This window comes from Mustela erminea, chromosome 2 (assembly GCF_009829155.1).
Source record: "Mustela erminea isolate mMusErm1 chromosome 2, mMusErm1.Pri, whole genome shotgun sequence".
NCBI lineage: Eukaryota > Metazoa > Chordata > Mammalia > Carnivora > Mustelidae > Mustela > Mustela erminea.
In genome coordinates, this window is record NC_045615.1 from 103,849,068 (window position 1) to 103,919,926 (window position 70,859).

At 51.5% G+C, this 70,859-nt stretch overlaps 1 protein-coding gene across 2 annotated transcripts; it reads right to left on the reverse strand.

Moving 5' to 3' along the window:
• Positions 1-870: 870 nt before the first annotated feature.
• On the reverse strand, positions 871-44,393 carry WDR1 (WD repeat domain 1). 2 transcript variants are annotated; one of them, XM_032333841.1, is made up of 15 exons: positions 44,164-44,387; positions 43,589-43,710; positions 30,968-31,058; positions 25,775-25,922; positions 24,610-24,790; positions 17,248-17,325; positions 16,795-16,875; positions 16,246-16,479; positions 13,377-13,464; positions 11,837-11,993; positions 10,417-10,504; positions 7,755-7,865; positions 4,774-4,947; positions 3,221-3,365; positions 871-1,872 (listed from the first exon to the last, which is right to left on the reverse strand). In XM_032333841.1, the coding sequence occupies exons 1-15, from the start codon at positions 44,177-44,179 to the stop codon at positions 1,766-1,768; spliced, it is 1,821 nt and encodes a 606-aa protein (XP_032189732.1). In that variant the 5' UTR covers positions 44,180-44,387; the 3' UTR covers positions 871-1,765. The 2 variants fall into 2 exon arrangements, with proteins under 2 accessions (XP_032189732.1, XP_032189733.1); XM_032333842.1 differs by lacking the exons at positions 871-1,872; positions 3,221-3,365; positions 4,774-4,947 and adding an exon at positions 6,548-6,993 and having other exon boundaries at positions 44,164-44,393.
• Between the last annotated feature and the right edge of the window lie 26,466 nt (positions 44,394-70,859).

Consider the following 70,859-nt stretch of genomic DNA (forward strand, 5'->3'; position numbering starts at 1 on the left):
TGAAATTAATTTAAAATCTTGGAGCTACTTTTAATTTAGTTTGGTGTAAGGACAAGTAAGCAATCTTATTTTTCAGATTGGTACCCACATCGATCTAGTAATTTGTCTGGAATCCGAATACAGAAGCATGAAGCCCATTTCCAGACTCTGTTCTGAGGCAGCCCCAGCTTTAGATGTATTACAGAGTAACATCTAATTCTCTTTTCCTTTCTTAGGTCCCTTTTCATATATGAACTGTGGAAGCAATATGATGAAATCAGAAGGGAGAAGTACTTTTTATTGGAGTTGCAAATGTAGACATCTTTACAGTGTTATCTTTCTAGCCAAGATCATCTTTCATGGTTAATAGGAATGCTTGGAAATTTAGTGTTCTTCAGTGCCTAAATACGTGCTACTTCCCTCTTTTGAAGGCAGTGCCAAAAAGGTCATGGGCTACCCCAGAACTCGCAAAGCAGGTGGGATCCCTAGATCATCTGATCCAATGTTTTCCACTTACAAATAAAACAAATTTAGGCCCAAAGAAGGGAGGTGAGGGGGCCCAGCTCACAGAGCTATTTGATCCAGATGTGCTGGGCCCTTGTGGGGCTTCTCTCCCCAAGCTGGGTGGATCCAGCAATCCAGTTCGGGAACATATCCCTCTGAGGCTGCAAGCCAGGGAGAAGCCACGAGGGTCCCGCACAGCTTCCCACACTCCCCACAGCCCACCACCACACAAAGTCAGCCATCCACAGTGAAGAGAAAGACATTTAATCACTTCTTGGTCTTATCTCTTAAAGCGCTCAAAGTGTTTTCACAAGTGCAAAGGGAGCGATTGCTCTCAGCCAACAATTACCAGTAATTCCAACACACGCAAAAAAACTACAAATCACCGTGCTTTATACTTACTTTTAATTTCTGCACTGAAAAAAAAAAAAAAGTGAAAACCATAACAGGTTAGTTTACAGTGACGTCACCTCTGCCTTTAAATTAACTTTTGCTCTTGGGGGCAGAAGGGGTAAAGAAAGACAGAAACACATTGAAGCAGGAGAGCAAAACAGTGGCCGAGACTCCTGGGTCTGGCTAATCCGGCTCTCAACGCCCAGAGGCGGTGGCACCCTTGGCGCGCGAGCCTGTAAACACAGACAGGCAACAGTTAAGATACATTAAAAAAAAAAAAAAAGTCCCACAATTCCATTCTTAGAATCAAGCACAAAAACAGACAGTGACTCCAAGATTCATATGAGTGCACCCTGTCAGCTGCGAGGGCGGCCACACAGCAGGGTGCACAACCCAGGCCTCCCAGCGGCACCTGCTCTGCAGAACTCTGCAGGGCTGAGCTGTCCCAGGGTCCCTTGCTGGGCCAGGCGCAGGGCACTCTGCGGGGAAGGAGTCTGCAGGGGAGGGATTCGCAGAGAGGAGTGTGGCCCACAGCCGCAGCCTCCCCTGCCAGACAGCAGGAGCCGCGGGGGCAGGTCTGTGTGCTTTCGAGGCTCTGCCTCTGGAATGTTCTGCACTCAGTCTGGGTGGGTGGTGGGTTTGAGTTACGCTTCACACGTTGTTTAAGTGCTTGCTTTATTTTTCATGTGCAAACTGTCACTGTCTAAAGCTTTCAGAAGGACGTATACAGGTATGGACACCCTGCAGAGAGCTGAGGGTACGCGCGGTAAGGCCCCCCCTTTTGAGCGGGCGGGGACGTGGGGGCGCATGGCAGAGAGACTGGGAGAAATGACGTGTTCGGCTGCGTAAGCTCTAGTCCCTGATTCGGTCCGTCCAACGGAGGGGGTCCTCAGTAGGTGATTGTCCACTCTTTGACAGAGGCATCGTGAGACGTCGTGACCAGCGTGTGCTCGTCCAGCCAGGCCAGGCTGCTGACGTGGTGAAGTCGGTGCGCATCTGGGGAGAGAGAAGTTATGCTGAGGGTGAGCCCCGTGTCTCTGCGCCTGCAACACCGCAGACGAGGAGCAGGGGACAGGCTGTGGCAACACCGACAGCGGGCCCTGAGGAACTGACCGCAGACTGCTGTTCATCCAATCCTGGCCCTCCTCCCGGAAGGGTGAACATCTATCTGGGTGGACAGTGGGTGCAGCCATTCTCAAGCCGGTCCCTCCCAGACATGGGGACTGTCTCAACAACCAACAAGGTCCCCTGGGGGACATAACTGCTCCTCCCATGGGGGTGTGTGTGTGTGTGTGTGTATGTGTGTGTGTGAAAAGTCTTACTTCTTTTCATGCATAAGCAACACTACACAGGATACACAGCCTCCTGGCGTATCTGCGGTGATGGGGCGGGGGGGAGGATGAAAAGGCCGAGAAACCTCTGTAATTGGTGGACTCGTGACCAGAAGACCCCGAGAGTCACCCCCTGTGTGAGGTGCACCAGGGGTGACCCCATCCCCCCCCAGTCTCCTGCCTCCACCCTGCTGACTTGGTGGGTCTTACTACAAACAGAGCAGGGAGCCCAGGTAAATCCCCTCTGCCTGAGGGGGTGACACCGGGACAGACACAGTCCCCACGAACCACTTGTGACCACAGAGTCCTTGAAGTGAGCTATTGCCACATGGAGAAAAAAATATGCTGGGCTAAATAAAACTTACTATTAAGAACAGTTTTACTTTTTTGTTGTTGTTTTGCTTTTTAAACAGGGCTGCTAAAAAACCGGCTCTGAACTCCTACTGAATGCTGCCCACTGTGGGGAAAACCTGCTCAGCTGTTTTATTTAGGGGGTGGGGTAGGGGAAGGGGCAGTGCTGTGGTCTGAATGCTTGCATCTGTCACCCACGTTGTACACCGGAAACCTATGTCCAAGGCTGGGGGGATCCGTGCCTTATTAAACAGACCCCACGGAGCACTGCCCCTCCCTGCAAGTCTCTGACCTGGAAGAGCTCCCCCACGCCCCAGCCCTGCAGACCCCCCATCTGGGACTTCAGCCTCCTGAACTGTGATAGTTCTGTGGTTTCTGAGCCATCTAGTCTGCGGTACTTTGCCATGGAAGCCCAGCGGGATAAGGAAGAGATGTCAAGAGGAACCCCCATGTGTGAAGGTGAGTGTCCGGTGAATGGACACCACCTCCTCTCCTTCAGGGAACACACGCATCGTCCCTCCCTCTGCGTGTCAAGCAGGGGCCAGGGGAATGAGGGCCATGCTTCTCAGGGCTAACTTCCCCAGAAGCACAAAGAGGACACTTGGGCTTGGGGACAGCCTCTCTGGGGCTGCCTGGGGAGCTGATGTAGGAGCGAGAGTCACCTTGGATCTTGACCCTGGTCTCGGGGTCACTCAGGGTCCAGACGTACACCATCATGTCCATGCCACCAGAGGCAAAGTGCTCGTTGTCTGGTGACCAGGCCAGGCAGACGATCTTCGCGTGGTGTCCGTAAAAAACATTGTTCTCCTAGTTTCGGGTTAAAAACAGAAGGGGTAGGTCAGGGTTCAGGCCAGAGGGGCACGTGTCATCTCACCTGCCCTCTGTGACCACAGTGAGGGCCGATGCTGACATAGTGCTCTCTGCCAGAACCCGTGTACACCTCCTGAGGTGTCCGCTACTCCGTGACAAGGCCCAGGAGGATGCAGCCCAGCACTGGGCAGCAGCCACTGTGTCCCTGGGACCAGACGGCCTCTACCACAGCACCTACCCTGAGGTGCTAGGTGTGTGTGCGCTCCTTCACGGGGCCCTCAGCCCAGCCAGGGTTATCACCACGCTGACACGAAGGCTCAAGGGGCCCCGCCTTGGGCAGGGGGTGCGCAGGGAAAGTTCGGGCAGCAGAGGGAGGCAGCCGGCCCCTCCCCACCACATCTGCCTGCTACTCTCTACTCTGTGGGGTGAGGACTGGACAGGGCCTGCAAGCTGGAGGACTAGCACTTTCCTGACGCTGTAGGGATGGTTTTTCTTCAGGGCATTCCATTTCCTTAATCCCTAGATGAGGTCGACCTCCCGAGGACTTTCTTTTTCAGGTTTGCCTGTTCCATACTGTGTTGATATCACCCTGCCTACTTAGCATAACGTCAACAAGACTTCTGTTGTACATACATGAAATCACTAAAAATGAGATAAACACAAAAGCTGAGAAACGTGGCAAGGGAGCAGAAAAATCCCCCAGGAGGCAGGGTGTATGTCCATGGAGGTGCAAGTTACAAGCTTTCTGTCCAACACAGGCAGACACTTGCCTTCACCCGCCCCTCTTACCAGAAGTGACATTATAGCATCACACTTTAAGTGCACCCCGAATTAAGATCATTGGATGGATAGTGTAACACAGGGAGATGTTAATGGCAAAACCTCTGGTAAATTCTTTCATCTTTGCTGCATTCCAAAACGTTCAAGTGCTGGGGGGCTGGCGTGGTGCAGGGCCCTGAGACCGGAGACCTGCCAGCCTGTGCCCCCTGCTCTGGCCAAATCCAGCAAGTGACCGACCCCCTAACCAAGCTCAGTCTCCTGCCCCGAGCCCCCCGCGAGGCAGTGCTGAGAGGATGCGCGCTCATCCTCGTCAGACCCAAATGGTAATGAGACTCAAGAAGAAAATCTAGTCTCAGCCCTTCGACAGAGAAGAAACCAGGAAATCCCTCAGCCAGGCAGCCCAGGTGAACCAATCGGCTTGTCTTTATGGCAAGTCTCACCGACGCCTGGGGCCCTAACCTTGTAGCAAGTGCTCTACCTCACTCATAAAACCCCAAGACCCTGGACAGCAGCATGTCTCGTCTCACATCATTCAGCCCTGAGAGCAAGGAAGCTGCGTGGCCTCATGCAACTGCCAGGCTGATGACAAGGGAGAGAAGCCACGGCCCCCCACCCGCCCACTCACCGAGTAGCCATCAGCAACGCTGAAGACCGTGACCACTTTGCTGGCATCGCACACAGCGAGGAAGGCGCCATCATGGGAATATGCCACATCGGTCACGGGGCCCTTGGCCTCCAGGAGCTTGCCCTCGTCCTTCAGCGTGGTGCCCAGGATGGAGTACAAGCGGACATTTCCGTCCTGCAGGAGGACAGAGGGGCAGTGAGTCACTTCCCGGCGTGCACGCTACGGGAGAGCATACGTGCGTGCACACACATGCTCCCGATACCTTCCCCCCAAAACCTGTCAGCAGTTCCCATGACATACCAGCAGTGTGGGAAGAACTACTCAGGGAAGTAATTAAGAGGCTGAATGCTAGGTACCCCCAATTCTGATTCCATGTGTGTGGGTGTCCAGGACTCTGATTTTTTCCATCAACGCTCCAGTCAGTCCTGACGCAGGTGTTCACAGGGCAAACCATGAGGTCCACCTATACACGTTAGTGCTGCACTGGTAGCCCTGGTCTGGCTCTGTCCTCCAGCCACACTGCTTGCCCCCTGTGCTCTGGATCCACACCACCCTTCCCAGCGCCCTGGAGGTTCCTGCAGGCACCGACTCGCTCTCTGACCACGCCCTGCTCCGTCCAACCTGTTGGCTTCTGGCGAACTCCCCATCCTTGGTGTGACCCAGGCGCTTCACAGGGGAGGCACACCTGCTCTCTGAGGGAGAGGGACCCTCAGAGGGTCCAACTGCCACAGGGGTCCTGAGGTTGGGATGCCCAAGCACCTGGCTCTACCCAGCTCTCCTCGGCTGGAAGCCTCTGAGGGTGTCTGGACATCTTTGCTAACAGTTCTGCCCATGCCGTGGGAGCCCAGCCAGGCGGACATACCTTGGGCACCTGTCCTCCAGGCCAGGGACTGTCTCTCCCCAATTTCATGACCCCTCACACTTGTCCAGGGCCTGGCCTGAGAAGTGTCACACACGGAATGAATCCGTGAAGGGGGCAGAGATGGACAGACAAAAGGAACCAGGACAGGTGTCCTTGTGACTAGTGTCCTTGTGACTGTCCAAGGCTTCCCTGGGAGGAGTCAGATTAAGGACCAGGCCACCCTCTTGGGGCAGCTGAGCTGTCCAAGGGGCCAAGATAATCCAAGGTCTCCTAGCTCTGGCCACAACACAGCCCTGGCTCTGCCCCTAATGCAGGAGGGAGAGCCACGTCCACATGCTGCAGGTCGATGAGGACAAAAGTCCTTGAGCTCTCGTGATAAGCTCGCCTGATGTCTACCTACAGTGGGAGCCTGGGCTCCAGGGTTCTGTAAATACATGGCCTACAGGAGGCACTGCAAAAAAGGAAAAGGCTATGCTCTTAGACTGTACACAGTGGACGTCATAGGAGGCACACAGCACCAACGTCCACCACCGGGCTAACTATGTGATGGGAATGCCACTTGCTGGAAAGTTATTAAAATAAATGGAGACTACTGGTGTGTGGAGAACAATGGGGAAGCCTAGGATAAACAAGAGATGTGCTCCGTGTGATCACGGAGATTCACAGGCCCAGGGCTGGCAGACAACCAGGAAAGACCAAAGTTGGCAAGACCTTGAAGTAGGAGCTGAAGAAACATGGGAATAGCCATCTCTCTTCTTTTTAAAAAGGTAAAGGTCTAGTAAGCAGGGCATAGTACAAGAGGGAAGACCAGATTTAAACCCCATGTCTGACTCTGACCTCCTGCCCCAGGACCATGGCTGTGAACTTCTCCCTAAAAAAGGGAAGACAACTCCTCAAAACATGCCAGAGAGCAGGGATTTAGGAAAGAAGCGGTGACAAGCCCAGCACTGCAGGGGTGTGGGCCTACAGGGACGGTAGCCCAGGCAGAGCACTGCAGGAGAGCAGGGCTGTCGGGAACCCTGTGGGAGGCAGTGGGGCTGTTTGGCAGGAGGGGATGCAGTGCCCCGTGGAGGGGCAGCCACACACAGGACACATCTGACTCATCTGAAAACCAGGGAAGTCCACCTGTCTTACAGCCACGATGACGAAAACACAGAGGAAGGGCTCGAGTGCAGGGGCTAAGGGCTGACAAGCCCTGCTCCTGTGTCTGGGCAGCAGTGGCTCGACACTGTGCCCAAGGGCTCTTGGGGGAGGGAAGAGCTTGTAGATGTGGCTGGGGGCCTCCTCACCTGCTTGGGCAGGTACCCTGACCCACTGTCAAAGCACCCAGGGGCCCCTCTGGCTGGTCCTCCTCCAGGCTGGAAGGGTGGGCAGCAAGGACATTTTGGAGGTTGAAGGTGAGACCGCCTGGGGAGCAAAGGCCCACCCACAGACCAGCCTTTCCTCAGCCCTCACACCTGCTCCACGAGATCCGCCCCGGGCTCCTCCAGCAGCTGGGGAGCAGGTGGTTTCACAGTGGACACCAGCAGGTGACCCCTGGGTTGGCTTTTGGCACATTGGGCACTGCCCAGCACTGACTTCCTCCCCTGGGGCATGAAGGTCCGCCATACCTGCTGCAGAGCTCCTTCGTCAGGGCACCCAAGCCTCCCAGGGCCAGAAGGGACAAAGGGAGCCAAGTTGTAAAGCACTTTAGTACTCAGCCTGGCAGGCAGGGACCACAGGGTCTCTGCGCTCTAGGTTTAGAGGAGCAAGAACACCACACTGGACCAGACAGATGCCAAAACTAAAGGAAAACCTTGAGCCCGTCGGGTTACTGCTGCTAGACACGGGTTAGGAATCTTCTTGTCATGTCCCTACCTCCAACCTGCCAGCCCAGGTCACCCACACTGGTCCCCTCTCAACACACTAAATCACATGTGCCCTACGGACTTACGTGGTTGATGGCCCAGCAGTCTCCCCTGCTCTGTGCTCCCAAGCCCAGCCCCTGCTCACTGCCCAGGCCCTTGGTCTCCCACTAGCTCCCTCCCCTTCTGCCTTAGGACCCTCTGTACATAGCCTGTGTCACCCCCTAACCGCCCCCATAGCCGGGGTCAGAGGACATGAGGGACAGGAGACTCACCGTGCCCCCGATGGCCACCGTGTCACCACTGGGGTGTACTGCCACCACTTCCGGCTCGTAGCCAGGGCTGTCGATGCTGAAGCACTTTTTCTGGTCCTTGAGCAGGACAATCTGAAAATCACAGGCAGCGGTCAAGGTGCAGAGGGCGGGGACAGATTGCTTGGCCCGAAGCTCACTGGGGGCGGGCGCCCTGTGACCCTGCATTGTGCTTCCTCCCTCATCAGTCGCTGGGGACCAGGAAGCCATCTGACCTCTGAACTTTTCATTCTCCTGTCACATAATGAATGAGCTCTCCCAAATGGCCTTCTTGCGAGATCCAAGGGACACAGCGTTTGGAAGAGCAGGGCTCTAAGGCGACAACAGGAACGAACAGGACAGGCTGGATTCTAAGTTCTGGTATCCCAGGTCCGAAAAATTCCCTTCACAGCTCCAACCCGCAGCACATGAAGCATCCTACGTGTGCCAGCCAGAGCGTCTCCCACAGCTGGGGGACAATGCTGGTACCTGTCTTCTGGACAAAAACTGGGCCCCAGGCATGGGCTCCCACTCCACAGAGTCTCTCTGCTCCCCACTGGCCTCCCACCAAGGCATGACTCATCCCATGGGAGGGCAGGACGGATGGTGCAAGGCAAGTCAGCCGGAGGCACCGGAGGGTACCTGGGAGGGGCTCCACCCCAGCCAGCCCCTGCCTCACCTCCCTCTAACAGAGGTGGAAGCAGGACGGAGTCCCCAGCCTGTCCTCAGCACCCTGTGGACACACAAACAGGGACCTGATCCTGGCTCAGTCGCCTACTGCTTATGGGGACAGCTCTGTCCTGAGCCTCAGCTTCCCAGGGCAGAAGAACCAGCCAGTGCCTACACAGCACAAAGCCGGAATTTTACGTTCAGGATAAATAAAGTCCTCAGTAAAGGCAAACAAAAGTATCAGCTCCGAGTTCACCAAGTGTGAGACACACGCATTGCTAACAGTGGGGCACACCCCTGGAGATAGCAGGATCACCATCCCCCACTGCCACCTGGAGGCACTCACAGAAGAGGCCCTCTGTACACAGGGACCCTCTTCGCCCTCCACCCCCACTCTTGCTGCCCCTCCTGCTTCTTGCTCACTGGACTGCTCCCAGATAGCATGGCCTAGATTTGTGACAACTCTGGCTTCATCCCACAGTACCCCTGCCCAGGCTACCAGCTGTCCCATGAAGGGCAGGCCAGCCCCTGACCCCACTCTCCAGTGGCCTCTGCTTCTGTGTGTATTGTGAGGTTGGTGGGGGGGCGAGAAAAGGGAACAGGTGGACAGGTGGCAGAACCCTAAGATCTACTATGAAAATGCAGCCCGAGGAACGTTTACCTACCACCTGCCTGACTCGGGAAGTGGATTCACCTGACAGGTAAACAGTAGGGGACCAAGCATTTGCCAAAACTTGCCTAAGAGATGAGACTTAAACCGAGCTATTTCCCGAACTAAAATCACAGGCCCCTTCCAGCATATTCTATAGAAACATCCCACCTAGAGCGGGGCAGGAAGCCTGCGTAGCAGGGGCACATCACAGAACAACCTTGCATACCCCCAACACCGCCACGTGGCACCAGGTTGCCCCTCTCTGACCCTCCTTGTGCAAGCCTCGCTCTGAGCCTCAGAGGAGGGCTTGTCAGGACTGCCCTCTACCGACAGGGAAGTGAGGCCTGGAGACACGGAGCATCAGCCCAGGCCCGCCTGTGCTTCTAGAAGGCTGCCTTTCGGCACCTCCAACCCTGACTCTGCTCTGGCTCTCCATGCAGATCATCACTACTGTTCCCCCACTGACTGCCCAGGCTGCTGACGGTAACTGCTTGGCAGAAGCTTCTGCTATCTAGGACACGCAGAAAACATTCTCCCCGAAGCACGTTAAGTGCACGTGACGCAGGACGGGTGTGGGCTCCTGAACAGCAGCTATCTTTACCAGGGTTGTCACTCCTGCTGTGGGGGGCTTAGTCACACCTGCCCACCCTGATCTCCTGGATGCCCTGGTCTACTGACAGACGCCGCCTGCATCAGAGCAAAACCTTGTAGAAAATGGGTCACACCAGGGTCTGGGTCAAGGGCACTTTGTTCCCGAATTTCCAAAAGAAAAGGTCTGTAAGTGACCTGTCTTCAATGAGAAGCCAGGCCACAGAGCTAGGACACCAGATGCCATCCTGGCCCTGGTGCCCCTAGCCACCATGTGGCCTCGGGAGAAGTCAGAAAAAGAACGGGCAACACTGAGAGGAGCCTCCCAAGTCCCCTAGGAGCTGTTAGGGAGCTCACAGATGGTAAGGAACATGTGTGGAGTCACATGGTTCCAGGGTTCATGGCTGAGACAACCGTGTTGCTGCTGCTGGGCACCCAGCAGGCTCCTGGGCTGATGGACACACAGGGAGGCTCATGCCTGACAGCTGTGCCCTCTGGCAGCTGCAGACTGGGGCAAGCAACTAGCCCTCCCTCTGCCTCCGTGTCTGTAGGATAGGGAGGATGCCGTGCTACCGGAGAGAACTGCTGACCAAGTGACTCAATGTGTGTGCATGCGGGTCTTGGACAGACACGCAGCAGAGCTCCCACTGCACCAGAGGCAAAAGGTCAGATGCCTCACCCACCAGCTCCGCTCAGCCGCCCGGCTGGTGCTCCCCGCCACTCTGAAGCAAGCCGTACCTGCCCGATGCAGACGACCACGGCATAGCCTCCGGGGCCCACAGCCACGCACTTGGGTTGGACGTCCATCTTCACGACTCCCTGCCCGCTGGTGGAGACAAGGGAAAACACGTTACGTCAACCTCACAGGGCTCAGCATGTATGTTAAGCCTACACTCAGAGATGCCGATCCACCTGCACTGAGGGAGTCATGAGCCAAAACCCAGGAGCACTGAGAGAAAGAGATCCCCAGCTCTAGGGAAAGAGACTGGAAATTAAGCGGGGACAGGGAGCAGGGTGGGGGGTGGTGGTGCTCTAGTCGCTATGACCTGTGGAATAGCTGTGACGCCCCCAGGAACTCCACCCCACTCTCGTCCTGAGTCCACTGGCCACAGACCCTGACAATCCATGGCTACAGATGGAACTGAGCCCACCTCTCGCTCCCACGGTCACAGCCACTCTGCTCAGCAGGGTGACTCTTCTGAAGAATCAGATACTTTCACGGATGAAAATCATGTCTTTGTTTTTGGTTAATGCTGTGAAAACAAGCCCTGGAAATCTTGCACACACACAAAAACTTGAAAATAGTAAATGAAGGAAAAAAATCCCATGTGACCAGGCCAAGCATGGGGACCTTGCGGCTCAGGTCACCAGCTGTGGCTCTGCCCCGGGGGTCTCTGAGGAGGCCGAGGGTGCAGCAGCCCACGCAGCGGGAAGGCTCTCGTGTGGGCCGTGCTAATTCAGGGTCACCACGGGGCACCAGTACAGAGAGAATGGCTGCGGCCTGGACACCAGACTGTGGGGCATTTTCCGCACGCATCACGAGGCTCAACCAGTTCCCAGTGCCCAGTCCCGCCAGGCAGGTGAGGCCTGTCACACGTCCTCCTGGAGTCCCCTGCCTCAGTGAGGGGGAAGAGGGGCACGGCTGCAGACGTCCAGTCTGTCCTTTCACGAAGCAGACCCTGCTCACCCACCTCTTCACTCTGCACAGGAAACCGCAGTTTGGTAACAGCTAGTCTTCTGGTGCCAAGGACAGCCAATTCAAGGCACCGGAGCCAAACCAAACAACATGGCCGCTTCCTCAAAGCACCTGGGTGCCTACGTGTCCTTTTGAGCACCTGCCGCATGCCAGGAGGCCGTGAGGGCCTTGCTGGGCCTTCCCAACAGCCCGCAAGGCCGGCCCCGCTGATACCCTCCTCTGCTGTAGAGGAACAGAACGAGGAGGGCATCTGGGCTGAGGTTTCCCAGGCAGAGTCTACACAGGTCACTGTCCAGGTGGGCTACCTGGACTCTCATGCAGCCCCTGGCTGAGAGCATGGCCACAAGAGAAGCAGTTGGGGGGAGCAGTGAGGAGAGCAAAGTGCCATTGAGCCAGAAGCCATGTGGGCAGAGAGCCCCTCTTCTGGGGTGCACTGCGGACTGGGCCCCGGGCAGCCCTCACCTGTAGTCCCTCAGCATGAGGCTGGTATAGCGCACTGTGTCATCCATGCTGCAGCTCACCAACTGCCCAGACTCGTCCACCGTCATCCTGGACACCTGGTTCGTGTGGCCCTTTCCGGCGAAGGAGTCGTTCTCCCCTGTCTCTGAATCCCAGTAATGTGGGGCGGGGGTTAAGGAAAAGCCACCTCCAGGACACGGTGCGGGCCCCACCGGGGAGGCCTGGCCGCCTCTCACTCGGGATGAGACTGTGAGCACGGGGCCTGAAGAGAAGTCCAAGGCAAGTCTGAATCCGAATTCCAGAACAGATGTTCTGGTGATGGTCGGTCGGACCATGGAGGACACGCTGAGTGAGCAGTCCGGCTGGAACCCCTGCACGGGGACCCCCTGCAGCAGCTGGGCACGGAAGTGTGTGGGTTCCCACTGGCTAACGGGGCCCATGGACCACAGCCCATCTGCGCTGGAAGCCTGGGACCAAGAGCAGGAGGCTGGCTGCGCCTCCCTGCTCAGAGGACGACCAGCTAGGAACTGCCCGGGGCCGCCCAACCTTGGCAGGGATGGTCTGCACGCTGTGAGTCAGAGGTGCTCGTGGGGGAGGGGTGCTGTAAGTGAGTGGACTGTTCTCATTTCAAGTTGAGGATTATCGTTGCCTCTGGAGCGTCACAGGTATGCTCCACGGCTGACAGGCTCTTGGATTGGAGACCCCAGTGCCTGATACCTGAGGAAACCTAGATACCTGAGCACTGGAATACACGCCAGGCTGCCCCGGCGCTGTGCTCGGGGAAGATCTGGAAGAGGAGGCGTCACACCAGGAGGGGAGCAATGCAGGGCAGCTGAAAACAGCCTGACTGCAGACCAGCACCTCGCTCCAGGAGGCGCACATATCATACACTCCCCTCCTCACATTTAAGTGGATAGAGGGTGACTCCACCCTCCTACCCCAGAGCCGTAGGGACAGCTCCCTAGCTAGAGCTCTTTTGTGAAAACAGGGGTGCGCCAGCCTGCACCCCAGAACCCGAGGGTGCTGTGGGAGGAGGGGGAGCCCCAGGCCTCAAACACGGGGGTGGGGGTGGCCTGTAAGGGCTGCTTCACATGCCTCCAGGGAAAGTCTTGCGGGACCACAAAGAAACTCAGAAGGGAGGTTCCAGTTCCAGTTCTAGCTGCTACCGACCAGTGGGGTGACTTTGGGGAAAGTACTGGAGCATGCTGGGTTTCTGTTCTCTTATTTTTAAAACAACGGGAAAAGTACTGAGATTCTAGGTCCTGCTGAATCCTCAGACTCCTGACTCCCGGCCTGTGTGAGGGATTGGGAGGCACTAGGGGCCCAGGCAGGAGCAGCAGCTCGATGCAGTTATCAGCCACTTAGAGCTGCAAAGAAGCGATCCATCGGGTCAAGGCTGCAGCCCAGAGCCAGGGACCTCAGCGTGGACACGGCCCTCTGGTTGCAGCCCTGCTGCTACCCTGGCCTCCGGCTCCACAGGGACAGAACACTCCCACTTGTCCTGCCAGTGGCCCCAGAGCCAGCTCTGTGAGTCAAAGGATATTAATGTGTCCATCGTGGCTCCCGGAGTAGATATAGGACTTGCCACCGTTGTTGTGCACCGTCAGACACTGGATGGATTTGCTGTGACCCTGCACAGGAGAGGACGGAGCAGGTGAGCGGAGAACACGCCTTCCTGCCTCTGCCACCTACCAGCCGCCCTCCACTGAATGCCCCCCTGCGGGATGACGAGACACAAGGCCCTCCACACCGCGGCACCTGTCTGTGCCAACACCCTGAAGCCCCATGTGCCCGAAAACCCCCTCTGTGAGCCGCGGCCAGCTCTTCCCCAGCTGACGGCCCATCTGGCAAAACCTTGTCATGAAGCCCTTCCCTCCCAGGACACAACCTCAACCCCAGCCAAGAACCGGATCTAATAAAACCCTAGGAGCCGAGTGCCTGGTCCGTGCAATGACCCTGGCAGCGCCCTTGACTGGGGGGACTGCTGCTCACATCTGGCAGATGCATGTGAGCTGAGCCCCAGTCCCGAGCTGAGCCCCCATGGACGGGAAGCAGCAGTGAGCGGGATCAGCCACAAGGGGGGTCCATCGCTCACAGAGGCAGGTGGGCACACATCCGGGCCCTGCAGGAACCCAGACCAGTCCCAGGACCCAGGGGAGACCTCCTAGCCACTCAGAGACCCAGACAGTCCCGGGTTCTACTGTCTGTTCTCTCCCCAAACCGGAACATACAACCCTAGCATTGACTCCTAGCTTGTGAGGCAGCTTCTTCTCTCCCAACACGCCCCTCCCCACCCAAGCTGTTGGCGGGCCCTGACCCCCAATACCTCCCTCACTGGCAACGTGCGGGGCACAGTCAACTCCTCTGTAGCCAGTCCCTTGCTACTAGGGAACACATAACCTCACTATAACTGCTCCTGGGGGCAAGGGTGGGTGGGTCTTTGTCTGGTCTTTCTCAGCAATGCTCTGTGGCCGGGTGGCACAATTCTGCACAGGCCTCATCCCCAGAGCTTCCCGAGCATTCTGCAGGTTCCGCCTGTTGCCACACTGTGGCAAAAAGCTTCCAAGAAAGGTACACACAGTTCTCAGGGGACACAGTGGGTCCTTTCTACCTCTTGTCTCCTTCTAGGACAGAGTCCTGCCAGCCCTGATACTTATCAGCCCTGATACTGATCTGGTCCTCAGACCAGATCAGCCCCACTGGGCATCCCCCCTGCACATCCTGACTCAGGACCTGCACCTGCCCTGCCTGGGGCCGCAGCACTCCCCAGGCACTTGTGAGTTAACACATGCCCCGCAGGTGTCTAGACAGACCCAGCCACCGTGTTTGCCTCTCACGGACCTTCTAGCTTGAGAACTGCTGCTCCAGCTACACAGCAAAATGCCGCGGGTGTCGGGGTACCAACAGATAGAGCCATCCCTACAGGTTCTGAACAAATCCCTCTGGGGCAAGTCCAGTTCCAAGGCCTCCTGGTCCTCCTTCAGGGTCTCCAGGGATCCAGCCCTCTTTCAATCTCCGTGAGCGGGAGGGCTGAGAACTGCTATTCCAACACCGGCTTTCTCTGGGGCGCCCACATGTGGCTCAGATGCCTCTGCAGCGCAAGATCAGCACCAAGGACCCCCTGGGATTCACGTACACTGCTGTGGCGGGAATGGGAACAGGAAGGACTTTCTGACTGCTGACTGTAAAAGCCTGCAAGATTCCGCAACCTGGCCTGGGAGCAACAGAAGCCCAGCTTGTAGTTTCCATGCTTTCAGTGGCCAGTGGGAAACTGCTCTTCTGGGCCCAAGTGGGCTGACTACGCCTGAACCTCTCAAGGAATCTCTCCCCATCCCATCTAGAGAGAGATCCAGTCAAGTGACTGTGTCATGCGTGCCCCCCGGCTCTGTGCCAGGCTGTACACACCTGCACAATACAGGCACTGCGCCAGCTAGGGGCCCATCAAGGAGGAGGCCGCAAAGCCCCGTGCTTAGGTCCAAGCTGGGGGAAGCATGACAGCAGGCATGGAACCCAAAGTGAGGACAGATAGTGCCGTGTTACCACATCAATCCTCTTCAATCTCATCAAGCCACATCCCCTTCTGAATGAGACACAGCAGTTCCCACCTCAGACAACTGTCTCCATCAACTCCAGGCAGAGGCAGTGTCTACAGGGACTGGCACGAGAGCCAACCTCCTAGGTCCTCGCTGGGCTGCTGGCTTCCTGAGATATCAAGACCACTAGGGCTGATGCAGGGAGAAGGCATGCTCCCCCACCCCCGAAGCAGGAGTCCCCAGGGCAGACCCTGGGCACCAGCTGCCCCGAGGAAGCCCTCCAGGTGACAGGATGGCAGCTGGGCTAGGGTCTGACCACCTCTCATCGCTCGTGGCTGCACAAACTCCTGGCCCACCACTCAAGGCCTCTGAACCTCAGGATCTGCCTGTTTCTCCAAACTTGTTCCTTCCCATGTGCCTTCCCTCCTCGAACCACGGAACACTCCAGGCCTCCTCACACTCTATCCCACGTTCAAATGAGACACAGTGCCCAGGTCCAGTCCCCAGGCCTCCCGGCCGTCCCTTAGGCGCTCTCCTGGTCCTCCAAGTCTGTAGTGATGCTCTTGGAGCTCCATGCGTTCCAGCTGTCAGCTCCTACCTGAAGGAGGCTATTCACCCCAGGACACAGGGACTCCTGACAGTAGGGGGAGGGGCACTGTCCGCAGACCAAGGCCCTGAGCCCCCAGTGCTTCTAGAAGCTTAAGGGGAGCTCGGCCCCAGCCTTCCAGTTCTGCTAAACACACACCCCAAAGCAACTAGCCTCCTGCCATTGACCAAACCCCCAAGGTGGGTCCCCAACTCGGCCTCCTGCCAGCTCTCCCTTTTCCTCGCTGGGCCACAGCCCTTTCCACCACCCCACCGGCTGCCACGCAGCCTTACCTTGATGACCCGCAGGGGTTTGCTGGGGTTGTTTTTGTCCAGGTAGTTGATGTACCCAGACAGGGAGATGCTGAGGAGGTGGTCCTTCTGCCACAAGCAGCCCAGCTGCTGGTCCAGAACGGTGGAGCCCATTGTAAACGTATTGACGACAGAGTTCACACTGACGTCCCAAATCTTCGAGGTTTTGTCTCCAGAAGCAGAAAGCAAATGGGTGCTATCAGGGCTCCAGCTGATCTACTCAAATGAAACAGCGGACCAGGTATCAGAGAACACAGAGTGGGAAGGGGCCTCGGAAAGCAGCCTGCCCAAAGCCCCCATTTCTGAGCAGGGAGAAGCGACGGCCGGGGAGACCAGGTGTCCAGGCCCCTCCCTGCTCTAGCCACTGGATTCTCCAAGCTACGACACCCCTTCTGTGTGATCCTGAAGCTCTCCACTTCACCCCCTCACACTTCATGGTTCTAACTTCTAGTTGTGTACTGACCACTGCACTCATGGACACGGCCCCACAACGGTGGCTGACACGGTCACACACCACGGATCCATACTCACAGCGTAAATGCCTCCGTCATGAGCCTTGCCGCCTCCCAGGGCACACACCTTCTCTCCCGTCTTTCCATCGTAGATGTAAATCTTTCAAAGAATAACACACACGTGGGTCACAGGTGGGAGGACGCGCTCACCAGCTGGCACGCAAGATGAGCTCTTCCCCGTCCTTGCTCTACCGTCAAGAGCTTGCTACTGTGACTCTTAAAAAAGGAATCTGAAAAACGTGCTAAACGGGGGAGTTTCCAGCTCCATTTAAAAGGAGAGAGATGGGAACGGGGGTGGGGGGGTGCGCACCAAGCTGTGATGACACAGCCTGGGAACTGTGCACCTTCCAGGAACGGAATGGAGGGAAAGAGCTAGTTCCCCCAGCAAGACTGGCTTTGGGAAGCTAGTCTGCCCTGAAGAGCTGGGAGGTGATCAAATGAACCCCCACCACCCCCAGGCCCCGGCTCTCACCTGCCCATCGGCGCTGGCCGTAGCAAATCTGTTCCCATCGGGAGAGAATCGCACACAGTTGACAAAGCGGCTGTGGTCCTGCAAGAAAGAGCACAATTATCCACCTGATGACAGGAGGTTCTGGAAAGTTCTCTATGAAATACGCAGTCTGCTTCAAACCTCTGCTCCAGCTGCCTGTGTGAATGGTCAGTCCACAGGAAGACCTCGGCCCTTAAATAGAATACTCCCGAAGTAGCTCCTGACTCACCAGGAGGTCTGCTTCAGCCCGCCTGCCTTGGCCCAGGCCCATCTGTGCCCAGGCTGTCCCCTGCTAGGCCTCCCAACCCCATGCTTGGTGGGATGCATGAGTTCCCCTCACCCTTAATCTGCAGAGCAGACAGAGCCCTGACAGGGCCGGCTCTCTTCCCTCAGGGCCCCAGAGGTAGCTCAAGTCCAGAACCCTACAGGGTTAGGCACACAGCAGGTAATGGGAAGGGTTGTGATGGAGCGGAGTTAACAACTGAGCTTTTAAAGAAATTAAACAACGGTTTTGCACTTCTGGGGACTAAGACTCCAGACGACCTCCAGGGATGCTTTCCTATCCTAAAGATTCATTCTCTCCCCCATCAAAGGTTTGCATAAGAAAACATCCTCTAAATGCCCCATGCCCCTTCCCCTACCTTCAAGAAACACCCCTTCAGTAAACTTAATAATATAAGTTCTTCTCAAAGCAGGGAGGGTTAAGGGCTCCTGGGGCATAAACACCTAACCGCCCATCACCTGCCCCACAGCATTCCTTGAGGCCAAGCACAAGTCCACTTAAGTCAGGAGCCGCTCGTGTGAAGGCTCCATGTGTGTCTGTGTCATGCGAGGGGCTGAATCGGGCTGAAACTGTGCCACCTGTGAATGGAAACCTCAGGAAAGAGGGTCTATGCAGATGCAGTCGAGGTATGATGAAGTCCTTAGGACGGCACCACTACAGTGACTGGTGCACTCCGATGAGGGAGACTGGGACAGACAGATAGCGGGTGCGGGAAGAGCCCGTGAAGACAGGCAGATTGGGAGGGTGCCCCTCGGGCCAACGGAATTGGGGGAACACCAGCCTGCTGACATGGGGAGCTCAGGCTCTGGCTTCAGGAACCGAGAATAAACCCATGCTGAACTCCTGGCTTGTCGTCCCTTGTTACGGCAGCCCAGAACAGGCATGGGGCACACCGTCTGTGACACTCCCAGAGGAAGAGCCCTTCAAGGACAACATGCTTAATGCACTGGCGAAGCAGCTCAAGCCAGGAAGGAGAAATCAGGGCCAGGATCCTGAGGAGGGAAGCCACAGGCCAGAACCAGAGGAATCCACGTGTCTGCAAAGTCCACCTGGGAGGCTGAGCAGAGGAGTTGCCCCGCAGTGGAGTTTCCCTGCTGCAGGCAGCTCCGTCCCTCGGAGCCAGGAGACTGTGATCTCTGCCCGAGGACACTTCCAGGCCAGGCCCCTCGGGCCCCACGAGCCTTGGGTCCAGTGCTGGAGCACGGAGCCAGCCCGGCATGCTGCTCTTCAGCGATCCCACCGCTCCCCTCAACTAACAAGGCCAGAAGCAGCCAGCACTTCTTCTCCCTCAGGGGGATTCCCCCGCAGGGCTGGGGACAGGAAAGCCTGAGCCTTCTGAGCGCAGTGACACTGGTGAGCCACCCAAGCTGGCTTGCCTTCCTATCTCTTTTCGGCAAGCACAATCATGGGGCTGCCAACTTGGTTCTGACTCAAGAGCCTGTCCTCTAGGGCATCATCACCAGTGCCTGTGACGGAGGTTTATGATGGGCTCACAGCTTCAGCATGAACTTAGCCCTGGTTCTGGGACCACCGGGAGGCAGTTCCCACTACTAACATGCCACACACCTCACTCCCGGGGCCCAGCCTCAGCCAGCTCAGGCCTGCAGGGTGACAAGGCTATGGCCGGGTTTACAGTGTGTGCTCATCTGGGTGAGGGCTGACCTTCCCTGCTCCCAGGTCTGGCCTCTGTGTTTTAGAGCAGGTGCAATCCGCCATGCCGAACCACAGTGGAAGGAGTCTGCTTCCCAAGCCGGGATCTCTCAAGCCCTCCTGGGTGCTTCTGTCTCCCTCATAGCCACCTGTCACTCACCACCTTACCACTGCAAGGGCTTTGGGGAACCTCCAGACCCCTCCGAGACAGCCAGGCCCAGAGAGAACCTGGGGCTCTGGTTTCTCTTCCAGATCTCTAGGCTTGGCTGCACTGGCTCTGGGGAGTACCTGGGTCAGATCTTCCCTCCCCAGGATCCCAAGCCCAGCTCACAGAAGTCAGGATGCCCTCCTGAAGGGTAGCACCAAACACTCAGCTGCATACCTGCACATGTCCACCCAGCGGCCCGAGCGATCCCATTATGAGGCCAGGCCGCTGCCTCTCCTCAGAAGGGCCCTCTGCCCTGGCTGCCATCTCTCAGGAATCCGACTCCTTATAGCACTCAGCATCTCTGATGGGAAGGGGACATCACACACAATGGGCTCATGGCCCTCCTCCCCGAAAGAATGATGCACATCACTCCCCAGGCCCTGGAACAAGGCAAGCTTGTGGGAAAGCCTGGGTTTAGTGAGGGCCAGAAACAGCGGATGCCCCCAGAGAACCCGGCACTGTGTGAACCAAGGCCTTTGGCCTTAGAAACTCCTGTCAGCTTTTCCTGCAGCTTGAGCCAAGAGTCCAAATGAGTAGGAAACTGATGTCTGCTCCTGAAATAGCCCACTTAAAGGAAAACAGCAGTGAACGGCTCATTAACCAAAAAAGTGAGGGTTAAAAATAGCCTGTTCCACAGGGAGGTGAGGCCTGAGTATGAAGAAGGAAGGGGTCTGGGGAAACATCAAGGTGGGGAGGGGTGTGGGAGGGGTATGGGGAGGGTTCACATACCTGCGGGGCTTCCTCCTTCCTCTGGCTGCTCAACCCAGCCACCACCTATTGGACTGGGGCTCACAGCCCCTGGCCCTCCCCTCCCCATGCTCCCTGGAGGAGATGCAGCACCATCCCGCAGGCCTAGGTCCCTCAGGCTGTTCCCTGATGTGGAAGGTCCTCAGTGTCTGACTGACACCTGTCCGCCCATTAGTCACAGCTGACTCTCAGTGGAGCCCTGTGTCAGCTGATCCTCCCAAGAACCCCCACTGTCATTGTCCCTCCCCCATCATCACCCTCTCTTGACACTGAGAAGAGCTGTGAAGCCATTAGGTAATAAGTAACATACCTGAGCCCCCGTCACCGACAGGGTCAGAGCACCACGGGGCTCTGTGGCTTGACTCCAGCGAGCACAGGCAGATGAGCTGGTCAGCTCAGGTGTCCTCTCTGGGAGCCCTCCCTGGTTTCACTGGCCTCAGCTGTCCCCAGAACATACAACTGCTACTAACTCTCACAGCACAGTGCCCTGCCCACCTGTCCTGCTCCCTGTCATGAACTCATGGAGGGAGAAACGGGCTCAGACGCCTGGGCCTACCTCCTCATCCTCCCTCAGCACACAGCACACACCTTTAGTCAGTGCTCTGAAAGTGGGTTTCCGTCCTCAACTGCAACACTGCCTCACTCCTTCAGTCGACTGCCCCCTTCACACCTGGCCTCCTCTCCCTCTGGGAAGTCTCCCCTGTCCAGTGCTTGGAGGGGGAGCACCACACCCTCTTCCTGCTTCAGCGTGGCTGAGACACAAGTGATCCCCATCCTCTGCCTGCCTCTCCTGCCACCTGGGCAGACTGGCTCAGCGACCACTTTCCTCTGCAGAAAGAGGACCAGAGGAAGGCGCAGAAGGCTTGTCTGGTCACTGCCCCACCATCAGCCACAGCCCCTGCAAGAGCAGACCAGGAAGGAAATGGGAGGAAGAAGACCTATCCCGCTGGCCCCCAACGTGACCAGGACTAACACACCCACAGCTCTCTGAACAGCAAGACCAGCAGATATGAGGACAGAAGGCAGAATGGCTAAGGACAAGGCAGACCATTCTGCAGGCCCAGCCCAGAGCCTGTCCAAAGCAGGCACCTGATACACACCGAAGGCCTGACACGGGCATTCTGGCCTGCTTAGAGTCAGAAAATGGGAAAAACACCCCCCAAGAAAATCCTGCATAGCAGAGGTCCAATTTTACTTAACTGCCTTGTAAGGCAATGACTCTAATAATAGCCAAGACACATTTCTAGCTCAACTCACCTCCACTGTGCCAAAGGAAGCGGGACACCCCATCCCCCCAGCTCGGCGCCGCCTATGATAGGTGAGACCACAGGTGGCTGGAGAAAGCTGCTCTCAGAGCAGCTGACCATGCTGCACAGCACGCCCGGCTGGAGAGGTGAGACCAGGTGTCCCCTCTGCCTCAGGTGGACTCTATCCGCCCTTAGAAGCTCAGGCAGGAAGTTTCCACTTCCAGATCACACGACCACAGCCTGGACAAGCAGGCTTGGGCCTCATGAGTGCCACCTAAGCAATCACTGAGTTAGACAAAGTAACCTACAGACCACCACACCTGGCTGCAGGACAGGCTGAGGACGTAATCCTCCGGGTGCCTGCTCTAGAAGGGGAGTCTGTGGTTGTCCCTGATGGAAGAGGGCAAGGCCAGAAAGGTGCTGAACCTTGCCCAATGTGCCCGTGAGTTGCTAGCCACGCCTTGGTCACAAGGACCGGTGCCATGGCAGGAAGAAATTCCTGCTGCAGAAGCAGGAGGCGGCGAGGGCACACTGGCTCTTTCTTGGGTCCTCCAAGGGAACCTCAACCTTTGCCACAAAATGCCAGCATGAAGCAGAAACAGAGACGCTGCAAGCCTCGGTCCCCTAGCCAGTCCCCTACAATCCTGGGATGTCATCTGCCCAAAGTGGCCCATGGCCTCTGAAATGAGGGGGTCCAGAGCCTATTTCAGTGCTGGTTCCTTCACCTCATCTTTCTGCAGCTTCTGGAGCCCATCGCAGGTCCAGGCAAAGGAAAATTCATGCTGACGCTGACCTGACAGCCCAAGGGCCTGGCTGGCTCGAGATGAAATGGGTCCTTACTCAGCTCCCCAGGAGCCAGGAGTCTACACTTATTGTACAACATGAGCAGCCAGTTTACAGATGAGCTCAAGAACCAAAGAGAAAAGCTACCCAGCACCCCCACGTAGGGCAGCAGGGTGGCCAGGGAGGGCTGACCTGAGCACATTCAGGCACTCTGGCTTAACCCTGCCCTCACCTCCCCTTGGGTACACACACCACCAGCATTTTATTCTAGCACTTACTGAAATGGAAACACAACTTCATCTTTCTCACGGCAGCAACTTGAGCTCAACCCCTCTGTGCTCCTGACATGCTCAGTCCTCGTCCCACAGCCTCAGACATGGTGCAGAGGGAGAGACGGGGAGAAGCTGGAGCCTAGGGGAGCAGGCAGACAGCCACCCATGGCAGGTGCACTCTGGGGCTCTGAGGTTCCAGGGGAGATGCACATGCCTAAGTCAGACTGATCTACACAGTTGTCAACACTTGACAGGCCATTTTGGGTGGGTGTAGGGCCCCGAACACTTTTCTCCCCATCCTTCATTTGCTGGCCACCTGAGCCTGTCTGGAGCACCCGAAGATCTCCTTGTGGACACTCCGACCTGATGTTCACCAGCATCTTACATCCTCCCATAGGAGAATGGCCATCACCGTCCTGTCTCCCAAGGGGACCGAGCCACACCACTGGCCCATCCAACGGTCACAGAGCCAGCCAGCTGTGGTGCTGGGCTGCCATCCAACGTCCTCCATTCCTGATCTGCAGCCAGGTCCAGAAGCAGGACCCATGGGCGATAGGCTCCACAGGCAGATCTGATCACAAGCTGTGTGTCCACCCTGGACACAGGCAGGGGGCAAATGTTCGTATCTGATTGCCCTGGGCTGGAGTGTTGGAGTGAGGGCTGTGTTCTCACGTTAGAAAGGAAAACAAAAAGAGAAAGACTATTCCAGCCAAGTTCCCAGGTGAGCAGAGGGAAGGCTGGCGGAGTGCTGAAGTCACAGCCTCGGGCTGCCTGGGCGCAAACCCGGCTCTGCTGACCAGCTGCTGTGCTCCTCCTGGCTGGGTTTAATCTACATCTGCAAAGGGGAAGTGACCCTTCCTGGGGCAGGGAGAGGAGCCTCACTGGCCCACAGCCCAGATCACATCCAAGTGACATCAAACAGTAGGGAGGAGGAGGGGGACTTGGAGATAGGGACGGCTTCACTGAGACAGGCAAAGACCGCCTCCTGTGGCCACAGAAACCCAACCCCTCCTCCTCTCTCTCCCGGGTGCAAGGCATGAAGTTTAGCTATCTGACTCACCCCACAGAACCTTGATCTGCACTTAGTGAATACTGACCTTGAACACAGCCTTCGACAAAAACCCCATCACCTACCAACTGGGCAGCAGCCACAGGGGACGGCCACAAGAACCGCTGCAAAAGGAGCTTTGAGCTGCATACCCCGTGGGGCTTTCCATGCAGCCACCTGGCCCCACTCAGGAGCCCTGGGGGCAGAAAGGAGTCCATTTCACCAGCAGGGAAGCCCTGCAGAGCTCTTCCATCCCCAAGCCAAGATGTGCACTGGAAATTCTGCCCACTGCCCGAGTACTACCCCATGGGGACCTGCTGAGGAAGTGGCATCGTCCTTTCCAGCCACACCCTGCCTGGTTTATGAGTCACTGCGTTCAGTCATCAAAGTAAACAGTGGTCCCCGCAGAGCCTCATAAAGGACCTTCTCTCATTTAATCCTCGATGAGGTAGTACTGAGAACTGCTCTGGACCCGTGGGCAGCTGTGCAGTTAAGTTCATGGTTAAAATGCACTATTATTGATACCCCCACACCCACCTTGCAGATAGGAAAAGTGAGGCTGAGGTTCAGACCCTTGTCCCAACCAGGGAGCAGGAGCAGAGCTGGGACACTCTGCTAAGGTGTTCTGACATGTGTCTTCCACAGACAAAGCATCTAACTCTCATCGAGTGTCACATTCCAGCTGTGACCCTGCCCTCATCATCTCACCAGAGGAGACGAATCTGGTGTCCCTGGAAGCTCACCAGCAGGTCTTGAGTTGGCAGAACCAGAGCCAAGCCTGGGCCACCCCTTTCTGACAAAGCTCCTCTAGGCCAGAATGCTCCCCTGGTCACAGGCCATCAGAGATCCACTCATTCACCCCACAACCCCAGAAACACACACACGTCTCCCAGGGCAGGTCCCTCCTTGCCAGAAGCAGCCCTTCCAGCCTGAGGGCAGGGCCACGTTGGCCTGGGGCTAGTGTGCTGTCCCACCATCACAGGACGTTCCCCTGCAAACCCCACTTCTGTCTATACACCACAGCATAAACGGCACATGCTCACAACCCCGCAGGTCAAGACTGCTGGTTTCACGTGCAAACCATCCCCAGGGGGACATCCACTTACGCCAATTGTGAACTTGAACTTGAATGGTGGCCCCTCAAAGAATGCGGCACAGTTATCGTCACTGCCCGTGGCCAGCCGGTAGGGTCTGCTCTGCTTGATGTCCACACTGTTGATGACTTTGTTGTGTCCTGTGATCTCACCCACGGAAGAGCCACTGTCCCACAGGAAGACAGCTCCAAACCTTCACCCAGAGAGTCACAGGAAGAAAACAATCAACCTTGGGGACGGCTGATGAGATGTGGGCAGCAGCGAGGCTAGTACGTGGGGTGGTACAGTGCGGGGATGCTCACAGCCACACTTCACACACATTTGCGAAAGGAGCCAACACCGGAGACACCGTGGTTTTGGCTCTGTGCGGTGCTGGTCAAAGAATCCAAGAATAAGAGGCTCTGGGAAGGGACTGGATGTCTGTATCTGTATGGGCCAGGGCCAACAAGACTCCCCTATGTGGAAGGTCCCTTAGAAACACCTGCTGGGGAACAGCTCTGTGACTTCTCGGTTTCCTAGTGGCTGTACTGGGCAGGACCAAGGTAATCAGCAGCCACCACCCCCTACCAGAAAGGAGACGATGCTCTGCTCTCAGCTGGCCATCTGGTAAGTACGTACTGCAGGGGCTCCTCCTTGTGTCTGGAGGCAAACTGAATTCTTAAGACCAACAGGATGACCTGAAAAACTGGCAGAACTAACCCCTGCCAGAACATGCATTAAAAATAGCCTCCGAGTAAGGGAGACGAGAGGCGTGCCTGCCAAGTCCGAGTGCCTGAAGTCGCTGTGGTGCCCTGGAGGGAAGCCTGCGCTGTGGCACACGTACCCCGTCTCCACCGGGCCCCTATTCCTTCGGAAGGTCACCACCTTCAGTGACGTACCCAGCTCCCCTGCAGCCAGGTATGGCTGCTGGCATTCGGGGAGGGACCCCAACAGAGATTGGAGCTCCCTTTCCCCCTCCTCATTTCCTGTTGCCCAGAGTGCGGGCACGACAGCTGGCACTCCAGGTGAGGGGCTGAGGATGTCAGAGACAGAAAGAGAAGGGCCCAGCCCCATGGGGCCTCAATACACACTGGTCCAAGCTGGCCCAGAGGTCACCGCTCCCCTCCCAGCTGGAGCACCCACAAAGAGAGCAAAGCCAAGACACACAGGCAGGGAGGCGCCAAGGCCAGAGACTCACTTCTCCCTTCCTTCCCCGACCACTGCGATCCTCTTACTGTCTTCTGTCCAAGCAATGTCCTTGATCTTCCCAGCGAAAGGCTGATACTCATACTTTAAGAGGTGCTCCTTCTGCGTGGTATCCCAGATCCTCAGCTTTCCAGATACATCTGTGGGCACAAAGGGTGGCGACAGCCATGATCATCCCTGGGCCTGGGTGATGTGGGCACGAGGCGTGCCTGTCCAGCAGGGCCCGGGGGCTCCACTGCCCCAGGCGGCATTTCAAGTGAGCACAATGGGCCACTGGCCCGTCAGAGTACGCAGCCTGTGAGGCCCACTATTGGGTCCCTGCAGCTCACCAGCCACTCCCTGGACAATAAACCCTGTGTGGGCACCAGAGCACTGAGGCACACAGAGGCACGGCCCAACGCATCAGGTAGCTGTCTGGGTCTGATTCTAGTCTCCTCACAGAGGGGTCTAAATGGCCTATGGGGATCAGGCACCTTTCTGAATGCTTGATACTCAGGTTCTTCGTTTGCAAAATGGGCCAAGACTAGTGACAGCCGCCTCTCCCGAGCAGTGGCTGTGCTAACGGAGTGGAGCTGTGTGCGGCTGGTGCATGCCGGGACTTGCTTGCGGCCCCCGCCTGGGCTCCCTTCCAGCTACTTGCCTGCATCCCCCGCATCTACAGTGACGCACCCCCCGATGGCCCAGACGAGTGAGGTGAGCGCAAGAGCCTTGTGGGAGGCATGCAAGGTGGGTGCAGGCAGGCAGAAGTGGTGCTCCAGACAGAAAGCCACGCCTCTCCTCAGGGATGAGTAACCAAGAGACACGGGAGCCAAGGGAGAGGCACACCCCTCCCTTCCAGGCAGGATCCCGTCACCAAGATCTGAGACTGATCCCCACACAGCCCTTTCCAAAAGAGCACCGAATTCCCAAATTAGCACGAAGATGGAGGATTTTATGCTAACTCCTCAGGCTTAAATCCTCAGTCCAGATTGGGCTTGGGGGGGGCAGTCTTCCCAGGAGGGGGGCTCCGGGGCTTCCTAGGGTTCCTAGGCCCCTTTAGTACGTCACAGAGACCCTCCCGCTGCTCTGTGAGCACAGGTCCTGTCCTCTAGCTCAGGGCACAAGGCTGAGGTAGGCGAAGGCTTCCTGGGGCTCTGAGGGCATCAAACAACATCCTACACCTACAGCTGCACCGAACAGGGAGGGAGGACAGGGCCACCTCGGTGGGGGGCTACTGAGAAGTGACACGAGTCAGCACGTGGAAAAACTCAGACAAGTGCTGGATACACAGCAGGCGCCCGCTGCAAGCTGGTCATCACTCACCAGCGCAAAAACTAAGGGCCACCAGAGACGCTACCTCATGAGCAAACAGCTGTGCCCACATCCGCAGGGCAGACAAGGGAAGACTCGCTGCTATGTGAAGAGCACGACCTGAGGGGCCCTGGGGGTGCTGGGCCTCTCTGGGTGAGGTCCAGGAAGGCTGCCTGGCTGAGGGGAGTTGCAAAGATGACCTGGAACTAGTTCAGTCTCTAGTGAACAGGCCAGCAGGAAAGGAAAGAGGCAGAGGCTGAAGTACCAGGAGCGGAGCAGGGTGTTTGCAGGAAGGACACGTGTGCACATAGTATCACGCACATGCTCACGCACACACCAAGCCATATTGTCAGCTGGGCTCAGGCCGGTCCAGGTGGCTCTAAAGTCCGGCCCCATCAGCGTCTTTAGCTCAGGCTGACTGTATCCCACCTTCTTGGCCAGGATGGAGCCGGCCACCCCCTTCCCGCTCCCAGGTGGGTGCGGGGCACTCAGACTCCTCTCTGGGCTGGGAGCCAGCTATTTTTCCCATGGCCTCCCCACCACACCCTCCACCTCCTGCGTGGACCCTGCTCATCTATTTAATCCTCCTTCTGTTTCTCCTGAGGAGAGCTGACAATGTCACATTACTTTCAGGTGTACAACCCAGTGACCTGACAAGTTCCTAAGTTACGATATGTGCAGCACGGGGGTAACCACCATCAGTCCTGACATCACTACTACAACATCTGCGACTGTGTTCCCCGGACAGTGCCCTTCTTTCCCCCGACTCGCTCATTCCACACCTGGGAGCCTGTGTATCCCACTGCCCCCATCCCCGCCCCTCCCCTCTGGCAACCATCGTGTGTTCTCTGTATTTATAGAGTCTGATTCTGCTTTTGTTTATCCTTTTTTTCCCCCTAGATTCCCCTCTTAAGTGGAATCATATGGCCTTTGTCTTTCTCAGGCTATGCTCTTGGGCCTCCGTGGGGTCTCAGATGGCATGCTTTCATCCTTTTTTACAACCGCATCGTGACTCCACTGTATATGTGCACCACGTTTTCTGTATCTGTTGCTCTACCGAGGGAAGCTTAGGTTGCTTCCACACATTTAGTTCTTTTTGGGAAGCAGCTAGAGCCAGGAAGAGAAAGTGGGGCTCGGGGACCAGGCGCTTGGGCCCCACTGACAAGGGCAGCCCCTGTGCAGGCAGGAGATCTGATCAGGTGTCCATGGGTGCCGAGCCCTGTGCTGAGTGCTGGGGACACAACAAAGACACCTGCTCAGGGGCAGAGGACACCTGCAAGAAGCCAGAGATGATGGGGAGAGAGTTCCTTCTGTCCCCTCACTGGGAAGGCATCTCCTCCTCCAGATAACACGTTACACCAAGGGGAGCAGTCTGAGCCTGCAGTCTGCCCCCACTTCCCAGCAGCTTAGCAACTTGGGTGGCAACAAGGAGTGAGGTGGGCCTTCCAGTGCCCATGGAGGCCTCTGCTCACCAGCTCCGCAGCCTGGCCTCTCTTCCTACGTTCCTCACCTGAGCAACCCTCCTGTTCTCCTCTCCTCTGGGCAGAGGCCCCTCTCCTAGGAAGCCTGGGAGGGCCCCTCTCCTAGGAAGCCTCTCCTATATGTGGCCTGGGTGTACTGCTCTGAGGGCAGCCTGGGATCCAGAGCCCTGGTGGGTATCCAAGGGACGGAGCACAGAGCATAGACTAGTGGCATCAAAATTACCCAAGGAAGACATAGCTAGAAAAAGGGAACTGGGTTTGCCCTGGAAATGGTTCTGAACAAGAAAACATGACACCATGGGTCATGTCAACCCAAGGGCAGACTGACCATTTTGCTCAGGGCTGGGGATCCAGTCTCTGGCATGAGCTTCTTACATAGTAGGCTTTCCAGAAGGTTCATTCAGTGGACACAGACCATTCAGACTCACAGAAACCTATAGGTCCCACAGAGGGCTGGAACCCCATCTGGGAGCAAGCCACAGGCCTCCTGAGGTACTGGGATCCCCGCCCTAATGTGGGGAACTCCAGGTACCAGGTAACCCACTTAGCTAGAGAGCAAAGCCCTTTCTCAGCCTTCCTCTCTCTCCCTCCCAACTCTGTACAACCCTACTATTTTTAGCCCAGCACCTAATCTCTGCAATGAAGGTTTCCTTCTCTTCACTAGATTCAAGGGACCAGCTCGCTAGAAAAGTAAATGTGATCTGCATGCAGCCCAGACCTCCCTCAGTTCCTCCACCAAATGAGGGCGCCTTTATGAGAGCAGAATGTCCAACTGACCCTTTATTTATGTGGACTGTCCTTCGCAGCGGTCTCTGTGCTGGGCTTCCTCATTGATTTAGCACTAGGATCTGAAGAGCCCAGACTTCTGGCTGGTGGAGGGCCCTGCCCCGGGACGTGGACTGCAGGCCTGGGCTCCCACGTGCTTCAGCAGCCGGGCCTGCAGCTCCACGCGCCAGGGTGGGGAAACCGCGCCAAGCAGGCAGCGGGGCCCTCGCCAACCACACTCCTCTTCTGAGAAGACATGATTTTAAAAGGGTCACATCTTGGGGCTTTCAAGGAAAAGGTATTTTGCTGGCAAGCAGGGCTGGCCAAAAAAAAAAAAAAAAGAAAGAAAGAAAGAAAGAAAAAAATCACATGGCTAAAATAAACCAAGGCATATAAATTAGAGCAAGTTTTATAGATCGAGTTGGAGTGAGTCTAAACACCAACATCGTTAAGTGCCCACGTTGGGCCAGACTCGTGGCCAAGCCCTTCACACACAAGCCTGACTGCCAGCTTCAGCCACCAGCCAAGCGCGCCTGTCTCTCTGGCGTGTCCCAGGGTTAGTGGCAGACACCTTGGTCACAGGCTATCAGGAGGCCACCAGCATGAGACGGTCCCTAGCATTGCACATACACTACGGCTCAGGATTCTGTCCGGCTTCTCCGAGATCAAACCAAGGCCTAGGAAGGTGAGCTATTCCAGGCAGCCTGCACAGTGAGTAAGGGACGAACCGTGCAGGGACAGGTCCCCACATACCTCCCACGCAGGGGCGGAGGGCAGTGCAGACCAGCCATGGGGCATGTGAACCCCAGCCCCTCTCTTTTGCCCAGCAATTCATTCCTCTCTGCTGCTCTCTGAGGAGGCTGACCAGGCCCTGGCCCACAGCAGCTCACTCACTTGGCTTTCCCAGAGGCTGGAGACAGGGCTGGGCACTGGTAAAGCAGCCAGTCACTATCTGCTGAGCGTGCAAACGAGGGAATGAGTGAGTCAACGGAGGGGGTGGGGCGCACACACCCACTGCCTCCCCTTCTCATCTGTAAATGGTGAAAGATCTGCCTCAAAGAAGTAGGTGAACAAAGCATCCACCATGGTAAAGACCCTTCTGTCCCTCCTCCCAGCCAGCCTCCTGCAGAGCCACACAAAAGCCTGGCTGGAGAGAGCAGAGGGCCTGAGCCAGCCGAGGGAAATGGAGCCTTTGCCTGAGGCCAGCACTGGCAGGGACTGGGAAAGGAGCAGCTAATGAATAAAGGTGACACAAGACAACGCTGCAACTCAGAAAACACACATACACACACACACACACACACACACACACACACACACACAAATGAGCTCCTGAACATCATGACAGAGCTACTGCAAAGGCCTCTGGCCAATCTCACATGAGCATTTCTGCTGACCTCTGAGCGGGAACCATCTGGAACACCGCCAGCCATGAAGTTCTGCAACGGGGCTTTTTGGTGGCTTGTACTTTCCTTGTCAGCCCCAAATGAAACTAATCAGACTGGCACCACCTGCTGCACCCCTTCCCGCACCCCTTCCTTTACACTTCCCCTGCCCCTCCTCCCACCACCCTGCAGCCAGGAGTCCAGGTGGGCTGGGGAACTCCTGGGCCACACCCCCGCACCCCAGCCAGGCGCACACACAGGTACCTCCGGAGGCGATGTAGAACCCGCTGGGTGCATACTTGGCCACCACGACCTGATGGGCGTGCTCCGTGTAGATGTCAGCAAGGGCTGGGTTCTGCGGGGAGGAGACCAGAATGAGCACAAGGAACGCAGCAGCAGTCAACTGCTTTTCCCTCTCCCGATGAGCGGATTCAGGGGCTAAAAATAACACACGCACGAACATCTCAGTCAAAACCTCCATAAAGAAAAATCCCAGCAGTATGACTCCCTACCCACACACCCAGTGCCTGCCTGCCTGTCTTCGGGTGATAGAAATCGAAGTAGTTTTAACTCTTTCTCTTTAGTCTGCAGCTGTCGAAGTGGAGATGCTTGTCTTTCCTTTGCTTTTCTGCACCTGACACAGTACAAATATGTACTTGTAAGATACACTTAAGACAAGTTTCATGGGAGAAAAGTCTACCACTCTCTCTTCCTGGTGGGGAGCTTCCCGGAGTCAGCTGTGTGCTGGTCTCCCTGTTCAGAAGCAGCTCTGCCCCGGACGCCAAGCAGCAGGTGGCCCGAAATGGAGCCCTGGCTCTGAGCTCCAGCAGCCTGGCGGGGCGCAGCACTGGGAGCCTACCCCTGTCACAACCTTCAATGGGAAATGTGGACTTTACCACCTGCTTCGTAGCCCAGATGGAAGGCTGGCTGGACTCACAGCGAGAACAGGGCTGGGGTCCCGGACCACTACTCGCCAAGAAGGTTCTAATGTCTGATTTACCAAAAGAAGATTGCGGTACCCCCACTTCCACACACACTCAAGCGGTCTCAGCAAACTGGAAACACATACACTGAGATGCTCCTGATCTGTCTCTATGGCTGGGCTTTCTTTCTGGAAGGAATAAAAACTCGGTCATCTACTCCCCATTCCTGCTGTCAGGTAAACCAAGCGCTCTTCAAAGAGGCCACATCCCCCTGGCTGGAGGCTGAGGGCACATCAGGCTCCAGTGTAGACACTCTGCTTTCTAGAGGCAGCTGCTGCAGGAACATCTGGCCTGATGCCCAGCTGCCCCCACTGCTCTCCAACCTGACCACAAGGTCAGAGGCCTGCAATTTTCTCAGCCTTCCGGCTACAGCATCCCCAGCTCCTGACTCTACCAGACTGAGACCAGAGCAGCTGACCCTAAATTCTAGCCCCGCCCACCACCAGCCCCCTCTGACATTCCTGTTGGTGTTCCCCTGGCTGGCCAGGACCACCCCACCTGCCCTCTGACCCCTACTTACAAGGCTTACCTGCAGGGTTACTTCCTGCATGAAACCTCCTATGCCCCTTAAATCATTTACCTTGTTCCCTAAGGTACTCAGGACACACAATACAGGTATTCCCTGCTTTTACGAAGTTTGCACTATGCCACAAGATCTACATTAATACTAGTTTTCACTAACCGAAAGCAAGCCACACAGGATTTTCCCTTTCATAAAAAAAGGCAAAAAGCCAAAATAGCATTTAGCCCTATTTCTGTGGTGAGATGAGCTGGTCTGGGATAGTAGGCACCCCAGAGCAGTGTGGGGTGACCCCCAGCTCCTTCCCTGGGAGCCACACTCAGCATCTCAGTCTCAAACAGCCAGAACTCTAAGCCGTGTCTGGGAGAACCTGGGCTCTCCATTTATTTCATACATCTGTTAGCAAGACATATCCTAAAGTATCAGAAACGCCAGGAGAGGTGATTTTTTGGGGAGGGTCTATGAACACTCTATACTCTTTTTCATATAAAGCAATGGTAACAATGGTAACTGCCTCTTTGCTTTAGGCCATTTGGGCTCACGTGAGGTTTCAAAGAATGCTCTGTTTTGGATAGTGGGGAAACCTGAAGTCCCAAACCTTCTTGTCATCGCTTCCAATTAGTTTTTCTGCGACCTGCTTCAAGTGCATTTATCTCTTCGGCCATCAAAGCAGTTCACAGCTAGCCAGTAGTCAATAAATTTTTTTGGGGGGGGGGTGGTTTACAAAGTCTTTTTCACCCTAAGACTTAACACTTGGCATTAATGTGATGTAGTGAGCACTTAATATACGTGTTTCATAAATTGATCCATCTCGGAATAAACATTTACTAATGAAATTAGAAGGGTATCAGGTACTCAAAATAAGATGTCATAAATGGCACACAGGTTATATGCAAAGGTGCTTGAGTCTTTAGCCTTTTGGGAAAAGCAAATGGAAACTACAGAAAGATACCATTCCATACCCACTAGAATCAGGAAGATCAAAAGACTGATGTCACCAAATGCTGGCAAGGATGGGGGCGCAGTGTACTGGAAAGTTTCTGTGTTGCTGGTGGGAATGCAAAATGGTGTAGCTGGAAAACTGTCTAGCTGGTGATTCATGAGATTAAGCATATACTTACCACACACCAAACATGCAATCCCGCCCTTCGGTATTTACCCAAGAAACCAAAGCACACGTCCACAAAAAGATACATATACATGAAGGTTTATAGTTGCTTTACTCATTAACCGCCCAAATTAGAAAACAACCCCAATGTCTACCAACAGACACTGAAGAAACACCACCCTATATCCACAGTGGAACACACCCGGGCAGCCAAGGGGGCATACACTAACACGCCCAGCAACACCAGTGAACTGCAAAGGCATTACAAAAAAGTCAGACACAAAAGACAACACTGGGTTGCAGGACTCCTTTCTTATGACATTCTAGAAAAGGCAAACTTATAGGGACAGAAAGCAGATTGGTTCTTTCCAGGTGTTAGATATGGAGGGAGCCCACCGACGGCAACAGGTTAAGAGAGCCCTTCTGGAAATCACTGTGGTGGTGTTTATGGGGCTGTGAGTATCTGTCACGTTGAGCAGCAGATAAATCTTGCTGTATCTAAACTATGCCTCAGTAAAATTAAGATGCCTGGTATCCATTAACATCTGCCGAATCCAACTCATTCCAGCCCAGATTAGTGCTTCTTATCCTAACACCCCAACATGGACAAAATCCCTTGCAAAGAAGTGGGCCAAAAGTGGTCTGTGGACAGGCCACCCCCACTGAGATCCTTTCCAGGTGTGTTTCAAGGCTGACTGAGGGGTCTTACATTCTAACGGGGGACACCATGAGCCCATTTTACAGATGAGAAACCATTCCATGGGCAAATGACCACCCATGCTGGCACTCATCCCCACTGGGCTCTGCTTTTAAAAGAGTGGGCATGTGAGATCAGTAGGCACTGGCCCTGGGAGAAGTTCTGCCCCTAAACATTCCTTCCCCTAAATGGTCAGGGTGCTGAGTCCAGGGGGCGTGAAACACCCAAGGTCATCCCCAGCAGGCTCAGCTCCAGAATCCTGGGCTGGATGAGACATCTCTCTCGTCTGCACTGCAAATACAACTAAGCCAGCGAGGGAGGGGGCCAAATTCTCCAAACTGAGCATAATGACCTCATCTGGGTCCACTGCAAACTCCCCACCTCGGCTTAGTACACACAAGGAGGCTGGCTACTAGAGGCAGAAATGTCCCACTGTCGTCCTGCCAGTTCAGGCTCATTCCAGATCAGCTAAGGCCACAAGGCACCAGGATTTGTACCCAACACCCCCCGCCATAGCTGGCGGCAGCTCCCCTCACTTGCCCTCTCTCTCCTGCTGCCTCAGGCAAGGAGAATAGGACTTGGGTGAGTAATTTATTTGGGGCAGGGCTAGGCAACAGGGGAAATGAGCCAGTGACGGGAAGAAAGCCAATTCTGGGTGCACCAAGGAATATTCCTGCTAGGGCACAGGCTTCCCCTCCCTGGCGGTCTTGGGAGATGGTTCAGGACAGGCCTAACCCCACTGCCTCCACTCTTCTCAGACCCCCACCCCCCACATAGGACCCCCACAGGTCTGCCCTTCCAGGCTAAGGAGCCGCTCCCTGGGCTGATGCCCTTATGGGGCCAAGGCCCCTTTACTCCCCAGGCCAACCTAGGGCTATATAACAGGGGCACCCGCTCCCCCTACCACCTGCAGCTCAGGGTCTGGCAGGGGGCACTCAGCAACACTGCTAGGCGAGGGGCAGAGCTCAGGGCTGTTAAGGCCCTGGCATAAGCCCCGGAAGGCTGCCCCACACTTGGGAGGTCGGGAGTCTCACAGAAGACATGAGAGGACACAGAGGCACAGATTTGAGGAAAGACATGGGCATGGAGGGCCTACCATGTGCCTTGCAGACCCTGCAAACACCTGTGGGGACAGCAAGGTGGGGGCGCTCTGGCCACAGTGGGAGCCAGACGACAGGAGGCACCTTGGCCCAACCTGAGGCGGCCCTCTCCCTTGCAGACTACATACCACCCAGCCTCCCACCTGCGCAGACACCCATCCCCAAGACCAGACTTTCTTCTGCCAATCCTGTCAAACAGGAAACAAATCCAAACCCCCACGCCCTCCCAGTCTCCACCTTGCCCAAGGAGACTCCCTCCATCAAGGGAGGATTCCCAAAACTCACTTCATACGGGCAGTGTCTAACTGAGCCACTGACTCCCCAAAGCTCTTTCAGGTCCTATGTCCTCTCAACCTCAGGGCTGAAGAGGGATCAGAGGTCACCACACCATCCACAGTGAGGTCAGTGACTGGCCCAGGTCACAGGGCGTGGCAGCTCTGACCTCAGCTCCTGAACCACAGGGAGCCTGGTGGACGTATCAGGAGATTGGGAAGGCCTCCCTGAGCAACCAGTGTAGAAGCTGTTGGACCCGGCACGGCAAGAGGGGCCTCTGTGCTCTCCTGGAGCAGCTAATGGTCCCTAGAGCCTCCAGAGAGAGAGAAAGCCCTGGGCTCCTCCGAACCCAGCCCAGGCATTGTGAGCGTGACCTTCCCGGAGGATTGCGTTTCAGAGCATGGACTTTCTAACAACTTCTAGTTCCTAAAAGCAGTCCTGGTAGCTGGACCTGTGCATCCAACACAATGTGCAGAGACCTCTATAGATGACTAAGGACAAACTTGAATTACTGCGCAGCAGTCCAGTGAGAAGCAGCCACACAGATATGTATGCTTCCAGAGCGCAAGCTGGGGCCCAGAAGCCGAGCCCCGACCTCGCTGCCTCAAGACAGAACATGTAAGTGTGGCTCATTTACTCCTTCCAAGAACTCCCTGCACCCACTTGGGGCTGGCCCTGTGGATCCAGCAGTGAACGAATGCTCTGTACTCTGTACGAGTCCAACAGGCCACCAAGGTAGCTGGCCCGAAGAATGGCACCCCCCACTGACAATCCAAAGTCCATCTTCCATTATGCCTGCTCCTTCCGTCAGGAAATCACGGAGTGACTTTGTTTTTTCACTCTATCTGCCTCTGTCTGGAACTCCTTCCCTCCTCCCTGGTCCTCAATGACACCTCCTAATTAGCTTCTACCACACAGGCAAAGGCCACCTCCGAGAATCCTTCCCTGCTGCCCCAACTGGAAATGATCTCATCCAGCCCTGAATGCCCACCATGTGCCCTCGCCGCCCACCCCGCCACCCTCACCACTTACTGCCTTGTACCACATGCCACACTTATACCCATGTGCCTTCTCCCTAAATGGGCCCCACAAGGGCAGGGCCTGGATGTGACCCAACACGGCCACCTCCAAAGGCCCCAGAAGGCCAAGGCTGGCTAGACCCCGAGAACCGGTTCTGAAACATCGTGCCCAGATGGTTCACTCTCAGCCATGAGGGTGGACCCTTCTATTGACTTCTCTGAAACCTCACAGGAAGGTAACCTTATAACCCACTTCACAGGCAAAGAAGCTGCACACAGAGAACGGGATGTGCGCAAGGCTACCCGGCTGGTAAGCAGTGTGCGTGGGGACCTGAAATCAGGTAAGGGCGTTTGTTCCTCAGTTCTATTCTCTTACCTGTGGTTGGTACCATCGTCAGCCTGATTCTCTGACTCAGAGGAGCACTTTAGTCTGGCCGACAGGTAAGGATTCCAGAACTGGCGTGGGGCCATTCAGCAGTCCTGCATGGTCTGCTGCTCCCTGAGGGCCTGTCCCTCTTGCCTCCAAGCTCAATCCCTTCCCAGTGCAGCAAATCAAGCTGTAACACAGGACAAAGGCACCTTCCTTCCTGCCCTCCCTCTTTTCCTCTTGTCTGCCCAGAGCCTTACTGGGCAGTCCTGCGTAGAGTCTGGGGAAGGCTGCTCAGGGTCAGATGCCAGCACCTTCTGGGGTCTGGTGTCCACATTTTTAAAAAGAGCAAGTCTCTAGGCAACACGGCGGTTGTGTTGCCTAGAGACTTGTGAGGAAGGCACTGTGGACCATCACAGCTCAGGCAACCCTCTAGGGATACTTGTGAATGAACTCTTCTAAAGCCCATGATGACCCCATGATTATTCTCCCTACTCTTCCAGATCAGAAAACCAAACCGGTTAAAGTACAGTAAGTGCTCGGCCACTGCCCAGCACAAAATGTACTCAAGCACAAGGAGCTCCTCTGCCAGAGGCAGGGCTCAGGGCTGCTGCTGGATTGGCACACATCTGTGTTCCCTGAAGAACAGATGAACATGGGCAGGGCTGGTGGGGAGGTGGGCAGAGGACTGGAGTGCCCATGATGGGATGGTATATGGTGGAGAAATTGCCATCTTCTGGGTAAGATCCCAAGGAGCAGGGATAAAATCAGTGGGTAGAAGCTACTAGTAGGCTGACCGGAGCTTGAGGTCCAGGTTCTTCTACAGGGGCTATCACCACAACCAAAAGTGTGCAGGTTCCACCACTGGGACTTTTAGAAGAGAAGCAAAAAGAGCCTTCTTCCCTCCAGCGTCTACATATCCTCTATAATGAGGCCCTATGGGGAAAGATGGGTTGGTGGGGGAACAGTCCGGGGGTCAGGACTGCACAGGGACCCGAATGGGCATCTCCAACCATTTCAGGGCAGGGTTGACTTCCATAACCCAAGCAGAACCAGTACCACCTTTCTGCTGGCTTCAGAGATGAGGCCATAGCCTTGTTTTCTTTGTAACCTTGAAGGCCTTGATATCCCTCTCTATACCTCCAGGAACAGAAACGCCTAAGAAATGTATCAAAACCATGGACCCCCCTGCAGGAGCCCCTAACTGTGTGAGAGCACACAAGTCTAACTTCTAACCTTGCTGCACACTTGGCTTCCTCTCTAGATTCTCTCCCATCTCCACTTTCTCACTCCTCTTCCTGGAAAACTCTAACTCATCCTCCAAAACACAACTCAAACGTTCCCCTTCTCCAAAAACCTTCCCTGCTGCTCTGTGGCACAACCGGTTCTTCTTTCTTGTTCCCAAATCACCAGGACATTCTTTTAAAGTGCTTTACCAGATCATTAGAATGTTATCCACCAAGGGTAACAACATTCAATCTCAACATTACTGATGTCGTGGTGGGCCAGATAACTTGTAGCACAGCCCTGTGAATTGTGGGATGCTTGGCGACACGCCTGGCTTCTACCAACTAGACAGACACCCGCAGCACACAAAACATCTTCAGACGTTGCCAAGTATCTTAGGGGATGGGGCGGGGGCAAAATCTCCTCACATTGATTTGAATCTTGGGCACTGTGGTCATAGGCAGGGCTCAGCAAGACAAGCTTCGTGAATGCAGGAAACATTAAGAACCAAAGAGCGAGGTGGTGGGTATTATACAGGGCACAGATTGCATGGAGCACTGGGTGTGGTGCAAAAATAATGAATACTGTTATGCTGAAAATAAAAAATAAATTAAAAAAAAAAAAGGAACCAAAGAGCGGTTCTACCAAGTGCTGATAAGCATTTGCTTGGTGTTTTCATCTTGAACCTCAAATCTTAGGTACAGAACAATCTCAACTACAGATTCAATCCTATTACTAGTCTGCCTAACCTCTTAATGGTTCTGGTAGCCTCTGACACAGGGCTGCTTGATCACCCACAGCTAGAGCCCCTCCCACACCCAGGCTCCGACCCTGGAACTCGACAACCCTGTAGAGGCCCTCTTTCTCAAACCTGCCTCATTTGTCTGGCAGCACAGCGCCTGTGCTTCCTCTCAGGGTCAGTCCCATCCAATTTCCAGAGTTGATTTTCCCCACTAGACTGCGAGCTCTGTGAGGAAAGGCCCATGGGCTCTGCTACAAAGCAGATGCTTGGTAAGTACTTATAACACGGTTCACTGGGGCTTGAGGTACAGGAGGTGGGGGGGCAGGGCAGTGGGACAGGGATGGAAAGGAAATGCCTATCCTGGGTCAGGCAACACTCAGGGAACACCATAAGACTGGATGTGGGACAGCCAAAGCACCCAAGAATCACTGGCCCACGAAGTAAGTCACCACCACGTCACTTGGGCTCCAGGCAGCCCCGTGGCCTGGTCTGAGCCTGTCTCCTCACTTCTTAAAGATCCAACCCCCAGGTCTCTTCTGGTTCAATCTCATGCATGTGTTGCCTACTCACGTGTCCGGGTGGTACTCCAACACACCACTCCCTCCTGCCACCTGGAAGCTTATGTCGCTCCCAAGACCAGTTTAGACAGACCTCCCCTGTATCTGGGCTCCCCACAGGGCTGGTGGTCATGCTGGATGTATAGCAAGGACTCAAGTGGCATGTGCAAATAGACAGAAGGGACAATGTCTATCCTTCTGAAGCCATCTGTCCCTTCGCAGACACCCCCCACCCCTTGGGGGCACACGCACAGGTGGTCCTTCCGCACAGGGCTGGCAGATCACCCCAGGACAAACTCAGCACTCATGTTCAACAACCCTGAACTTCAGGGGCGCCTGGGTGGCTCAGTGGATTAAGCCGCTGCCTTCGGCTCAGGTCATGATCTCAGGGTCCTGGGATCGAGTCCCGCATCGGGCTCTCTGCTCAGCAGGGAGCCTGCTTCCTCCTCTCTCTGCCTGCCTCTCTGCCTACTTGTGATCTCTGTCAAATAAATAAATAAAATCTTTAAAAAAAAAAAAAAACAAAAAAAAAAAAACAACCCTGAACTTCACACTGTGCTTTGAAGCAGACTGTGTTGAACTGCAATGTATCACTTCCTGGAATTGGATTTTATATACATAACTTTGTCAAACATACATATTTTAGTTCTACAATCTAGGGCCTGGACTGCTTTAAAAGCGAGATCCAAACCTGCCCTTGTAGCAAATCTGCTGGCTGCTTTTGGCAGCTTTCGAGGGGCCTCTGCTGGGAAGTTCATGTGCCAGAGCTGTTCTGTACAGGGACGTGATGCTGGGCAGCTCAGAATCCTGAAGAGCCTCCTTCACGGTCACTGGGAGTAACTCTTCCTGTCGTTGCAGAATCAGCAGGAGCAGCGGCCATGCCCGCCCCATGCTGAGAATATACCAGGCTCTCCCCTTCTGGTAGATAGCCACACCACTGCATACTTTAATTCAGGTGAGTTGAAAGAAAATAGGTAAGAAACATTCTTCTCCACGAGCTTATGAAATGCCATTATACTGGGTTCACAAAACAACTTTTAAGTCAACACAATGAGTGGCGGCAGTGGTCCCAAGTGGGAAGTCAGTCATATGGGTACGGATACCTGTTTGGTTTGAAAGGAGGGGAATGCCACAAAACTGAGCTCCAGCAACCTCAAGCAAGCTGAGCTTTTTTAATTTCCAGGAAATAAAGCCTGCGACGGCTGCCTATTATCTCCATGACACAGCTTCACTTTCAAGGCCTTTTAACCAATGGATAAACTTACTGAGCACCTGTTACGGGCCAGGTACTTTCCTGGGTGAGGACACAGCAGTGAATGAAACAGGGGAGAGCCAAACCCAGCTTTCAAGGAGTTTCCAGTCCAGTCCCAGAAGACAGGCACTTGTCTTCTACTTCTTCTACTTGTCTGCCTGCTGGCTCGCTTTGCGTTAGCACAGAGGGGCAGAAAAGGCCAGGATGGGAGTGCTACAGAGACCTATGCCCTGAGACAGATAGGTGACAGATCTCAGAAAGCGCATAGAAGCAAGAGTGCCTGGAGCTGAGTGGGAAAGGTGGGGGAGGGAGGTTTGGGGGTGAGACCGGAAGAGACAGGCTAGATGGTGAAGCTGTATCAGGCATGGTAAGGCACAGCAAAGGGGCAATGGACACCATCTCGTATTTTAACGTAACTGGTCCAGCTGAGCTCTGAGAGCAGACTGGAGCACAGCCACCTTGGAATCAAGAAGACCAGTTTGGGTTTTCTGTTTTGCAATCCGGAAAGGATGGTAGCTTGGAGGAAGGTGAAAAACATAACAGGTAGAAAAAAATGTCAGATTCCGAAGTTAGCTTGACAACAGACACTAGGATCCACTGACGAATGAACTATGGAATGAAAGAAAAAGAGGGAAATCCAGAAGTCCCAGGTTTGGGGCCCGAACGGCTGGAGAAATGGCACTGCTGTTTTGGGGGAAGGACACATGAGGAACCTGAATGTGGTTTGGACAGGCCAAGCAGACATCTGTTGGACATTCCTTGACCTAATTCCAATCTTTTCTTCTGGGTTTCCTCTCTTTCCCAAGCCTGTAATATAACCAGACCATCATCTTTCCTATTCCCTGAATGGTCATGAGAGTTCCCCATAGCTTTTTCCCAGGAATGCTGTACCCCACTAAAAATGGTATCCATCTTTAACTGAGTACCAATGATCCCCCAATCCAAAAAGAGCCTAAGGGCCTAATTTTCACCCAGAACAGGAACACATTAGCAGCTCCCCATGCTGTCTGGGCCCGACAAACAGCTGGGAAAGAAAAGCAGACGCACCCTCAAGAGAGAATGGTGAACTCGGGAACCAGCAAAAATAAAGACTTCTGAAGAGGGGCGCCTGGGTGGCTCAGTGGGTTAAACCTCTGCCGTCTGCTCACGTCTGCACTGGGCTCTCTACTCAGCAGGGAGCTTGCCGACCCACCCCTCTGCCTGCCTCTCTGCCTACTTGTAATGTCTTCAAATAAATATATATTTAAAAAACAAAAACAAAAACAAAACACCTCCGAAGAATGAGCAAACTGGGTTTCACAAGCAGGGGAATGTTTGCAGGGGGGTGGAGGTGCTTGTGTGCAGCTGTGAATAATTCTCACTTGAAGCAGCTCCAAGGATCGGCCTCCTTCACTGTGCTGGCCTGACCCCTCTGCAGAGCAATGGGCCCACAGGGCTGAAAGATGCGTCTGGTCAAGAACTTTTGTGGCACCCGACTAAGGGCAGGTACGTCACATGAGGCCCCCCACCTAGATGCACATGTAGATTGCCATGACCCGTCCAGGAATTTTAGGGGCCAACTCAAGCGTTCCCTACCCTATATATCCCTGAGAATGGTTTAGTCCATTCTGTCTGCCCAACTACAAGCAAGTACCTACTTTGGGCCATCAAACTTTTATTTACTCACAATCTCGGGACCGCACCCTGGGTATCTCCATCATTACCATCTAAGTCCCTGGTAAGGTTTCCCTCAGTTCTGGGTGAGGCCAGATCAGCTTTCTAGGAATCCGTAAGACTAGCACAACAGAGTGTGGCACCTCTGGGGAGCATTCACACCTGCCCACCCCTTCGTTTGAGGTGCCCAGCAATCCAGGGCAGGGCTGAAACTGCCACTTGGAGCTCGGTCCTTCAGCAGAGGAATGACAATGACCGGCTAGATTGCCCAGAGATGAGGGAAGTGCCAACAGCACCTCAGATCATGCAGAGCCCTCTCCTTTTACATGCAAGAAAAGCATGGCTCCCAGAGACCCTTTACTCCCTTAGCCAGTTGTGAGGTCCCGAGGGCAAGTGCATCTGATCAGCAACAATCCTGGCCCACCAGGGGTAATCACTTGCAACAGATGTGAATCTAAACTGACATCCCTTGGGAGCATGACCAATCAGAATCATCCACCTACATACTGTGCAGAGGCCCAACCCTAAGCACAGTGCAGGAGAACCCCTCCCCCCACAAATGGCTGTGCTGGTACTTCCACCTTCCCTCCCCCAAAGGGTAACTCGGCCTGAGGAAGGGAGAAGAAAGATTTCAGTGTGCAATCCCAGCAGTGGGGAGACCAAAAAGCAGACTGGGTCATTTCAGTAATTACAGAGGAGTAAGAATTTGCAAGGATTTCCCACAAAATTGGCTCAAGCAGCATTCTCAGCCTGGGTACAGGAGGTCTGTCTAAATGATTCATGGGAATAAACTGGTTCCTGATTTTGCACTGGGGCTCACACCAGGTTTAAGTGCAAAGCTCTGAACATGGGTCCTGCTGGCTCTGCCACACTGAGACCCTGGGTGTTAATAATGATCATACATAAGTACCATTTACCAAGTGCTGGGTGTGCGCCAGGCATGCTGGACTGGAGGGACACATCATCTCATTCAGCAGGCACAGGCAGTCCGGGGAAGAGGGGGGAAGGGAGTCTCATCTCATCATCACTTCCATTTTACAGATGAGGACACTGGGATTCAGATGCCTAAGTCACCAACGGCCCCAAGGTCAAGCAGCTGCTGACTGGGTGTGTCTGATCCCCCCAATCCAGAGCCCTTATACTTCTGGTCTGAACTAATCCAAGCCTCAGTTTCCCCAGGAAGAGAGAGAAGAGGGCCTAAATAAGCCTAAAACAGTCTTCTAGGCTTCCGAGGTGTGGTCCCAAGGCTGAAGGGGCGTGGCGTTCTCACCCTCCCCAGGCTGCCTAGCTGGAGAAGAGGTGGGGAGCGGGGAGGGAGAATGAACCTGGGAATTGCACCCAGGGTCTGAACCCGCGCCTAGGGAGTAGGTGGGAAAGGGTTACTCACGTCGATGTTCCTTAGAATGACGCACTTTCCATTGGTGTAAAGAAAATTGTTGCCCTTGGGGTCTCCACCAATGATTTTGGAGACGCCCCTCTCCACCTGGGGGAGGCTAGCGAACACCTTCTCTGCGGAGACACAAACCAGGCAGAGCGCGTTAGGGGCACCCTCCGCCTTGGCCCCCGGCCGAACGGACAACAGGGGGCCGGGAGCGGACGAGAGAGGGGACCTGGACCGGTCTCAGCCGGTCACCTGTTGCCTCCACCGGGAGGGGCGGCCGCCACTTTGAAGGAGCGCAGGGGACCGCGCGACTTCCTGGTCCGCGCTCCCGACCAGGCCCTTCAGGAACGCGGGGGCTGCCACGGGCCCAGCCCGCAGCACCAACTTTGGGGCACCCCCCTGGGCCGGGGATCGCCGCCGGGTCCCCCGAGGGCGGAGGAGCGTTCGCTCGCCCGCTCCCTCTCCCCTCCCCCGCGGCCCGGGACTCAGGCGGGCCGCCCGCGCCCCACGCCACGCCGATGGCCGAGGGGGTCCGGCGGCGTGGACGCCCATCCCCGGGGGCACCGGGCCGCGGCACTTACTGATCTCGTACGGCATCCTCGCCCACTTGTTACCGCGCCCCGCTCGCTAAGACCTCCGGAGCCGCCCGCGCCGCGAAGCAGACTGGCAGAGGCCGGGCCGGGGACCGGGGGCCGAGAGGCGGCGCCGGGCGTGCCGGGCGCGGAGGGGGCGGTCCGAGGCCGGGGCTCCGAGGCCGGCTCGCGCCCTGCCCTGCGCGCTGCCGCTCCGGACGCGCCGAACCCGGAAGCGCGGTCCCGCGCGCGGCTCGCCCCCAGCTTTGACCATATATAGTCAAGCGCTCAGCTCGGCGACTGCAGCCCGCGTGAGGCTGCGCGGACCGGGCCGCCCCTCCCCCACCCCCGCGCGGGCCCCGCCCCGGAAGTGACGTTGCACGCGGCCCCGTAAAAATGTGGCGCGGGCAGCGGGCTGAGTGTCGGGTCCCTTCTGGGTGCTGCTGAGTTTGCGGACTGTAGGGTGGGGGTGGGGGGGCTGCTCCGGCCGCTCCAGGCTGAAGTGCGGGGGCCGCGCAACGCGCCAGCACGCTGTTGTGGGGCGGGGGGTGTTCGGGGAGCCGTTTCCGACCCTGTGTTTGCGCAGCGGGCGATCCTGGGCCGCTAGCATTCCGGCAGAGTCAAGGCCCGCGCAGCGATTGCAAACTGGTTTTTCTTTTCTTAAAAACATGCCTGAGTAGGAGTCGCCCTTCCTCTAAAGCAGCCGCTGGCAGCATAGATCTCAGGGAAATGCCTTGCTGGGCCTGAACTCTCTCATAACTTCCTTTAGAAACCTAAGAAGCCGAGGAGAGCGAAGGGCATGTAGGCTGTGAGAAAACCAGGGTTTATGAGTCAGGAGGCAGAAAGAAAGGGGGAGCTTCCACTTTTAAGATCAAGGCAGCGTGAAAATGGGAAAAGCAAGGGCTCTGAGATGTTGCTTTAAGCCTTCTTTTTCAGTAGGGGGACACAGCTTTCCTGAGGGGCGGCTAAGTGAGGGTATGTAAAGCACCTGTGGGTACTGAAGTCCAAGCTGAAAAACCTTTCTCTGATGTACTGGAAAGACCTGTTAGCTCTGTTTCCAGATCTACCCAGGTTAACCATTTCTTGCCTCCTTGACTGTTAGTCTCACGGAACCAGGGCTCACCTGGGTTATCGCAGGTGTTATGTGCCTGTTCTGCTCCTACCACCGTCCCCCACCTTCACCTCAGTCTGTTCTTCAGGTTGCAGTCTGTGTGTTCTATAAACTGAAACCCACTTTTCACCTTAAAGTTTATAGGAACTCCCAAGTCCCCAAGCTAAAGCCTTTAAGACAGCTGATTGGGCCCTAGGTAACAAGTCTCAAGGTTAGGAGAGACTCCAGCTACTGCTCTCAGCTGTACCTTTCTCTTGCACACTGTCTGCCTTGTTCCAGGAATGCCCCAAGATAGGCCTGCCCTAGGTCCTTGGCAATTTACTCTTTTCTCCAGAAGAAACTAATTGCTACAGTATCACTTGCTCAGTGAAGGTCCCTTTCCCTGACCACCTTATTTTAAATCCCAAGCTTCCAGCCCTTAGGAACATATTCCTGATATTAACTTTCCTGTGACTTGTCTAAGTGTTCACCTGGCAGATGTTCAAACGGGTGACCCCGGTACCCCACGTGTGCCCTTTGATCAGGAAGCAGTGGCTGTGAAGGTAGTTTTGTGAAGGACCCTAGAAATGTTAAGTCTTGATATCAAATGGTGATTCCTGAAACAAGTGGTAGCTGTAACTCTGGAGAAACCAGGGTTTGATTATCAGCCCCTAATGAGACTTGGGTTTAGAAGAGGTGGATTCAAAATCACCCCTGGGATATTTGTGTAACAGAAGGACCCTCGTGCAAGTAAATCTAAGGCACCAGCCTTGGACTCTTGCAAGCTGGTAACCTTTAGCTCACGTACAAAGCCTTGTTGAACTTAACGCTACTTCACAAGGAGACTAAAACTTCAACGTAGAACATTCTCAAAATGCTGGTAGGAGGGTTTGCTGCTAGCCTAGGAAGTCTTATTGATCTGGGGGCTTGAAGTTTAGGTGGGGGTAGGAATGCTTCCCCTACTTTAAAAACAAAGCAAAAACCTGTCTGGACAGCAGGAAGAGGTAGAAAGTTACAAGGTTGAAAGGGAAAAGGGACCCCAGGACATTCTTCCTCTGGCTTGTCTCGGGATTTGTAGGCTTGGTTGTCTCTCAGCTGTAAAGGCTCAGTAACACCTGAGTAGTATCAGCTATGGCTAGCTGTCTGGCACTTTTTCCTTGGGTTCCTCTACATACACCTTTGTTGATACAGCCAACAGCCTGCTTCCCCTCTCTAGGAGGGACCCTGGATGTCAGTATCCTGGTGGCTCCTTTTCTACATGTCTGTCCAGCTACTTCTCTTAGCATGTCACCTGTTACCAACTGCCTCCCCAGCATCTCTGTAGGGAAGTCCGCAAGGCACTTCTTGAGATTAAACCAGCCTAAGACCACACCCACTCCCTCCTGCCATAGGGCTGTTTCTCTGAGGCCTCCCTTCCCATGGTGACCCTGTTTTTCTGACTACTTTGGCTCCAGCCCTGTCCTCACCCCCTCCACCCCCACCCTGCATTCAACCCCTCACCAAATCTGATTCTTTGAATGCCTGCATTTTTCAAATCTATCCCTTCATCTCAACACCACCAGGTTCTGAGCTTCTACGCTTCATCCAGTCTCCTTTAACCACTTCCTAACTACTGTGTCCACTCAGAGCCAGATTAACCTACTGGGTGTGGCCAGTAAACCCTGAGGTAGCGAATGAAAAGATTATTTCAGACACCTAAATAGGAGAAAGGAGAGGGAGAGAGGCTCTAGCGGTGAACAGATCCTGAGCTAGACTCAGTCTCCATTTTTATTGCAAGTCTCAATACATCAAGTAAGAGCAGAAAAGCAGAAAGGAATGTGAGGTTTCAGTAATCAAGACCTAGACCTATGGGTCCAGGCGTCCACAGCAAGCGGCATCTGCTGTGAATACAGGCTAAGGGTATGATGCATACATGACCGTAAGGTTGAGAGTGTTTTTCATTTAAGTTAAATGTTTACTCCCTAGGTGAGAGCTTTGAGCTGCAGTAAGGATCTGACTCTGGCTGTTTTCAGCTCAAACTTCAAAGCAGACCCAGCGTTCCAGGCCCCCCTCCTTTGCTTTTCGTAATCAGTCTCCTCTTGGGAGACCCATTTCCCTTAAATCTCCTCTATCCAGACACTGTGAATCCTCGCAGTAATCTCAAACCTTGTCAGCACCCCCACACATCTTCTATCTCAAGAGGATGTTGGTCTCTAAGCCCTGTGGGGATCCAGCCTCAGCCTAGCTTTCTAGTAGCTCTGTGCCTGGGTCCCTTCGGGTCATAAGGGGCCACCCCCAGGGCCTTTCAGCTCTGCTGCTCTGCACAGCACCTGCCTGGGCCTATTGTCCCTGCTATTTCTGAGCCTTTCCTGCACAGCCCAGTTTAAGGCCAGTCAGTCAACTCTCAGATTAAGGCCAAATAAAGCCCTCTCCTTGCTGGATTGACTTGCTTCCCCACCCCCACTGTGAACTGAGCACAGGGACCCCCTGTTGAGGGGCTGCATGATTTTCGAATATTTAGCTTAGGGCCCACCAGGCTGCCCTAGAGGGAATGAGGAATCCGAGCATCCCCTGAATTTGCATTGAATTTCAAAGCAATTAGTGTCTTAAAAACCTACTTAAGGTGATTCCTTAAATCTTAAACTCCTAGGCTGGCTCTGGGTAATCTGGTGTCGGTTACTTAGGTAACCCCAACAAAACCCTTAGATCGGCTTCCAGGTGTCAGTACAAGGCCTTGATGCTTCCTTTTTGGGTCAGTTCTGCTGGATGCTTTGTGCTGAAACATGAAGGCTCAGGATACGTAGCTCTACATGAATCTACCACTTCCTGAGCGTGCTTAGCCCAGGAGCCTTGGTTTCCTCTTCCATAAACTGGGATCCCATAGGAGACCTGGGCTTTGTCAATTGAATGACTAACCCCGGTAACCGCTACAAGATTTTTTTTTGGGGGTGGGGTGGGGAGGTCAAATTCCTGCAAGCTACAGGAACTTTAGCATAAGTTACTTTCCTGTGAAGATGATCAACAGTAGATGTATTTGTAGGAGAAAACTCTGTTCATTCCTGCATGTTCAGGAAATATACCCTTATTCCAGTCACTGACCTATCTTAGTTCTTTATAAGCCATGCTTCACAGGCCACTAAACCTTCACTATCTGATCTTCCTAAGGTCTGGGTGAGGTCCATCAGCCGGAGACAGCAAACCTGGCTTGAGACTTGAACCTGCGCGACTTCACTCCTTCAGCACAGAGCTGTGAAGCCTCTGGGGCAGTCCCACTGCTTCCTCGTCTGTTCCTTGCACTAAGAACTCCTGTAGCTTGTAGAAAGAACACAGCAGCTGTTTTGCTTCTCTCTGCTGCCTGATACTCAGAACTTTGGTTGAAGTGGTGCCCTGAGGGCTGTCCTCAACTCTGCCTCTCTGAAGGGCTTTCTACAACTGAGGACTTCCCCAGCCACTTCCCATGAGCCAGGTGCTGGCTTGCATGTCCTTTGGCTTGAAGGTTATGACTTGCCCAAGTTTCCAAGCAAAGGGCTACAGGCAGGATTAAAGCTTGGGTCAGCTTTCTCCAAAGCCCAGCTGTTTTCCTTAGTAAAAAGGCGTGATCCAGAGGCAATTGGGTCAATTGGGTCAATTAAGCGTCTGACTCTTGACTTCAGGTCAGGTCATGATCTCAGGGTCCTGAGATGTGAGTTCTGCATTAGGCTCTGAGCTCAGAACGAGTCTGTTTATCTCTCACCCCCCTGCTTCCCACCTCCCACCGCCCTCCACCCCCCAAATATTAAAGTGAACCAGACCAACACTTGTGAACCTGTGTTCTTGAACAGGCAACTTTATTTCATTCCAGTGAACGATAGAATCCAGTAGCTCTTCAGTCAAGTGCAAGGATGTCCTTGTTCAGTTGAAAACTGTGACCTGGGACAAATACTCGATTACAATACTACTGTCTTTTCTTTTTGCTGACTTACACTAGAAAATGATCCAGCCGTCTGTTAGGTCAGTCGTGATCTGCTTGGCTTTGGGTGCTGCCCCTGTCCCAGTAGCTGCCATCAAGCAGGCATGTGGCTGCATGTCACTTGACATTCTGCAGTGCTGTGGGGTATTTGGCCTGAGGGCCATGCTGGCCTCCTTCCTGATGACCTAGAGCCTTGGGTGAAGGGAGCTCTGCTTTGTGTAGAAACCCTGGTACAACCCCCAGGTCTGTCCTTCCTCTGGTCTGGTCAGCACTGGGGTCCTTCTCCCTGGCTGTTGCAGGCATGGAGAGTTCCTGGACCTCTGTGTATGGAAGTACAGGGCGTACTTAAGCCCCAGTTCTGCAGAACTGGCTCTAGGCTACTTCCCCAATAGCTGAGGATCTTGGGAAGTGCCAGAGCACTCCAGAAATCCATCCTGGCTTCTGCCAACACTTCCTGCTTGATTAAAGGAGTCACTGGCCATTTAGGAGCAGACTTTAGTCTGCTCCAAGACATAAACCAGTCTCCATATTTTCCAAAACACAGAAAACCCAAAGCTGGCTTTATTGGTAGCTGAGAGGACTTTGGCCTTTTGCTTCCACAGAGAGGGACATGGATTAGCTGGACATAATCTGTTTTTGTCCTTCTGCGGGGAGTGATCAGACCAATAGTTCAGCTTAGGGAACTGGCTAAGCATTGCTGAGCACTTGTTTTGCCTGCATTCTGAGAACAGGTGCTTTGCTTCCTCCAACTGGTTGAGTGTTGGCATATAGACTGCCCAGCCCCTGAAACCAGGCCCACTAAGTCTGCCTGTGGCTGGGAAAGTGTATTTGTTTGCTAGACCTGCTGTCCGTAAGTACCACAAGCTGAAGGACTTAAGCAGCAGACGATCTCCATCTGGTGATGGCAGAATTGTTAATTCCCTCTGCAGGGCGTGAGGAAAAGTCTGTTCTATACTCGTCCCCCAGCTTTTGTGATTTTTGACAATCTTTGATTTATATGCAAGCATCACTGCCTTCACGGTCATGTGACATCTCCTTGAGGCTCTGTGAGCCAACCACTACCCCCACTTTCTCTAAGGACCCTAGCCATTTGGGACTGAGGCCTCCCTCCTCCAGAAGGACCCCATTGTAATGGATTACACATACAGTGGCCTGATATCCGATTAATCTTCTGAGGGTACTGGGGATTAAGACTTGACTGTATCATTGGGATACATTTCAATCCATGAAAGTAGGTAAAAGGGTTGCCTGTTCCACCCCTCTGTCCTCCTTCCCTCTATGTGCCTTTGACTGCTAGTCTGAGGCCTCCTTGGAGGGAAAGACACAAGATGCCTAAGTATGCAGACATGCACAATAGGCAGGGACAATAGTTTTGACACTAGAGCTTTGCCACCCACTTTGGAGTAGATGCCCTTGAGGAAAACCACCAACTAGGATACAGACTGATCCACGGGCAGGTGTCCTGGCAAAGGTTCCCCAAAGAAATGATCAAACAGCTATTCCCCAACCCATCCCCAATCCAACTTCCATTCCAAAATGCTTCAATGCAGCAGCTTAGAATAGTTTAGAATAGCAGCCTTTAAAATAGGCACCAGAACATTTTTGTCATGTTTTGGAGCTACTTGGCATGTGGTGCTGCCCCTAGGGCTCTGAGCCCAATTCCTTAGCCCTGCTGGCGTGGCTGGGAAGGGGCTTCTGCGTCCAAGTGCAGCTGCAGGGTGGTGGCAACTGTAGATAACCAGGAGCTGCTGCTTGGCTTCAATGTCCTCAGGAAGGCCTAGGCCCCTTGTCCTGGTTGGGTGGGCTCTGGGACCTACTGATGGCATTGTTGGGACTGGGGTGGTAGGCCTCTGTCCAAGGACAACTTGAATTCTATACGGCAGTGTTTGTTTTCAAAGCAGCAGCTCTATAGGGGGACTGCAAAGTGGGAGGCTGGAGATGGAAGGAGCTCTGACTCGGGTATCAGAGTGGATGGAGTAGCACCACTGTGTGCATTTGGGGATGACTGGCATCTGGTTTTCATTCTTATCTTTTAAAGATTTTATTTATTCGACAGAGATCGAGCCAGAGAGCACATTAGGGGGGAAGGGAGGCAAGGGAGAAAGAAGCCGACTGCCTCCTGAGCAGGGAGCCCAACGTGGGACTCAATCCCAGGACCCTGGGATCATGATCCGAGCTGAAGGCAGCCGCTTAACTGACTGAGCCACCCAGGCCCCCCTAGTTTTAAGTCTTTAAAACTAGTTAAGTGTTCTATTGGCTTCAGTGTAGAACATAGTGATTCACCACTCCCATACAACACCTGGTGCTTTTGACAAGTGCTCTCTTTAATCCCCACCCACCTCCCCTCTGGTGATCGTCAGTTTGTTCTCTAGAGTGGAGTCTGTTCCTTGATGTTCCCCCCCCACAAATTTGCTGGTTTTTAAAATTCCAGATGAGTGAAATCCCAAGGTAGTTGTCTTTCTGACTCATTTCACTTAGTGTTACAATAATCTCTAGCTCTATGTTCTGGCAAATGGCACGAATTCATATGTTTTTATGGCTGAGTAATATACCTGTGTGTGTATACACACATACATTTTTTATTAATTATTTTTATTAGCATATATTATTTGCCCCAGGGATACAGGTCTGTGAATCATCAGGCTTACACATTTCACAGCACTCACCATAGCACATAGCTCCCCAATGTCCATAACTAAACCACCCTTTCTACCCCCCCCCACCCACTGGGCCAGCAACCTTCAGTTTGTTTTGTGAGATTAAGAGTCTCCTATGGTTTGTCTCCCTCCCAATCCCATCTTGTTTCATTTTTTTCCTTCCCTACCCCAAAAACCCCCTGCCTTGCCTCTCAAATTCCTCCTATCAGAGAGATCATATAATACTTTCACTAATTGGCTTATTTTATTTAACATAATACCCTCTAGTTCCATCCACATGGTTGCAAATGCCAAGATTTCATTTCTTTTGATGGCTGCATAGTATTCCATTTTGTGTGTATATATATATATACACCACATCTTCCTTATCCATTCATCTATTGATGGACATCTAGGTTCTTTCCCTAGTTTGGCTATTGTGGACATTGCTGCTATAAACATTTGGGTGCACGTGCCCCTTTAGACCACTACATTTGTATTTTTAGGGTAAATACCCAGTAGTGCAATTGCTGAGTTATAGAGTAGCTCTATTTTCAACTTTTTGAGGAGCCTCCATGCTGTTTTCCAGAGTGGCTTTACCAGCTTGAATTCTCACCAACAGTGTAGGAGGGTTCCCCTTTCTTTGCATCCTCACCAGCATCTGTCATTTCCTGACTTGTTAATTTTAGCCATTCTGACTGGTGTGAGGTGGTATCTCACTGTGGTTTTGGTTGGTATTTCTCCGATGCCAAGTGATGAGCACTTTTTCGTGTGTCTGTTGGCCATCTGAATGTCTTCTTTGCAGAAATGTCAGTTCATGTTCTCTGTCCATTTCTTGACTGGATTATTTGTTTTTTGGGTGTTGAGTTTGAGAACTTTATAGGTTTTGGATACTAGCCCTTTATCTGATATGTCGTAAATATCTTCTCCCATTCTGTCCGTTGTCTTTTGGTTTTGTTAACTGTTTCCTTTGCTGTGCAGAAGTTTTGATCTTGATGAAGTCCCAATAGTTCATTTTTGCCCTTGCTTTCCTTGCCTTTGGTGATGTTCCTAGGAAGAAGTTGCTGCGGCTGAGGTCGAAGAGGTTGCTGCCTGTGTTCTCAAGGATTTTGATGGATTCCTTTCTCACATGAGGTCCTTCATCCATTTTGAGTCTATTTTTGTGTGTGGTGTAAGGAAATGGCCCAGTTTCATTCTTCTACATGTGGCTGTCTAATTTTTCCGCCACCATCTTTTTGAAGAGACTTTCCAATGGACATTCTTTCCTGCTTTGTCAAGGATCGGGTGACCATAGAGTTTAGGGTCTATTTCTGGGCTCTCTATTCTGTTCCACTGATCTATGTATCTGTACCATAGTACAGTACCATACTGTTGTGATGATGACAGCTTTGTAATGGAGCTTGAAGTCTGAAATTGTGATATCACCAGCTTTGGCTTTATTTTTCAACATTCCCTCTGGCTATTCGGGGTCTTTTCTGGCTCCATATTAATTTTAGGATTATTTGTTCCATTTCTTTGAAAAAAAAATTGATGGTGTTTTGATAGGGATTGCATTAAATGTATAATTGCTCTAGGTAGTATAGACATTATTTGTTCTTCCAATCCATGAGCATGGAGCATTTTTCCAATTATTTGTGTCTGCCTCAATTTCTTTCATGAGTACTTTATAGTTTTCTGAGTACAAATTCTTTGCCTCTTTGGTTAGGTTTATTCCTAGGTATCTTATTGTTTTTGGTGCAATTGTAAATGGGATTGACTCCTTTTCTTCTGTCTTATTGTTGGTGTATAGAAATGCGACAGACTTCTGTGCATTGATTTTATATCCTGACACTTTACTGAATTCCTGTATGAGTTCTAGCAGTTTTGGAGTGGAGTCTTTTGGGTTTTCCACATAAAGTATCATGTCATCTGCAAAGAGCAAGAGTTTGACGTCCTCGCTCCTGATTCAGATGCCTTTTATTTCTTTTTGTTGTCTGATTGCGGAGTCTAGGACTTCTAGTACTATGTTGAATAGCAGTGGTGATAATGGACATCCTTGCCATGTTCATGATCTTAGGGGAAAAACTCTTAGTTTTTCCCCATTGAGAATGATATTCACTGTGGGTTTTTCATAGATGGCTTTGATAATATTGAGGTATGTACCCTCTATCCCTATACTTTGAAGAGTTTTGATCAAGAAAGGATGCTATACTTTGTCAAATGCTTTTTCAGCATCTATTGAGAGTATCATATGGTTCTTGTTCATTCTTTTATTAATGTATTGTATCACATTGATTGATTTTGTGGATGTTGAACCAAACTTGCAGCCTAGGAATAAGTCCCACTTGGTCATGGTGAATAATCCTTTTAATGTACTGTTGGATCCTATTGGCTAGTATTTTGTTGAGAATTTTTGCAACTGTTCATTAAGTATATTGATCTGTAATTCTTTTTGTTGGGGTCATTTTCTGGTTTTGGGATCAAGGTAATGCTGGTCTGATAAAATGAGTTTGGACATTTTCCTTCTATTTCTATTTTTTTGGGAACAATTTCAGAATAGGTATTAATTCTTTAAATGGTAGAATTCCCCTGGGAAGGTGTCTGGTCCTGGGCTCTTGTTTGTTGGGAGATTTTTGATGACTGCTTCAATTTCCTTACTGGTTATTGGCCCTGTTCAGTTTTCTTTTTTTCCTGGCTCAGTCTTGGGAGTTTATACAGCTCTAGGAATGTATCCATTTCTTCCAGATTGTCAAATTTGCTGGTGTATAGTTGCTCATAATATATTTTTTTAAGGTTTTATTTATTTGACAGACAGAGATCTCAAGTAGGCAGAGAGGGAGGTAGAGAGAGAGGAGGAAGCATGTTCCCCACTCAGCAGAGATCCTGATGGGGGCTCAATCCCAGGACCCCGGGACCATGACCTGAGCCGAAGGCAGAGGCTTTAATCCACTGAGTCACCCAGGTGCCCCTGCTCATAATATGTTCTTATAATTGTATTTCTTTGCCATTGGTAGTGATCTTTCATTTTGATTTTATTTGGGTCCTTTCTCTTTTCTTTTTGATAACTCTGGCCAGGGGTTTATCAATCTTATTCTTTCAAAGAATGAGCTCCTAGTTTTGTTGATTTGTTCTACTGTTCTTTTGGTTTCTATTTTATTGATTTCTGCTCGGGTCTTTATGACTTCTCCTGCTGGGTTTAGGCTTTCTTTGTTCTTTCTCCAGCTCCTTTAGCTGTAGAGTTAGGTTGTATACTTGAAACCTTCTTGTTTTTTGAGAAAGTCTTGTATCACTGTATACTTTCCTCTCAGGACCACATTTTCTGTGTCTCATGGATTTTGAACAGTTGTGTTTTCATTTTCACTTGTTTCCATGAATTTTTTCAATTCTTTAATTTCCTGGTTGACCCATTCATTCTTTAGTAGGATGCCCTTTTGTCTCCATGTATTTGAGTTCTTTCCAACTTTCCTTTTGTGATTGAGTTCTAACTTCAGAGCATTGTAGTCTGAAAATAGGCAGGGAATGATCCCAATCTTTTGGTACTGGTTGAGATCTGATTTGTGACCCAGGAGGTGATCTATTCTGAAGAATATTCCATGTGCACTAGAGAAGAATGTGTGTTCTGTTTTTTTTTTTTTTTTTTGGGAATGGAATATTCTGAATATACCTATGATGTCCATCTGGTCCAGTGTGTCATTTAAAGCCTTTATTTCCTTGTTGATGTTTTGCTTGGGTGATCTGTCCATTGCAGTGAGAGGGGGTGTTAAAGTCCCCTGCTATTATTGTGTTATTGTGGATGTGTATCTTTGATTTTGTTATTAATTGGCTTATATAACTGGCTCCTCCCATGTTAGGGGCATAGATATTTAAAATAGTTAGATCTTCTTGTTGCACAGACCCTTTTGAGTATGATCTAGTGTGCTTCCTCATCTCTTATTATAGTGCTTGGCTTAAAATCTACTTTATCTGATATAAGGATTTCCACCCCAGCTTTCTTTTGATGTCCATTAGCATGGTAAATTGTTTTCCACCCTCTCACTTTAAATCTGGAAGTGTCTTTGGGTCTAAAATGAGTTTCTTGTAGACCGCATATTTTTTTTTATCCATTAGGATACCCTGTGTCTTTTTATTGGGGCATTTAGCCCATTAACATTCAGGGTAACTATTGAAAGATATGAATTTAGTGCCATTGCGTTTCCTGTAAAGTGACTGTCACTGTATATTGTCTTTGCTACTTTCTGGTCTGCTACTTTTAGCCTCTCTCTTTGCTTAGAGGATCCCTTTCAATAGTTCCTGTAGGACTGGTTTGGCATTTGCAAATTCTTGTAATTTTTGTTTTTCCTGGAAGCTTTTTATCTCTATTTTCAGTGATAGCCTAGCTGGATATAATATTCTTGGCTAAACATTTTTCTCACTTAGTGCTCTGAATATATCATGCCAGTTCTTTCTGGTCTTCCAGGTCTCTGGATAAGTCTGTTGCCAATCTAATATTTCTACCATTGTATGTTACAGATTTATTGTACTGAGCTGCTTTCAGGATTTTCTCTTTGTCACTAAGACTTTTAAGTTTTACTGTTAGATGATGGAGTATGGACCTATTTTTATTGATTTTGAGGGGGGTTCTCTGTGTCTCCTGGGTTTCAATGCTTGTTCCCTTTGCCATATTAGGGAAATTCTCTACTATAATTCATTCCAATATACCTTCTGCCCCTCTTTCTTCTTCTTGTGGGATCCCAATTATTCTAATATCATTTCATCTTATGGTATCACTTACCTCTCATTCTCCCCTTGTGATCCAGTAGTTGTTTCTCTTTTGCTCAGTTTCTTTATTCTCCATCATTTGGTCTTCTATATCACTAATTCTCCTTCTGCCTTATTTCTCCTAGCAGTAAGAGCCTCTATTTTTCATTGCACCTCATTAATAGCTTTTTTGATTTCAACTTGGTTAGATTTTAGTTTTTATTTTTCCAAAAAGGGTTTCTCTAATATCTCCCATGCCTTTTTGAAGCCCAACTAGCACTTTCATAACGTCATTCTGAACTCGAGTTCTGACACATTACCAATGTCCATATTGATTAGGTCCCTAGCCATCAGTACTGCCTCTTGTTCTTTTTGTGTGTGTGTGTGTGTGTGTGTGGTGAGTTTTTCCACCTTTTCATTTTATCCAGATAAGAATACATGAGTGAGAGAAAAAAATACTAAAAGGGTAGCAAAGACCTCAGAAATATGTATACTAACCAAATCGGAGGAGGGAGGAGACCCAGAAGTGGGGGAGGAGAAGGGGGGAGAAAAAGAAATAAAAATTAAAAAAATATATGTACATATATTAGATGGGCAAATAGAACAGAGCCACCCATTTGATTTTGGGTGTATTCTGGTCTCTTAGAGGCTGCCCCCCAAAATTTTAAGGAAAAGGAAACATACACACACATAAGGGTAAACATGATAAAGGGATGGAATATGACTGTAAAGATGAGAATTTTAAAATTTCCAAAAGAATTGATAAGTCAGTTGGAAAAAAAGAAAAAAAAATGTGATCAGGCTGGAGACTAGAACAGAGCCATGTGCTGGATTTAGGGTATATTTGATCTATTAGAAGAAATCGTATTCCAAAATTTTAAAGAAAAACACCCTATATGTATACAAAAAATAAGGTTAAATAAAATGAAGGGATAAGATATGACTATAACAATGAAGATTAAAAAATATATTTTTTAAAAAGGTATTAAGATAAACTAGTTAAAGGTTAAAAGAGGAAAGAGGAATGCTTAAAAAAATAAAATTAAAAAAATTAACTTTGCAAGACTAAAGGATCATGGGGGAAAAGCCATGAATTCTATACATTGCTTTCCCCTAGCTCTGGAGTTCTGTTCTCCTTGATCGATGAACTTGGCTGGTTATTCTTGCTGATCTTCTGGGGGAGGGGCCTGTTGCAGTGAATCTCCAACGTCTTTTCCCGAGGCAGAATTGCACCACCCTTGCCAGGTGCCAGGCTAAGTAATTTGCTTGGGTTAGCTCTCAGGAGCTTTTGTTCCCTGAATGCTTTCCATAGAGATTTGGAGGACAGGAATGAAAATGGGAGCCTCCCAGTCTCCCACCCAGAGTTGCTGAGAGCTTGGAGCCCCACTCCTTAGTGCGCCCTCAGAGATAAGCATTCAGTCATTCTGGTTGCCTGCTGAGCTCAACCAGCTTGTGACTGAGCATTTCTGTCTCTGGCGCACAGCCCCATTTGGAGTTTCCAAACCTAGCAGGTTCCTGCTGCGCATCCTGCACTGCTTCTCCCAGAAGAGGAAGGAGGGGTTCTCTCTGGATCTGCCATTTTAGGGTCCCTGCTCAAAGAGCAGTGGCCTGACTGTGCCTTGGATCATGGCTTAAGGTAACCCCAAGCTGAGAGCTCACTCCTCAGCTCTGTCTCTGTAGTCAGCTTCCTCACTCTGATACCTGGGAGCTCTGCCACACTCAGACACCCCCAGTCTTTCTGTGATACTGTGGGACCTGAGACCACACTGTCCCTGCAAGGGCTTCACCCCTGCTTTAGCCTCTGGAGTGATGTCCCTCAGTGGAGCAGACTTCTAAAAGTTCTGATTTTTGTGCTCTGCTGCTCCACTGCTTGCTGGGAGCTGGCCCCTCAATACCGTGGTCTTTCTTCCTGCCATTTCAGATTCACTTCTCCGCACATCCTTCCTTCTGGAAAGTGGTCAATTCTCTGTTCCTAGAATTGCTGCTCTTCTCTTCTGTTGAGTTTGTAGGTGTTCAGAATGGTTTGATAACTAACTAGATGAACTCCTGGGACTTGATGTCATTTCAGTCTCCTACTCTTCTGCCATCTTGCTTCAATTGCCACATATACACATCTTTATCCACCCATCATGGACACTCGGGCTGCTTCCATTATTTGGCTGTTGTAGATAAAACTGCAATAAACACTCGGGGTGTGCATCCCTTTGAACTAGTATTTTTGTATCCTTTGCATAAATACCTAGTAGGGCAATTGCTGGATCATAGGGTAGTTCTGTTAATTTTCTGAGGACCCTCCATACTGTTTTGGAGTGGCTGCCCCAGTTTGCATTTTTACCAACAGTGCAGGAGACTTCACCTTTCTCCACATACCTGCCAACGCCTGTTTTTGTGTTTTTGGCCATTCTAGCAGGTGTGAGGGGAAATCCCCTTGTGGACTTGATTTGTATTTTACTGATCTGTAATGTTGAGCTTCTTTTCATGACTGTTGACCATCTGGATATTTTCTTTGGAAAAGTATCTATTCCTGCTTTCCCACTTCTTAATTGGGTTACTTGGGTCTCCTAGGGTGAATTTTAGAAGTTCTTCATTTTGGATACTTAACACTCTATCAGATAGGTCTCCTGAGTCAAGGGAAATGAAAGCAAAAATCATTGACTTCAACAAAATAAAAAGCTTTTACATAGCAAAGGAAAGAGTCACAACTAAAAGGCAACATACAGAATGGGAGAAGATACTTGCAAATGACATATCTGGAAAGAAGTTGCTACAGCTGATGTCGAAGAGGTTACCAGTTGTGTACTGCTCTAGGATTTTGATGGTTTCAGGTCTCACATTTTGGTTTTTCATCCACCTTGAATTTTTGTGTATAGTGTAAGTGGTCCAGTATCATATCACTATCCAGGTTTCCCACCACTTATCAAAGACCTTCTTTTCCCTTTGGATATTCTTTCCTTCTTTGTCAAAGATTAATTGGCCCTAGAGATTTGGGTTCATTTCTGGGTTCTTCATTGTTTCCTCAATCTAGGTCTATTTCTGCACTAGTACCATACTGTCTTGATCAGAATGGCTTTGTAATAGAGCTTGAAATCCAGGACTGTGAGGCTGCCAGCTTTGCTGCTTTTTCAAGATTGTGTTGGTTGTATAGGGATACCTGCTGGCTTAGCTGCAAAGTCATGTGACCTTTGATCTTCAGGATCATGAGTTCTAAATCCATGTTAGGTGTAGACCTTGAAAAATTCTCTCGTTTTGATTTTTTTTTTCTTAAATTTGTAGTCATCTCTGGATGATTCTGTCATGCTGAATCCCTAAATGTCTTTAGGCTGCAGCTGTTAGGTTTCAGGATAGATAGGTACTTAAGCATCTGAGAGATACTCCCTTTTACCCTCTCCCTGAAATAGGAGGTGGTGCAGCATGGGCTACATTGGACTTACACAAGGAAGAGTGAGTGTGGGTCCTGAGATGCCCTTGTAGGTTAGAGAAGAAAAAGGTCAGGCAGCATGACATTTACACACTAGTCGCACAGCTAGTGTCTTGCCTAGTGTATTGTGGATAACTGAGTCTCCATCCTGCACCACTAAAAATCAATAGAAGAGTACCTTTTAAATTCCAAAAGTGTTGGAACCTAGATAAATACTCATAGTGGTCCTTGTGACGTTCAAACCTAAGCTGCAAATGCCGAGTCATAGAGCAGATACTGAGTCAGCTGTTCCAGTGAAGGTCCATCTATTGTAGAATACAGTATTTTAGTAATGGTTCACAAAACGCTGATTTCAACCCTCCCTTGGTGTCCACCAATCACCCTACTTTCTAGAACTAAAATATTTGAGTATCATTTTTGATTGTTGAATTGAACCAACACACCTGGAGGTCTCAAAGTCACATACACTACATCAACTCCTGGAATCATTCTTCTATATTAGATGAAAGACCTGCACACCCTTTGGAGTAAGGCTGTGACCGTTGAAAAGTTAGAATATATTCTGGAGCTTAGTATGAATTAGGCTTTCTACAGCCCCCTATAAAACTTAATGCATTATGGGAAAGAAGCATAATAAGATCATTGTATTGGAAACGTGTAACTTTTTTTTTAAATTTTTTATTTTTTTATAAACATATATTTTTATCCCCAGGGGTACAGGTCTGTGAATCACCAGGTTTACACACTTCACAGCCCTCACCAAAGCACATACCCTCCCCAATGTCCATAATCCACCCCCTTCTCCCAAACCCCCTCCCCCCAGCAACCCTCAGTTTGTTTTGTGAGATTAAGAGTCACTTATGGTTTGTCTCCCTCCCAATTCCATCTTGTTTCATTGATTCTTCTTCTACCCACTTAAGCCCCCATGTTGCATCACCACTTCCTCATATCAGGGAGATCATATGATAGTTGTCTTTCTCTGCTTGACTTATTTCGCTAAGCATGATATGCTCTAGTTCCATCCATATTGTTGCAAATGGCAAAATTTCATTTCTTTTGATAGCTGCATAGTATTCCATTGTGTATATATACCACATCTTCTTGATCCATTCATCTGTTGATGAACATCTAGGTTCTTTCCATAGTTTGGCTATTGCGGACATTGCTGCTATAAACATTCGGGTGCATGTGCCCCTTTGGATCACTACGTTTGCATCTTTAGGGTAAATACCCAATAGTGCAATTGCTGGGTCATAGGGCAGTTCTATTTTCAACATTTTGAGGAACCTCCATGCTGTTTTCCAGAGTGGCTGCACCAGCTTGCATTCCCACCAACAGTGTAGGAGGGTTCCCCTTTCTCCGCATCCTTGCCAGCATCTGTCATTTCCTGACTTGTTGATTTTAGCCATTCTGACTGGTGTGAGGTGATATCTCATTGTGGTTTTGATTTGTATTTCCCTGATGCCGAGTGATATGGAGCACTTTGTCATGTGTCTGTTGGCCATCTGGATGTCTTCTTTGCAGAAATGTCTGTTCATGTCCTCTGCCCAGGAAATGCGTAACTTTTAATGAGAGCCTTGTGTGTGCTGGGCATCAGGCCAGGGAGATGGAGTCCCCACCAACATGGGACTGGGGACTGCACAGAATTGTACTTCACCCACCTCAGTTTCTGGCATGGACACTGGGGTGGTGAGCGCTTTACTTCCCAAGTGTTAAGCCACCAAGCACCAAGTGATTTGCATGACTTATGCATGCTAGTTAGTCCTTCCCCTGAATTGCACTTGCAATTGCAATTGCAATTGCAAATTCCAGCTCCAGGGATCCCTGCCATGTTATAAGAGTGAAATGGCTGGAGCTAACCTGTTTTTTGGTAGTGCTTAAAATTGTAATTAGCCTCTTTAAATGTTTAACATGCAAAGTGTTTATAGTGATATTCTTTACTTCAAGAGCTGCAGCTAGACCAGGACTCTCCTAGGTTCAGTCCTGCAGCCAGGTCTCCTGATTCTAAAATACAGGTTTCATCTTAGCCCTTAAGGTCTACAGAGGAATCCCAGTTATCAGGGGTGTGGGGGTCATGGCCCTAACCCTAGGAGATAAGATTTCTTGAGGTGATAGCATCATTATGTGCACTGCCCTGGGCTGTGGTCTTTGTCTTTTGGGGTTTGTCCCAGTGGCAAGAAGAACCAGTTCTACCTGAGTGTCCTGAGGTGGGTCCTGGGACATGACTGAGTAAGTGCTGATTTTCTGTTTTGCTTTGTTCCCACTTGATGCAAACATCTGTATTTAGGTTGCACAGAGGACTTCCCAGCGTCTCAACCTGGACAGAACTGGCTTTAAACCTAAAGTTGGGGAGGACGTAGAGTCCCAAAGTTACTTTCCATAAAGCAGTCTGATTAAGTAGCAAATTGACTCCCTTTAAGGATAATGGCTAGATTATGCCTAGTGTAAAGGAAATTAGCCTGATTACCATTAGCCTGAGCTAATGGTGCTGTGATATAGTACATGAGAAAACTTACTGTCAACAAATTAGCTCCAGACTTAAGATTATTACTGCCAAGTTATCCCCTTATTCCCTTAGCAAACCAAGTCACTAAAATGACCAAACCTACTGACATGGTAGCAAGTAAGATCTTTAAATGAAAGAGCAATTCTTGATCAATTGCTTCTTTAGGAGTCATGTGTACACAAATGACTTAAAGCTTAGTGAGATAATGTTTATAGCAGCAATGGCCACGGTCGCCAAACTGTGGAAAGAACCAAGATGCCCTTCAATGGACGAATGGATAAGGGAGATGTGGTCCATATACACTATGGAGTATTACGTCTCCATCAGAAAGGATGAATACCCAACTTTTGTAGCAACATGGACGAGACTGGAAGAGATTATGCTGAGTAAAATAAGTCAAGCAAAGAGAGTCAATTATCATATGGTTTCACTTATTTGTGGAGCATAGCAAATAGCATGGAGGACAAGGGGAGTTACAGAGGAGAAGGGAGTTGAGGGAAATTGGAAGGGGAGGTGAACCATGAGAGACTATGGACTCTGAAAAACAATCTGAGGGTTTTGAAGGGGTGGGGCGTGGGAGGTTGGGGGAACCAGGTGGTGGGTATTATAGAGGGCACGGATTGCATGGAGCACTGGGTGTGGTGCAAAAACAAAGAATATTGCTATGCTGAAAAGAAATAAAAAAAAAACTTAGTGAGATTTGGTCTGGTCAGTTGTCTTTGCCCTATTCCAGTTTAACTCAAAAGAACTCAATGTGCTAAATTTCTTGGATTGCTTCAGTTGCATCCTTCATTGGATAGAAAATACCACCAAGTCTCTGCCATACCAATGTAACAGTTTTTGAAGCTTGGAGATAGTGTTTCATAAACTGTCTAATTGCTCTCCAGATAGGACAAGTCAACATGGACTCTGCATCTAAAGTTCTTAGGTTCAGATGAGGTGCTGAGAGCCCAAGACCTCTCCAGTAAAAGGCTAAGAGGTACTAAGACCCATGGGTGTCTTGTGCCTAAGCCCTTGCTCATAGAACTACATCTTTTAGACTGTGTAAGGACTCTGAGGTCCTTGTGTTGGGGACCGCCTTCTGCTCTGGCCAGGATTTCCTCATAAGAATGGGAGTTGATTACTTGGGTGTGGGGAGGGGGAGGTAAAAGGATGATTGTCCAGAGCCAATGGAAAAGCTCCAGTGTGGGAGGGCTGTTCTCTATCTCTTGTGATCTGGAGGGAATCTGTGATGAAAATAACTTCCGAGTTACAAATTGCTTTGGGGGTTGAGATATGCAGAAGCAAGGAGAGTTTCCCAGCCAAGGCATATACAGCCAGTAAGCAGAATGAAGACTGGCAGCAGGTGCAGGGTGAGGTGCAGGGGCCAAGGATGGTCCTAGGAGACTACCCAGAGTGCAGGCCAGGGAGAGGGTTGGACTAGGTGAGGCATGTGCATTCCCTGAGGGGGTGGTGTGTGAGGAAAGTTCACCAAGTATTACCTGAAGACCTGTCTGAATCTTCACATCCCTAGAGACTGGCAGTGAATGCTCGTTCTCCTAGTGATACTGCACTGACACTGCAGGATAGACTGCTAATAAGCATGGAAGTAGTGCATCAATCAGTGCATCTATGAAGATACACTTTATAGTTGATCTGAGTCTAAGGGACTGCTTGGTTCTTCTGCGGCCACATCCAAATTCAGGCCTACAGTAAGGACTCCTTGGAACAGGCACTGGTACTTTCATGGCCGCCTCAGATCCCTTCACCTTAGTGCCAAGTACTTAGATGAAGGCAGTGTCTACATGTGCTGGTGGTTTGCACTAAACCATCATGGTGCCCAGTTTATAGTGAGAAAACTAGCCAGATGTAGACCAGTTTGGGTACAAACTTGATTCTGTCATTGACGGCTTTGCATCTGTAATACTTCTGAATCACATGGAAAGACAACTGAATTACTTTTAGAACCACAAATCAAGGTTGTCTTGAAATTCTGAATTTGAACCCTTGTTTCCAGGGAATTTTGCTCCTTGTTTTCCATCATTCCCATAGAACTAAGGCTACCTCAGTGTTTTGTGCTGTTAGAAGATGAGTGTCTTAATGGTTTTGGCAATCACTGTGTGCATTTTTAGAAAATCTAAGTGTATTCAGCATTCTTTTAAATGCTGGTGGGTGACAGCACGTTACTGGCTTTTGAGAACTAGTTGAGTTCTAAGTGCTACGACTAGCTGTTTCTTGGGTTCTCCTTTGAGATTTGGTGCTAAGGTCATGGGTGGTGTCTTAAGCTCTAAGAGAAGCTTCCTTGGCTTTTGTGGGTGTATCCAGGGATGCCGGGGGGTGAAGGGCCAGAACTGGCTACCTGCCTATGGGAGGGGGGAGTAGGGCACCCCCAGCACCCTAGATGGAACTACTGCCCTTTGACCTCCTCCTTCTTAATCCCCATTATTCTCACCACTAGGAAACAGGTTCCTCTTGCATGCCCTGGCTTTGGCTCTTGCCTCCTGGTGTTGAATTTATGTGGCTGCCCTTAATGTCCTAGTAGGTTTCCTCATGAAAGTTCCCCCAATCAGAGCCTCCCTGTACTCATGTTGGGATGGAGTGTTGGTGCTTAAATCCAAACCATCTTCTTGCCATTGGCCACTGGAAGGCTGTGCGCTCCAGGAACTCCTAACAAATGACAATAGAGGATTCCCTTTTGTAAAGGCAAAGTTCAGAAAGCTTGCCTCAAACACCAGTTTAATATAGGACTTCTTATTTCTTGCAAAGTGCATGGTCTTTGTCAGGTTGACACTTAGGGCTGGTTTGGAAGAATGAATTTCTTGGTGTGGCTACAGAGGTGTTGATGTTCTCTGCCTGAATGCCTGGCAGCTGTGGGCTGCATAAGCAGGACTGCTCTGTGACTGTGTTGGGTGATATTAGCCTTGACTATAGCTACAACTGGGTTTAACCTGCACAGCCGTGTGGGGTCTTATAACAGCTGGAGCTTCAAACATGGCTTTGGCTGAAATCTTCAGGCCTAAGGCTCTAGCCAGGCCAGAGAAAAAGGTTTCTGTTCTGCATTAAAGCACATTCGTCTGCACCCTCATTTTGAGCAGACTTTAGAATTTGAGCAGAGAGTTTCTTGGCTGGGATCTGAAGAGGCTTGAGGAGGTGGGGAAGCCAGGACACAGCATCAGAACTTGTGGCCCAGACAACTCAGCTGGCTCTTCTACTGACCCAGGTCTCTATCTTTAGGGCCATCTTCAGTGGGAAAAGCCAGACTTAATATACAAAAGGGCATGGAATGGGGCAGGAGTGCTACTGGGTGGTATCTACTGAGCTCTTGGTAGGTTGACCCTAGTGAAAGAGACTCAGTGGGACCTGAGCATGGAACTTCGCCAGAGAAACCTGCTTGGTAACACAGGACCAGCTAATTTAAGAGCCTGCTCTGTGAGCCAGAGCTGGGGGAACCACCCTCAAGCCTTGGTGTCCCTGGGCTGGGATCTCTAGGTGTGCTGTCCCCCATCCTGAGTAGCTGGGGAGTGGACTAAGGGTGGCCTCCAGATCTTGTTCAAGCAAACTTACTGTCTGTTTCAGTATCCACACGGTTTGTTTCCAGTCTGGGTCAGGCTTTTTAAGACTTGGCTTGTCCATGGGCGCTGCTGCTAAGTTGGTGTCACTTACGGGAACATGGCCATGGAAATTCACCAGAGGTAGGGCCTTGCTGGGCCTTTCTCACTATACGGAGATGCTTCAGCTGTGGAGATGGAATCTCAGGATCAATGAGGCAGACCAACTTTCCTCCTCCTTGGATTAAGAAGACCCTATGAATGCAAATGTGGTTCCAGGGCTTCCTTACCCTGTAGGTGACAAGGTGTAACTGTCATGGAGAGAAATTCCCTGAGTGTCAACAGTGTGAGTAGCCTTCAGTGTGCACTCCTCACTGGAACACCAGGAATGTAGGGGAGGACTTCCTGGGGGAGAAACTCTTGAATGCAGTAACTGTGGGAGCACCTTGAATGATCCTTATCCCTTTAGACATGCGGCTCTCCACCATGGAGAAGAATCCTTTCTGTGTTAGCTTTGCATTTTCCTGCATCCCTTGGGGGGAAAATCAGCTCTCACAGGAAAGAAACTCTAATCCAGGCATTAAGTGTGCTAAATAGTTATAGTGAGGGCCTCCCTCTTGTGTTAATCAGGCTTGCTAAAGGGTGGCATAATATCAATGCAGGGATGCCCTCAGCATTTTTTAGTCTGAAGTTTTAATAAACCCAGTTGGGGCTTAAACATATTCGCCTCACCATTGAGAAACATTTTCGCAAGACCACAACGAAGATTGCATTCGTCTCTCTGCAATCATGCTCTCCAGGGAAGCCTGCTTCCCATCCTGTATAATCCCATTAGGTGGGCTGTGTGAATCCTGGTGTTTGGGTCACAGCAGCTACTCAACTGGTTATACAGAAGACATTAAGATGGAAGACAGAAAGGGGACTGTGTGCATTGGTTTGAGGACTTGGTGGTCAGGTGTGACTTCTTCGGCAGTTTTACTGTGCTGGTAGTACCTAGATGAGGGTACTTTACCCTAGTCTTAAGTTCTAGTCCTGCAGCCTTGGCCACTTCTCTACAGGAAGCCTGACATGCTAATTCTAGTGTCAGATTAAAAACCCTCCACCCTGGATGAAGTTACCCTGGATACAGACATGATATTGGCCCTGAAGCGGGTAGATGCTCTTCCAACTTTCCTTCTTACTGATAATGTTTGTTCACTTTTGGTGTCTTGCCTTCCAAATGTGACTTGATGTCATGGAATATTGAATGGCAGGAGGAGGTTGGGGAAGCCATAAGGAATAACACAAATGGGCTGGCCATAGGAATCCAGATCCTATTAGGTTGTGGTGGGTTCAAAATGAAGTACTAAACTAAACTGAATGAAATGTAAGAATTGAGCTCAAATAAAATTCAAAAGAACTGTAGTAAGAACAAATGCCTCCTCTAAAAAATACCCTCCATTCTAAGGGCTGCAGAGAAGGTTAGTTTCACCTTTTCATGGTCCAGGGTCCTGCAATCTCCCCCTGACCAACTTTTCCCCAAATGATCTTCCTTTATGTGAAGGCTACTCACACATAGGGCTTTTAGTTTGGCACACCTGCTCTTAGTCTGTATCTGAGTGTCCCCACTAGTCAGGAACCCTAGTCTATGAATTAGGAATCCCAGATATGACAGGGTATCTGAAGGAGACATAGGTAAGTGGGGAAGTGGCCAGCTCTGCATAGGAGCACAGAGTTTAAGTGGGCCACCAACCTCTCCTGCAAGGAGGCACTGGGATCTGGACAGTATAGGATAGGGAGGGATCAGGCATCCAATCCTGGGAGAACTGGGCAAAGTGGGCAGAAGTGTGCCAGCAGCTTCTCCCAGTAAGTCACTTTGGAAGTGCTTCCCATCACATCTACCCAGTCCTGGCCCTGGAATCATGACGTGACTCCCAACTATGAGCCAGTGCCAAGCTGTGTCCTTGTCAGGTCCTATACAGCAAACATGTCCTAGAACTTCTGAGGAGCAATCTTATTTTAAAACCTGGGTGCCAAGTATTATATGTAAACAATGAATCTTGGAAAACTACATCAAAAACTAATGATGTACAATGTGGTGACTAACATAACACATGAAAAAGAAAAAACAAACCTGGGTGCCTGGCATAATTGAGGAGCTAATATCCTGACTTGCAGGTGGGTATAGGAGCCCTTGAGGCAAGGCTCATGGCTGGGAAGGGCCACCCACAGCTGCTGGAGCTGTGTGCATAGGATGATGTTGCATCCAAATATATTTGGAGAGTTGATAAACTGGTATTCAGCGTTTCTCAGTTCTAGGTTGCAATGGATACTGCCATGTTAACCCATAAATGGAAGGAATTGGATGTTGTCAGTGACCACACTGGGGAGTTCTATAGATATCATGGTAACTTGTTGAAAATGGGGTAAGACTTAGGAATGGCCTCTCTGGCTCCTCACCTTCCTCTTTGCATATGGGGTGAAATTATCCAGCACAAAGCAATGTCAAATACCCTTGGGAAGATGAGGCAGTGCTCCCAGGATGTTCAGTGCTCCCAGGGGCACACAAGAGGAGTGTCTCTAAACAGGAAAAGCAGGGAGACCTTGTTTGCTTCCTATGAAGTTTCTAAGAGCTCCATGGGGCCTGGGATGGGCCACAGTCCAAGGGAACTGCTTGGACTGCCTAGAAAAGGGATACTGGGGAATAAGTTCATGGGATTTCTTGGTACTACCTGATGTCATGGAGGGTGAAAGATACTGGCTTCTTATGCGGTCTTTGGCCAGCTGCTTAGGGTGAGGGTGTTGAGCATTATTATGAAAGCTGGTTTGGGGGCAGCATTCTTAGCTTGGCAGTTGCCCCAGCGGATGTGGAATTTTTCCTACACAAACTATGCTATTTGTGAACTTGCAGGACCTACTGATTCTCTTCTCACTTGATTTATGTCAGTTGTACCGTCTGAGCTACATTTTCTGCCAGATTGGAAGCTCACTGAGGGCCCAGCAAGTATGCTGATGGTTGTAATTTTGGCACTTAAAAATGAAGACCGACTTATTTCCATCTTAGAGCTTAGGACATTGGATCTTTCAACAGTAACTCCCAGGATTGTTGAGTATTTGGAAGTTGTGGCCTCCACCAAAGAATAGGCAAACTATGTGTTAGATCCCTGGATTCCCAAAGTATGGTGACTAAAGGAGTATTAGGGACACTCTGCAGGGGAGCCATGCTTCCGTGATCAAAATGAGGTTTTACCCTTTAGGGTGGACAGTGTGCTCAACCAAGGACACTTGATAGTTGAGTTTGATCTGCTATGAGTGGGATGAAGCTATTACTTGTTAGATGACCACCTGGTGTCAGGCATGGAAGCTTCTGATTTTCACCCCTCCTTGACTCTTGTTGTCCATGCTGCACACTGTCCTCCTTTGTGGGATACCAGGAAAGGGGAATGAGGGTGGGAAAGAATAGGGTCACAGAGCTCTTCCTTAGAAGGGGGCCTAATGGCGCAGTGTATGCCTCCTGCTAGTTGAGCACTTAATACTCTCCATTCATAGATAGTTTCCATTCACCAGACAGCTCTGCCCTTTGCTGTGAACTGCTTGGCTCAGATGAACTGATTTAGGACTAGGAACCTCATCTCTTCCCCATAGCACCTGCATTTTATTAGATAGCTTTAATCACTGAGGGAACTTTCATTGACTTTCCTTCCACATAGACTTTTGAGGGCTCCAGCAACTAGTCTGTTAGGCTTTGATTCCCTGTTTGCTTTTCCCTGACCTGTATGGATCTTCCACTGGAAGTGAAGTATAAGCCTCACCCATGGAAATGACATCAGCCCCTGTCTAGGTATCAGCATACAGAATTTGTATGCAGGAAAGCAGTGGTCTTTTTTTTTTTTTTTTTTAAGATTTTATTTATTTATTTGACAGAGATCACAAGTAGGCAGAGAGGCAGACAGAGCGAAAGGAAAGCAGGCTCCCTGCTGAGCAGAGAGCCTGATGAGGGGCTTGATCCCAGGACCCTGAGATAATGACCTGAGCTGAATGCAGAGGCTTAACCCAGTGAGCCACCCAGGTGCCTCATGCAGTGGTCTTTGATAGATGCCAACAGCTTTCCTCATTTGCATGGTGGACCTTGGATTGTTGGTAGACTGGAGTTGCCATGCAGCATGCAGACCTCCTTGAGCTATAAGAATGGGGCTCCTTCTGTACTGAGTGGTGTCCCAGCATGGTTCTAGAGAACAAGCAGTAGAGAACAAGCAGGCACACTCGCCAAAATGGAATTTCCCTAGAGATAGGGTTACTGGAGGTTCAGTTGTTAGGATCTGTTCTCAGATTAAACTTGGGCCTTATTTTGTGACTCACTGGTGCACATCTGTGCCCCCCCTCCACCATGACTGACTCACAAAGGAAATGAAGCTTTTCTCCGCTCCTTCCCCTCCCATCCTGAATAGTGGCAGAGCCTTAACCCAGGTAAGACTGAGCCCACACTGACTGCACAGGAGGTTGGGGAAGATAGTCTCACTTCAGTCCTTGGCCAGACCTCCCTGGGATTGTAACCCCAAGTGCCATTAGGTACCCATGATTTGTCCCCAAGGGGACCTGTGAATTCAGGGTTGGGTACTAGGATTTTCTTAAAGGTCCTGTCCTCTCAGTCTCACGTGTTCCTATGCTTCTTGTTGATTATGTCGCCACTTCATTACATTAGGGTAGAAGGAAGAATGTGCAAATCACTGAGAAGAATCATTCAGGTCTTCAAATGTGTATTCACATGCCTAAAGCATGGGGAAAGACTCCTATAGTTCTACCACTGAGCTGTCACCAGATAGCTTTCCTGATGTCTGGCCCATGGTCATCTCTGCGGGCTCTTGAGTTTGTTCCCACTGTGGAATATGTGGCTTCAGGGCACAA

Bases quoted from the DNA above. Each gene is read 5' to 3' on its own strand.
- WDR1 (XM_032333841.1), bottom strand. The intron at 31,059-43,588 runs GTGAGTAACCCT...TCCTCCCCGCAG, and splicing joins TCATTCTAAGGAACATCGAC to AACCCAGCCCTTGCTGACAT. The intron at 24,791-25,774 runs GTGAGTCTCTGG...CTCTGGGTGAAG, and splicing joins GTCGGGGAAGGAAGGGAGAA to GTTTGGAGCTGTCTTCCTGT.